The 72,089-nt window shown below is 38.8% G+C and overlaps 4 protein-coding genes and 1 pseudogene across 6 annotated transcripts; 1 reads left to right on the top strand and 4 right to left on the bottom strand.

The window, feature by feature from the left end:
* Positions 1 to 87: 87 nt before the first annotated feature.
* Positions 88 to 1,030, bottom strand: LOC127197998 (olfactory receptor 145-like). Its single transcript, XM_051155804.1, is given in 2 exon segments — positions 88 to 267; positions 269 to 1,030. Coding segments are annotated over 2 exon segments (933 nt in total). The 5' UTR covers positions 1,022 to 1,030.
* A 4,718-nt stretch (positions 1,031 to 5,748) lies between these two features.
* LOC127197853 (elongation factor 1-alpha 1-like) lies at positions 5,749 to 7,143 on the top strand (annotated as a pseudogene).
* A 7,671-nt stretch (positions 7,144 to 14,814) lies between these two features.
* On the bottom strand, positions 14,815 to 15,753 carry LOC127197997 (olfactory receptor 145-like). The gene has a single exon (XM_051155803.1). The coding sequence runs from the start codon at positions 15,742 to 15,744 to the stop codon at positions 14,815 to 14,817; it is 930 nt and encodes a 309-aa protein (XP_051011760.1). The 5' UTR covers positions 15,745 to 15,753.
* A 19,819-nt stretch (positions 15,754 to 35,572) lies between these two features.
* On the bottom strand, positions 35,573 to 36,506 carry LOC127197996 (olfactory receptor 8B4). The gene is given in 2 exon segments (XM_051155802.1): positions 35,573 to 36,190; positions 36,192 to 36,506. Coding segments are annotated over 2 exon segments (930 nt in total). The 5' UTR covers positions 36,504 to 36,506.
* Positions 36,507 to 54,968: 18,462 nt separating this feature from the next.
* Positions 54,969 to 65,851, bottom strand: LOC127197994 (olfactory receptor 145). Of its 3 annotated transcripts, none has more exons than XM_051155800.1 (2): positions 65,827 to 65,851; positions 54,969 to 55,894 (listed from the first exon to the last, which is right to left on the bottom strand). In XM_051155800.1, the coding sequence occupies exons 1-2, from the start codon at positions 65,849 to 65,851 to the stop codon at positions 54,969 to 54,971; spliced, it is 951 nt and encodes a 316-aa protein (XP_051011757.1). The 3 variants fall into 3 exon arrangements, with proteins under 3 accessions (XP_051011757.1, XP_051011758.1, XP_051011756.1); XM_051155801.1 differs by lacking the exon at positions 65,827 to 65,851 and adding an exon at positions 65,635 to 65,665 and having other exon boundaries at positions 54,969 to 55,873; XM_051155799.1 differs by lacking the exon at positions 65,827 to 65,851 and adding an exon at positions 59,070 to 59,086 and having other exon boundaries at positions 54,969 to 55,902.
* Between the last annotated feature and the right edge of the window lie 6,238 nt (positions 65,852 to 72,089).

The raw sequence follows: 72,089 nt of genomic DNA, 5'->3' as shown, positions 1-72,089 counted from the left end.
CAAATGCCACTTCTCCAGACAGTCTTCTTGCTATTTGTAAACCTCACATGCCCTAACAGTTACATCCACAAAAAATACAGATTCTACTTAGCTAAACATCCTTTTATTCAAAGTTTTTCTCAGTGCAACATGGACATCTTTGTTCCTTATACTGTAGATAAAAGGATTCAACATTGGGCCCATAATGGTATAAAAAATGGTTGATACTTTGTCATCATCCCCAAATGCATTAGATGGTTTGAGATACATGAAGGCTAATGCTCCAAAGGAAAAAAGAAACAGCTATAACATGAGAGCCACAGGTACTGAAGGCCTTTGACCTACCCTCTGCAGAATGGATGCTGAGGATGTTGGAAAGGATCAAGGTGTAAGAAACAAAGATAGCCATACAGGGCACTGTTACATTGACACTCACAACAATAAAAAGCATCAGCTCATTGATGGAGGTGCTTGTACAGGAGAGCTTCAGGAGTGGAGGTATGTCACACATGTAGTGATTAATGATGTTGCCATCACAAAAGGTGAGCCTCAGCATGCAAACTATGTGGGCCATGCCACCCACAAACCCCATCACATATACACCCACCGTCATCAAGAGGCAGACATGACGGGACATGGTGACCTGATAAAGCAGGGGCTTACAGATGGCAGCATATCTGTCGTAGGCCATGGCTGTCAAAATGTAGCATTCACCAATAACAAAAAAGCAAAAGAAAAAGAGCTGAGTCATGCATTCAGTATAAGAGATGATGTTCTGCTTCACAAAACTCACCAGCATTTTGGGAGTTATGACAGAGGAGTAGCAGAGATCAATAAGAGAAAGGATGAAGAGAAAGTAGTACATGGGGGTGTGCAGGTGAGGATTCGAAACAATCAGAACAATCAGGCCTAGGCTTGCCACCATGGAGACCACATAGATTCCCAAGAAGAGGAAGAAGAGAGGCAGCTGGAGCTCTGGCTGCTGTGTCAAGCCCAGCAGGATGAACTCTTTCACTGTGCTGGAGTCATTGCTCTTGGTCATTCCTCCTTGGATCACAGCTGCAAGAACATCAGAAATTGAAATGTTAAAATGAAATCTCAACCCTCTTCAACATAACACATTTAAATGAGAATAAGAACCAGGATAGAATGATAAATTTAAGTTCATACTTCTCTGTGCCTTTGTTTTCTACATTTTATGAGAGTTGAGGTACAGAAATAACTATAAATATATGGAAGGCATTTATTTGGGAATAATATTCTTGTAACCACTACCATTATTTTCTCTGTAGTATCTCAGTTCTACTCCTACCTTGACTATGAAGCTTTTACTTTAGGCTCAGTGGTAACCTCAAAAGATAACAGGCAGGACACATCAAAGGGTCACTTCATTGCTCAGAGGTAATATGGAGGGGAAAAGATCATGCATCCAATCAATACTTACTTTTGTACATGAGGACCTCCCAAATGGCCTTACTGAATCTGCTGTATTCTCACAGAGGGATAAGTACAAATGGCATGGATGAGCTGTAAAGGTATATAGTCCAGGAAAAAAATCTTTAGTTGTTACTAAGTTTGCCTCTTTTGCACTGAGAAAAATGAATTTTGCACTGGTGGTTCCAGAGCTCTCATTCTTCTGGGTTCCAAGAAACCATGAGTTCCAAATCATGATTTACAGTGGAAACTTTCCACAGAATGCCTACTCTCACACTGAGGTTGGTAAATAGCATCTACTGATGTCACAAGAGCCAACTGGCAAATACTCTAGAGAGTGTTATGGGTTTGTAACCTTAGGGGCCTGAGTAAGAAGTTAAAGGCTTATGTTTTCTAGTTATTTACCCCAGAGATCGAGCTTTGTAGCTATGGTACTTACAAACTAGCCCAGTGGTCATAACATTGGTTCATTGGAGATATATAGTTTTGTTTTGTTGTTATTGTTTGAAATTTTTATACAATGCATTTGATTAAATTCATCCCTGATTCCATCCCCTACAATTATTCCTCCATCATCCTGCCACTATTTTCTCATGACTTTATCTATTCTCTCTTCTTCTTCTTCTTCTTCTTCTTCTTCTTCTTCTTCTTCTTCTTCTTCTTCTTCTTCTTCTCCTTCTTCTTCTTCTTTCCAACTGATTCCACTCAGTACTGCCAGTATGTATATTAGTGCAGGACCATATACTTAGTGTAGCCTCTTTGGGGGAGGGGGCATACAGTCTTGAAGAAATATATTGTGTTTATACAAGTAACCATTCACTACAAAGAGCTCCTAAGCTAGATGTGGAACTTCCTGACACTATTCTCCCTCTCTGCATCAGTTTTGGCAGGCTTGATCTTACACAGCTTTAATGCATACAGTTGTAATCATTGTGAGGTCATTTCAGCAGGGAACCAGTTGAATTCTGAAAACATTGCTTTAATGTAGCCATGTATCACATCTGGCTCTTACAGTCTTTCCAGCTCTACTTCTCTGTTGATCTCAGAGACCTGAGAGATGGAATATGATGTGGAGTTCCCATTTAGGTCTGAGCACTCACAGTCTCTTTAGATCATCTCTGCTTACTGACCAACTCTAGAAAGCTCTGTTAATCACAATTTACTGCAAAAAGAGGGGTCTCTGGTGACAGTTTTAGAGATGTTCTAAACAGTGGGTATAATGGAAAGTCATTAGAAGTCCATTTAATGATATATCGGCAGCAGAGAAACAGTCATTGGTACATCCCTAGGACTGGTGCCCTATCTAGTCTCAGGACCCAAGAACCATGTTAGGAATGAGTATTGTCTGTGGAGCATGCACAAAATCTAATAAAAAAAATGTTTGGTTACTCCCACAACATTTACTCAAATATTTCACTACTGAGTATGTCCTTTCATGACATGATAACTGTCATGATTCACACCTGGGTAAAAATTGATCATTATTTTTCTCCTTTATAGCATATGCAGATTTTAGCACTAAAAATGCTGGACAATATCAGATTCATCTCTCAACTTTTTGCACAAGATATGAACAATCTCCAAGTAATTATACAATCTGTTAGTTCTTCATCTACACAGAAAGTTTGATAAACAGCTACATGGAAGTATTAGTTTCACACGAGCCTTTGAATCATGCTGGGGGGAAGGGGTGCTTACTATGAGTTTATATAACACAAGTAGAATTATCATAACTTCTTTTCAGGTCTGATGTTACGGTTAGTGGTTCAGAGTTTGGGGTTGTACGTATGTAGATGTAATCTAAGTTCATTGTTTTCATTCATGAAACTTCCATATAATTAAAAAATTTTAATACAAAAAGCACTTAGGTTGACACAGAAAAAAATTTAAAAGATCTAGAGAATAGGGAAGCCAGTTCTAGGTATATACAAGGACATATTTCTCTATGTTAAGCCTTGACTATGTGGTGTCTTCTGTAATAGGGCCTCATCGTTCATTTGTTAGTAATTAAGAGCTGTGGCAATAGCCTGTAATGCTGGAAGCTCTGTGGGACACTACTGGCAAACAACTGCAAAAGAGATAGCCCAAGCCTGGTTCTGGGTTTTACTTGTTAGCCTCTGGTGTCAAAGAGGAACACTGTCTCCTAATTATAAGGCCACTCCATGTAAACTCTTTATATACATGAGTGGAGTTTAGGGACCTTGTGGTAAGTTTACTCATGACTTTTCCAAAGGTCTTTAGTGTTAGTAATACCTCTTCAATCTCTTCTTCTAATCTGACCTCCCATCTCTCCTGCCCCCGACATGTAGTCCTATCTGCTCCGTTAGTCCTCATTCTTCCTCCACATCACCTAGAGCAATAAGACAACTAAAGGAGATCAACAGGATGCAAATAGGAAAGAAAGATGCCCAACTATCACTATTTGTGGATGAAATGATAGTATATATAAGCAACTCTAAAAATTCCACCAAGGAACTTCTGCAGCTGGTAAACACCTTCAGCAAACTGGCTGGATAAAAAATCAACTCAAAAAATCAGTAGCCCTGCTGTTTACAAATGACAAACTGGCTGAGAAAGTAATTAGGGAAACCATACACTTCACAATAGCCACAAATGTATAAAATATCTTGGTGTAACTCTAACCAAACAAGTGAAAGATTTATCTGAAAAAAAACTTCAAGTCAATAAAGAAATAGAAGAAGATATCAGAAAATGGAAAGACCTCCCATGTTCCTAGATCGGGAGAATCAACGTAGTAAAAAATACCCACCTTACCAAAAGCAATTTATATATTCAATGAGACTGTTGATGTTGAGTGATATTAATGCCCAGTGGTTAATGGTTTCTATTATTTTGATGTTGATAATAGTAGAGTGTATGTGTGTGAGCTTCCTTTTGTTTTTCTGAATGTGGGGTTATTCATTTTCATTGCTTTCCTGTATAAAATTACCTTCCTTGGGTTAGAGTTTTCCTTCTAGTATCTTCTGTAGAGCTGGATTTATGGCTAGGTACTGTTTGAACTTGGTTTTGTCATGGAATATCTTGTTTTCTCCATCTATGGTGATTGAAATCTTTTTGAGTGTAATAGTCTATAGTGTCCCAGATTTCTTGGATGTATTCTGTTGGTTTTGCTTGTTTCTGTGACCCTGATCTCTTCCCTAGGTTTTCCAACTCCAAGATTGGCTAACATTGTGGTTTCTTTGTTGCTTCTAATTCCCTTTTTAGGTCTTGAATCCTTTTTTTTTTTTTTTTCATTTCTTTCTCCTGCTTGATTGAATTTTCCTGTAATTCTTTATAGAATTTATTCGATTCCTTCATCTGTTTGAATGTATTTTACTATATTTCTTTGGGAGATTTATTTCCTTCTTTAAGGCTCCTGACATTTTCTTCACCCCAGATTTAAAATCTTCTTCTTGGGCTTCATGAGTGTTAGTATCTCCAGGGCTTGCTGTGGTAGGACTGTTTGTTGCTTGTGTTCTTATTCTTGCCTCTAAGCACCTTGTTGTCTCTGACGTTAGCAGGCCAGGAAGTCCGTCTAATGCGGTCATTCTCTGTGTCCAAGATGGGCCAGGCAGGTAGGGAGCAAGCAAAGAGATCTCTGTGCCAAAGGCTGCTTGCTGGGGCTCCACAGGGGCCTCCTCAGGATGGCAAAGAAGGTAAGCTATTGAGGAGCAGATGCAGAGAAATCCAAGCCCAAAGCTATTCACATGCTCCACAGGCCTCTCTGCTGTTTCACAGGCTGTGTCCAGAATGTGTCAGGCTGTAGAGGAATATGAAGAGAAAGATTTAATCTCAAAGCTGTTTGGGTGTCCTGCAGGCCTCCCTAGGATGGTGGCTAATGTCTGCATATGCTTTTTTCAGTGTTGCAGATTCTAGGCTTACTGGGGATCCAAGAGACAGGTGACATATCCTCTAGATCTTGGCATTTGTTGTCAGGGAAGTCAAAATTGTAGGACAAGAGAACATGATTAGACAGCTGTGGTTCTGCTGTAAGCTCTGCATAGCTCAAACCAACACATTCCCCATATTTATGCCTGAGAGCAACTAACAATGTTGACAGTAATAGGAATACTTCTGTAAAACACCTCAGTGAGTGTTCAGGGGAGAAGAAGTCTGTCATTTGAACATTTATTAATATAGTAACTACTGACGTTTTTTCCAAATGAGCAACAATGAATGGCATCAATGTATTATTGCCTGAGGGACTCACACTCACTCATTTTGAAATTTATGAAAAGTGACAGAAATGCAGAAGCAAAACTGAGACAAGATTATCTGAAAGAAAAATGATAGAACAATTATCTTAAAGTGAAGATATGGCGACTAATATGAATTATGCATGCAGGAAAGAACAGTCCTTCATGTATAACACCACAAAAAAGTTCAGTCCTTCAACTTCTTTACGTCATCATTGGATACATAGATTCTGGCAAGTCCACCACAACCAGCCACCAGATCTACAAATGTGGTGCAATCAACAAGCGAACCATCGAAAAGTTTGAAAAGGAGGCAACCGAGGTAGGAAAAGGCTCTTTCAAGTATGCCTGGGTCTTGGACAAACGAAAGGCTGAACATGACAAATGGAAGGCTGAGCATGAGCATGGTATCATTATTGACATCTCCCTGTGGAAATTTGAGACCAGTAAATACTATGTGACTATAACTGATACCCCAGGACACAGAGATTTCATCAAAAACATGATTACAGGCACATATCAGGCTGACTGTGCTGTCCTGATTGTTGCTGCTGGTGTTGGTAAATTTGAAGCTAGTATCTCCAAGAATGGGCAGACCAGTGAGCATGCCCTTCTGGCTTACACCCTGGGTGGAAACAGCTAATTGTTGGTGTCAACAAAATGGATTCCACTGAGCCACCCTACAGACAGAAGAGATATAAGGAATTCGTTAAGGAAGTCTGCACCTACCTTAAGAAAATTGGCTACAACCCTGACACAGTAGCATTTCTGCCAATTTCTGGTTGAAATGGTGACAACATGCTGGAGCCAATTGCCAATATGCCTTGGTTCAAGGGATGGAAAGTCACACACAAAGATGACAGTGCCAGTGGCACCACACTGCTAGAAACTGGATTGTATCCTGCCACCGTGTCCAGCTGGCATGCACCTGAGACTGCCCCTCCATGATGTCTATTAAATTGGTGGTGGCCTGTGGGCCAAGCAAAGACTGGTGTTCTTAAACTTGGCATGGTGGTTGCTTTTCCTCCAATCAATATCACCACAGAAGTCAAGTCTATTGAAATGCACCATGAAGCGCTGAGTGAACCTCTTCCTGGGGACATGTGGATTTCAACGTAAATAAAGTGTCTGTCAAAGATGTTAGAGATGGCAACATTGCTATTTCACTGCTCAGGTGATTATCCTGAACCATTCATGCCAAATTAGTGCTGGCTGTGCTCCTGTACTGGATTGCCACACCACTCACATAGCATGCAAGTTTGCTGAGCTTAAAGAAATGATTGATTGTCTTTATGGCAAGAAGCTGGAAGATGGCACTAAATTCTTGCAGTCTGGTGATGCAACCACTGTTGATATGGTCCCTGGCAAGCCTGCGTGTGTTGACAGCTTCTTTGACTACCTTCCACTGGGTTGTTTTGCTTTTCATGACATGAGGCAAACAGTTGCTGTGGGTGTCATCCAAGCTGTGGACAAGAAGTCTGCTGGTGATGGCAAAGTCACAAAGTCTTCCCAAAAAGCTCAGAAGGCTAAATGAATATTATTCCTAATACATGTCCCCCAGTCTAAATCAATGGTAGAAGAATGGGTCTCAGAACTGTTTGTTTCAATTGGCCATTTAATTTTAATAGTAAAAGACTGGTTAATGATAACAATGCATCATAAAACCTTCTGAAGGAAAGGAGAATGTTTTGTGGACCATTGTGTGTGTGTGTGTGTGTGTGTGTGTGTGTGTGTGTCAGTTTTAAGTTACTAGTTTTCAAAATCAGTACTCCTTAGTGGAAGCAACTTAATAAAAAAAAATCTGTCACAGAATTTTGAGACCCATTAAAACAAGTTTGATGAGAAAAAATGCCCTGCACACAAATCCAGATGAATATCTAAAACACATGAGTGCTTCAGACTCAAAGAAAACGTTAATGGCAACAATATGAGATCTACAGGTAGTGAGGCTTTTCATCTTTTTTATTAATTTATTCATTTTGCATCCCCATTGTATCCCCTGCCTTCTTCTCCACCCAGTCACACACTCCCTCCTGCATACCCCTTCCACCATTCCTCACAAAAGGAGACCCCCTCTACCCACCCACCCTAGCTTGCATAGTTGCATCAGGTCTGAGTTTGTCCTCTTTCCCTGGGGCTTGGCAAGCATGTCCCATCAGGGGATAAGTGATTGAAAAGCAGGCAACAAAGCCCCTGATCCCCTTACCAGTGGATCCACATGAAGCCTGAGCTGGCCATCGGCTACATCTTCTTTGTGTGGATTTGATGTTTAGAATGTTAGTAAGATGAAAAAAAAAACAGGAAATGAGAATGGTAAAGCTGGGGACTATGATGTTAACACCCACACCCCTCAAAACTATGACCTAATTGGCATAGGTGCTGGCATGAGAAACAGGGAGGAGTTGCAAAATGTCAAGCAAGAAATGGTCAACGAAACTGTCCTTGTAGAAGGTCGGTCTGAGCATGCAGCCTCTGTGGGCAGAAACTCCAGCCAACCCCATCCAGTAGGATACAAACACAGAAAAGAACGAACTGTAAGAGCTACATGTTATCATAGATCACTGAGGTCAGCATGTAGCATTCAAAGACGACAAAAAACAGAAAGAGAAACAGCCTGAGTCAGACACCACACATAGAAAAGTACAGGTTGATTAAATTCAAATCTGTGCACTCAGAAATAAGCCATTGGTAGAACACCCTGCTATATCTCACTGTCATATCAAAGAAGTTTCCCTGATACTGTCCCCTCCCTCTGGCGCTCTTACAATTCTTCTGCCCTATCTTCTTCCTTTTTTAAAATCATGTTTCTTTTTTAACATATACATTTATATTACTACACATGAATAAAATAAACTATATACAGTGGGAAGAACCACAAGACAATCGGGAATTATATAAATGTCACATTCATAGTGATTTGGCCATTTGTATTTGGTAAGCTTGAAGTAAACATCTTTCCTTTCTTGTTGGGTCTAAATTTCTGAATGAAGACCAATATCTATCATATCTCATCTCTATTAACTTAAAACATCTATCTTGATCTAAAAACATCTTAACTCCTAACCTACTCAACTTACTTGAAAGACTAAACTATCTGGTCTTCAAACCCATCAGAGATTTGAGAAGGGATAACACTTAAATATCTGAGTGAACCTGGAGTGCAGGTTAGCAGCTTCCAAAATGAAAAAATGACTGAGCCAGTTTACCGCCTGAACAGTCAGTCAACATTCTCTCTAATGTTGGAGCCTCATCTTCAGCCTTCTGGCCCAATATATCTGACAGACATATTTGTGAGGCAGGAACTATTGAAAACTTGCTTACCCTGTCTTGGCAGAGTTTAGCTGTTGACTCTTCCTGCTTCAAAACTTGCCCATTTTTAGGCAGAATTCTGTCTGTGGCAGAAACAAGGACATTTTTCCCAATGGCTAGTTTGCCACATTTGAAGCCAACTCCATAAGGAGGTTCTTTGATGCTCATCTTCTTTGAGGCAGGCTGGATGTTGCCAGGAGTTAACTTGTCTTGTTGTCAAAGAATCTTTAGAATAATAAAAACATCTTTTTTTTTATTAATTTATTCTTGTTACATCTCAATGTTTATCCCATCCCTTGTATCCTCCCATTCCTCCCCCCCCCCCCCATTTTCCCATTATTCCCCTCCCCTATGACTGTTCCTGAGGGGGATTACATCCCCCTATATATTCTCATAGGGTATCAAGTCTCTTCTTGGCTACCTGCTGTCCTTCCTCTGAGTGCCACCAGGTCTCCCCCTCCAGGGGACATGGTCAAATGCCACCTTGTGGCGAGGGAGTATGATGAAGATGTCCCATTTGCAGCTTGGTATTATCCTTCACTCACCACTGATTCACCCTAACCTCACATTCTCATAACCAGCAGGCAGCATCTGAGGACTGTAACAGACACTCCCACTCTGCTATAATCTCCTACCTGATAGCACTGCTAGCATTTCTAAAGGGCATTGATTTGTGACTTTTTTGGTTCTGTTAATATTAAAACCTTTATAAAACTGTTGCAGGGTCACAGCACGGCATTTGGAGAACCCTGAATAAATGTTTCTGAGCTGTAGTCAATTCAGATTAAAATGAACTCTTTGAAGGGACATGTGTTTTTGCATTGAGACCAATCAACACTTAACTTCCTAGACTTTTTTTTTTTAATAGCTCAGAATGGCCCCCAAAAGAGATGTAAATATTTTCAGGACCTCATAATGTATTAATGAATCTAGTTTTTACAGTTATTAATTCTAAGTAAACCCTTAAGCTTCTCTCACTTTCAGTTGGCTTGAAAAATCACTCATCTTGGATAGGATGCTGGCGAACAGTGAAATATGTATTCCCTCGCTCTGTTTTGCTGTAAATATCTTGCTGGTTTATTGGTGATGGTGATAGGGGTTGCTTGAGTGATTTTTTTTATATACTTTTGCCAAAAGCATGGGCACTTCCATTGGGCCTGTGGATTGTTTGAAGGTGACAAAGCAGGACATAACCTTGACATCTCAGCATTCATACAGTACGGGTACCCTCTGTCACCTTGCCTTTGGGTCAGATTGGGTTTTGCCCACAGACAGGCTGGACAGTCAGAGAATGGTAATGGGAGATTAATGTATGCCAAATTGTCCTCATCTCTATAGTCCCCTCCCAGGTCTAAATATACATTGTGTCCTAACATAGCTTCAAGCTTTACAGAGGCATTATGACCCACAGATTAACAATTACCAGGTTTTACATCTTCAGAGCACTACCTACAAGGCTCTAGTCACCAATGCTTTCCTAAAATAAACTTTTGTTTTACCTTTGCCAAAGTCAAAAGGTGCTTAAATTAGCACTTAATTAAGACGCTCTTTCCAGACACTAGCCATGATCATGCTTTGCGACTCTACGAACACGTATTTTTAAATTTCAATAACTCACACTTAGTTTCCTGGGCTCCTTTCTCAACTGCCAATATATATGGAGTTTAACCAAGTGAACAATGGCTTGTCAGAAAAAGAGATTAGCAATCAAAAAGTAAATTTAGCATGTGGGATTTTTAGCCATTAGATTGATGTGTGTGTATCATACTTAGCATGGTAAATAAGATGTTGCTATCATGTATGTAGCTTTATTTTTAAATTCTAAATTACAAGTCTGAATATTTTATGTCTATTTATTTAATAAAAATAAAACTTTTCCAAAATTAACCAGAAAACAGATCCATTTCATTAGCCGTTTAATGATTTCTTTTACATAAATTGTAAAATTAAGTCATTAGTACCTCACATCTCTAAAATGTTTGCTTGAAATTCAAAGTCAGACTAAATGCCTTAGTTTTATATTTTATTTTCAAGAATATGGGAGGTTCTAATAAGCTCATCTTCCTAATGTGGCATGGCTTTTCTAATCAAAATCTATCTTAATAGAAGATATGTGTTCAAATATTCTCTATTCAAAAAATGAAAGATGAGCAGAAAAAGAAAATATCAAATATTCATATTTGATCAGAAGACTGAATAAATATATTGAGGAAAAAACTTAGAATGTCCTGAGGCAGGAGACTTTAGTCATCAAAGTCATTCTGCACTGAGACAGCAATCTCAAGATTACTAGAACATGATGTTGTGTTTCATATCACTAAGGGACAAAAAGAGGCAGTTAACCTACACTGGAAGGATCCGAATATATGTCCATATAAACTCCTATTTTACATATGACTCAACAATTTGTCCTGTCTTCAGAAATAAGGTTTCTAATATATACATTGTCTTGTGGATGAATACCAGATATAATGACATAGCTTCTATTACATGTTACCATGAAATATTGGGTATTATTGCTTTGCATTGAGTGAATAAATTAATAAGTACATAAAAATGGTACTATTTCTCCAATAAAATCCTTTCAAATGAGATGTGCACTCATGGATATTGGTGCTTGTCTTGCATGGAAAGAAACTACATCCATTCCCAGTAGTATAAAAACGTATATTTCCTTAAGAATTTTTAAATATTGGTTGCTTTCTCCATATGCAGATTCATGTGTCTTATATGTGACAAGTTATATTTGCATTCTATATTACAGTTTGTGTTAATCTTACAACTGTAACAATAAATATATTCTCATGGATATATATGAATTTTAAATGGCCCTGAGTTAACTCCAAGTGTGTATTAACACAAATTTTCCCAAACACAAGGGCAGTGACAGAAACAGCAATAGCTGTGATCAATTGTTTATATATACAGTATCAATGGACGCTACCTTGGAACTGCCAACGTGTCATCATCCACAGAGAAGTTGTAAAGCATGGAATTGTGATGCAAACCTACAATCTCAGTACTCAAGAGGCAAAGTCGAGAGGATCAGAGCTCCATGGCCACTCTGAACTACACACCACAATGTTTCTCAAGGCAAAGTGAGACATAAGTAAGCAGTGAAAGGGTACTGAGTATGGAGGAAATACTGAGTAAGAGAAGTTACCGTATGTGGGAAAATGCATGTTTATTTACCTGGAATTTGGTATTTAAAACACAGTATGTAGTACTTTTTAAATTTTTATCATACATTTAATGTGTATCAGAGTTACTATTTAAAGTGTACCACAACAGTTTTGTTATTAGCTGTCCAGAATCTATGACTTAGTGGACAAAGAGTCAAACCCTTCAGAATCAAGATTGAAAGCAGAACCATTCCGTTGGTGTTTCATTTACCCAACTTACTGACAGCATCAAGAGACAGGAACTCCTGTTGCTGTTTCAGCTGACATCTATCAAAACACTAGCCAACTTTTTCTTCTGTTTATCATTAGACAAAAGGCATCATACCTCCCAGTAACATGAAAAGTTTTGTTTTTAAAATTTGTTTTTTTTTTTTAATGAATTCCACTACAAATTGTTCATGGAAGCTAGGGTAGTTATAAATGAGAATAAATTAAGCTTCAGGATAAAGGAGAAGAAAGAAAAACTTTCTGTTGTTTTCTTGATATTACCAAGATCTTTTATTGTGCTTAGTTACATCCATTATTTTCCCTTACCAAAAAAAAAAGAAAAAGAAAAAAAAAAGCTTTCTGTTGTTTGTTTGAAATCACCAAGATTTTTATTGTGTCTATTTACATCAATTACTTACTTTCTATGGCAATGCCTAAGTTCAACCACATGTTTACTATTCTTCACACTTACATGCACATTCGTTGGCTTAGCCTTCCCCCATAGCATTCATCTGTTTCCCCAAACCATTTCTCTTCCTCATCAAGACCATTCCTGCCTCTGACACCTTGCTTGGCTCCTCCCTCTGCTGAGATGTTCTATAGGCAACCCTGTTTTTAGTCAAGTCACCTGATGCCTCCTCAGAAAGAGCCCCTCCTAACAGACAACCCAAGACATTAAGACAGTTAGTCTCAGTACAACTACATTCTTTCAAGACTTTGTGTATCATTTTTCCATACAAACTCATAGGTACAAAAATAATTTTTCACCATCTTACTAGTCTGCAGCCATCTGAAACCACAAGCATCTTCAAACTTCTTCAAAACTGTATTTTTAATGTTTGACCAAAGTCTAGATATCTTGATGTCTAAAATAAAATAGACTTTCACCATACATTGGCTTTTTAATAAACTCCATCATTGTGTATAGAAACTCTAAGACATTGTGAAAGTAAAATTATTAGTGGGAAAGTACTGACTCCTAATAAATGGTGGTGTTGCAATTTATTTGAGGAAAAGACAAGATTCCTTTAGCAAGAACTAGTAAACTTGCTTAGTCAAATTCTTCCCAATGAAGACATAGCACACAAAATTACCCTCAGGTCAATGAAAGAAAAACCTAATTTGGTTCCTTGTATCCTGCATGACCTAAATTGTTGTTTCATTTTCAGCCAGAGCACTGGCATCATAACAGAATCATTAACTCCTCTTCACAAAACTGCTTTTAGACTACAGAAAAAAAGACAAGAATTAAAAGGGCATTTCCCCTTTGTCCTTTACTTTTTGGAGAAACAAAAGACCTTTATTTCAAGGTTGCCAAAATACTATCAATGTCACATTTATACAATTCCTGATTGTTTCATGATTCTTCTTGCTATAGCTAGTTTATTGTATATATGTGTAATAATATAAATATATATGCAAAAATAATAATAAAATTAAAACAAGACAAAAACTAAGAAAAGTTTAAAATTTAATGGTCAGAATATTCTCCACAGTTGAGTGGAGAGTGGGATATGACTTTCTCACATACTCTGGTGCCTCACATTTGACCATGTCCCCTGAAGGGGGAGACCTGGTGGCACTCAGAGGAAGGACAGCAGGTAGCCAAGAAGAGACTTGATACCCTATGAGAATATACAGGGGGAGGTAATCCCCCTCAGGAACAGTCATAGGGGAGGGGAATAAGGGGAAAATGGGGGGGGAGGAATGGGAGGATACAAGGGATGGAATAAACATTGAGATGTAACAAGAATAAATTAATTTAAAAAAAAAGAAAAAAAAGGAAAAAAAAAAAGAAAAGTTTAAAATTTAAAACTGAAAACTACAAATATTCCTAGAGTGTTATTAACTGAATATGTGAGATGCTATTTCTAACACTATTGAAGTCAGTATCTCTGTGGCACTCCAATATAAGATTCTGTATGTATTCTATTTAAAAATCCCATAGTTGAGCTTAAGATACAGCTCAATGGACGAGCTCAGAACTTGCCTAGCTATCAAGAAAACCTTAAAATAAACACACACACATGCACGCACGCAAAGTAAAAAGACATTTTTAAGGTACATTTATAGATCTCAGGACTTTCCCATTTCTGAGAATGATATCACTTCAGTGTTTTGTAGTTAAATCCCTGTGATTTCTAAGGCTACAGGAAGATGGCTGCACAAATGTGTCTGTTCAGTTTTCAATACTAAAAAAAGATAAATATGACTACTGGAAAATAACAGATAACCTATTCTCTCTACCCTAAAAAAAAATGGTGAGTTATTTCTGAAATTTTGTCCATAATTAACTTAATTTTGCATAATGTTAAATATGCATTCCATATTATTCTAACCATATTTACTGGATTTGGTATTATTTTAGTTGTTTCTGTCACTGAAGTTTTTCAAGACTGTCGGTCAAACCCAGGGCCTTATGGTTATAAGCCAAAACTAGTTCTCACATCTAACTGTAAACCTCACATACCCTTAAATTTTACTTCCATAACAAATACAGATTCTTCTTAGGTAAATATACTTTTTTTCAATGTTTTTCTCAGTGCAATGTGAACATCCTTATTCCTAAAACTGTAGATGAAAGGATTCAACATAGGACCCACAATAGTATAAAAAATGGTAGATATTTTATCATCATCCACAGATGCACTAGATGGCTTGAGATACATGAAGGCTGAGGCTCCAAAAAAAAGAGAAACAGCTACTACATGGGAGCCACAGGTACTGAAGGCTTTTGACCTACCCTCTGCAGAATGGATGCTGAGGATGTTGGAAAGGATCAAGGTATAAGAAATAAAGATAGCCAGAGTGGGAATTATTACATTGATACCCACAACAATAAAAACCACCAGTTCATTGATGGAGGTACTTGTGCAGGAGAGCTTTTGGAGAGGGGGTATGTCACACATGTAGTGATTGATGATATTGCCATCACAGAAGGTCAGGCTTAGTATGCTACCAGTATGGGCCATGGCACCCACAAACCCCATCACATACACACCCATCATCATCAAATGGCACACTTGATGGGACATGGTGACTTGATAAAGCAGGGGCTTGCAGATGGCAGCATATCTGTCATAGGCCATGGCTGTCAATATGTAGCATTCATCAATAACAAAGAAGCAGAAGAAAAATAATTGGGTCATGCACTCAGCATAAGAAATGATGTCCTGTTTCACAAAACTCACCAGCATTTTGGGGGTTATGACAGAGGAGTAGCAGAGATCAATAAGAGAAAGGTTGAAGAGAAAGTAGTACATGGGGGTGTGCAGGTGAGGGTTCAAAACAATCAGAACAATCAAGCCCAGGTTCCCCACCATGGAGACCACATAGATTCCCAGAAAGAGGAAGAAGAGAGGCAGCTGGAGCTCTGGCTGCTGTGTCAAGCCCAACAGGATAAACTCCTTCACAGAAGAGTCATTGCCTAAGGCCATTCTTCCTTATGTTATGTCTGTAGGAACAGCAAAAATTGTGACATTAAAATGAAATCCCAGCCCTCTTCAACCTACCCCCTTTACAATGAGACAAACCAGTATGAAAGAATAAAATTAAGTCCATCCTTCTCTGTACCTCAGTTTTCAGTATCTAAGGGGGCTTAATGTACAAAAACAAATATAAATGTATGGAAGTCCATTTCTTTGGAAATATTATTTAGGGCACCAGTGATCATTCTTAGTTCTGCAGCATCTCTCTTAGGCTTCTACTTTGATGATCCACTTCCCAGTTCATGCTAGTGATAACCTCAAAAGAGAAAAGGTGAGGTACAGCATAGGCTCAAGGGCTTCCTCAATGGTAGTTTGGGTAGAGACAAACAAGCGATCATGAACTCAACACTTACCTTTGTACATGGGGACCTCACAATGAATTTACTGCATCTTCTTTACTCTCATGTGGGTGAGTAATCATGTCACTGGAGAGCTGTAAAGATGTGTAGCCCAGAAAAAAAAAATCTTTCTGTTGTTACTACATTTGTCTTTCTGGTAAAGAGGGAAATTGATTTCAGCCTGGTGAAGTCAGGGGCCTCTTTCCTCCAGATTAAGGAAAGCTGTGGTTGGAGATTACGGATTTGGTGGTGCCTTTTCCCAGAATATCTCCTCTAGCCCAGAGGTAGGTAAATACTATCTACTTATATCTCAAGGGCCAGATGATTGGGACCCAAGAGAGTTTTATGAATTTGTAATCTTAGGGACCTGATTACATATCATAAAGCTTGTGTTTCCCAGTTATCCCCCCCCCCCCCAGAGATCAGACTTTGTTGCTATGGTTCTTTTTTTTTCTTTGTCTAGCGGCCATATTTATTTTTTTTATTAATTTATTCATATTACATCTCGATTGTTAGCCCTTCCCCTGTTTCCTCCCATTCTTCCCTCCCTCCCATTTCTCCCCTTCTCTCCCCCCCCCCATGTCTGTGACTGAGGGAGACCTCCTCCCCCTATATATGCTCTCAGAATATCAAGTCTCTTCTTGGTTACTAGCTATCCTTCCTTGGGCTGGAGAGATGGCTCAGCCGTTAAAGGCTAGGCTCACAACCAAAAATATAAGTGTTGCTATGATTCTTACAGATTAGTTCAATAACGAAGACATTGGAGCTATACAGTTTTGTTTTGTTATTATTGGTTGGAAATTTTATAAACACGCACAATGTGTCTGATCATTTCACCCCTGATTCCTTCTCCTCCAACCCCTCTCCTATCCTCCTTTCACTGTCCCTTCACAATTTCATCCTTTCTTTTTTATTATTATTATTTTTTAGCCCACTAAATCCGCTCAGTAATGCCACTATGTGTATAAGTGTAGTGATACCTCTGTCAGTATAGTACTCTCCCAGGGGCCACATTTTTTAAACCACCAATGTTCCTCCCAGTAACCGTCAGTTGTCAATATTTCCTCATTTAGTAGTGGAACTCCATGACCATATTCCCTTCCATTGCCTGGGATTTGTTGGGCTTGACTCACATGGGTCTTAGGCGCGCTATTGCAACAACAGTGAGTTTGTTTCATCTGTGAATCTGTTGAGCATTGTTACGGTGTAAAATCTATTACTTTGTCTTTTATCATCTTTCCATTCCTATTTCCCTTATCATCCCTGTAACTCAAGTGAAGGAGTTTTATGTGGAGATCCTATTCAGAATTGAACACTCTCAGCCTCCTGTTATCTGCTGATTTCCCATTTGTGGATGCCTGTGTTAATCATCCTATCTCCTGCACAAAGAAACATTTCTGAGGAAGGCCAAGAGATATGCTAATCTACAGGTATAATACATAGTGGAAATTTATTAAGAGTTAGTTTAATGCTATATCCACAGCAGAAAAACAGTCATAGGTTGTCACGACCCCTCCATTGGAGTCTGTGTGACAAATGTTACTGTAAATGTTACTGCACAGCCCGAGGCAATGACCCCTGCCCAGGGAGAGCCTCCTGGAATGGGTCTGATGTTCCTGCCAGGAGTAACTGATTGCAGCCTTTCTTTTTTCTCAATGTTTTGGCACATTCTGCCTTTGTTTTTGTTTGTTTTGTTTCTTCTTCTTCTTCTTCTTCTTCTTCTTCTTCTTCTTCTTCTTCTTCTCTTCTTCTTCTCTTCTTCTTCTTCTTCTTCCTCTTCTCCTACCCTACTCTTATATCAGAACTTTCCAAACATGACTCTGTTGCTAGGAAATGCCCTAATTGGGACTGCAGCCAAGGGTCATTCAGGCCTGGAGTTTACCACCAAGTTCTGCTCCACTTGTTAAAACAAACATGGCTAAGGATTAATCATCAGTTAATAGTTTATATTATGACTTACAAATAAAGTGTTTGAGAAAGCTCCAGATAGTGACGGCTCAGATAAAAAGAAGAACTAAGAAAAAACTGTCTTGACACACAGATGTTTGACATATTGAGAGAACATTGACCTTTGATGAAGAGGGCACATGCATACTGATATCAAGCTAATGACTTAAGAATGGTAACTCAAGAAATGATGACAGCATTATTACTTTACATCCTGTATTTTGAACTGTATTTTTAAAAAATGTAACCACAAAAACACTCCCCGTTTCAAAAAATGTGTATAAAAACCTAGCTTGCTTGCCTACAAAATACACTCAGATCAGACTTCCCCTGGGTTTGTCTGTTTGTCACTTTGCCTGTCTTTGTCCACCAACGCTTCGAGAACTCTCAATCCCAAGGACCTGTACCTGACTGAGATGGTCCATGGCAATAGGTACTTCCCTAGGGCCTATCACCTATCTAATCTCAAGTAGTTGTCCCCAAGAACCATGTTAGTTCTGTCTGTAGTGCAAGGCTGAAATCCAAACAGAAAGTGGTTGGTTACTTCAATGACACTTGTATCAATATTGCATAAGAGTGTATATCCTGACAGCTCAGCCATTATTGTGGCTTCTAGCTTTCAAAGCTAGGTAAAATTGATTATTACTATACACCTATGATACCATGCCTAGACTTTAAGCACTATGGAAGCTACACAATAAGGATACAGCTTCAAGGCAGATACTAAATTTATTTCTCCATGTTATGACTTGAATATAGAGTGTCTTCAACAATAATATGTTACCATCAGTTATGGGCATAATCAAGAGCAATGGCAATAGATTGTAATATTGGGGAGAGGAGGGTATGGAATATAACTGGAAAACAACTCCAAAGGGTAGGCCATTCCTGGATTTTGGTTTTTATTTGATTATCTATGGTACATATTGACAGATACACTCCTCAGAAATATATAAAGCAATAGTGAGTTGAGTCCAAGTCTTTACAAATAATTTATTGGATTAAGCTAATCATAGAAATTTAAATTCCATGTATTTTAAATTTTGTTATTTTGATATTTTATATAGATATATAAAATCATGCATGTTTATAAGACATAAAAAATGAAAGTAAAACTTCCTGTGGAGAAAGATGTCTAAGGAAAGGGAAGCTTTGGAAGGGGCGGGGAGGAAATATGAGCAAGAATGTCTTCAACACTTACTTGCTGTGTGCACATACAAGAGCTCTAAAAAATAAACCCAGAGTTTATTTATAAATAAATTTATTTAAATACATTTATTTATTCTTTTAAACAAGCTACATAATTTCTCTGGTCCCGTCTAACATCGTCTGTGAAATTAAAATGGTAATTGTTGTGAGGAGTAAATTATTTTCTCCATATAAAATATTAGAACTTTTTTGAAATTTGCCAAATATCTGAAAAGTGTTTGTTTTCCTGGTCCCCATTCATGGTTGCTTGCATGTATATAGCACAGACAAGTTCTCTGCCTGCCTTGAGGATATATCTTGGTATTCTGAGTAATTGGTTTTGTTGGCTCAATAATATATTACTATTGGTCAAAAGTTAGAAGATTGAAAAAATGCTGACAAAAGTCTCCTTTCAAACCCTGGCCCTCAGCACCCCAGTTATGCTTCCAATATCAACCAGTAGTGTGACTTGTTAACTATAAGTTAACTTTATACTCATCTATAACGGAGTTCCTATCATTATCACACCAATATTAAACTAATAATACCATAATAGATGCACTGTCTTCTGTTGGAAAATGCTTTGTACACTATATCTACAAATGCTGATTTCTGTACCCAGAGATCTAGTTACACTCCAGACGTTGGCATTGTCATTTTTATGAAGCATCTCCTGTGTCAATATCCTGTAAACATTGTTCTCCACCAAATAAAGAGATGAACATCCAATAGCTGGGCAGGAGAGGATAAGGCAGGACTTCTGGGCCCATAGAGGGGGGTCCCAGGTGGGAACCAGAGAGAGGAAGGGCGTCCCCACCGGAACACAGATGAATAAGCAGGTACCAGAACAAGACTAAGATGGCTGGTAATCGGCCACATGGCCAGAAAGTAGGCCAGGCCAATAATGTTAGGTTAGAATAGCTAAATATCTGCCTAGCTATAAGGCCTGAAGTTTTTAATAAAATGTAATGTCCTCCATGTCATTATTCAGAACTAGGATGTGTATAGAAAAAAATCTTGCATTTTACAGTCTCCCTTCTTGATTTTGTAAAATTTATTGAGATTTTATTAGTATATAAAATTGTATGTGTTGACTATGTACAATATAGCATTTTGAAGTATATGTGTGGTGAAATTGTTAAACCCAGTGTCTAGCAGTTAACCTACAATATCATTTTTGGGCTGCCAAAGCTCAATACCCTTTCTTTCAGTTCAGTAATTCAATGTTCCTTTTAGAAGATTCAGTGCTTTATTCTCACACTTCTCATGTCACATTATATACTGCTATCTTGTGTTCATCTAACTCACTTCCTTCTTGTGTCATCTGTCTAGACAATACTTTCTCCGTTGAGACTCCCAGCCTCCTCAGCCCATCTTACCCACATGGGCATCAATGTACATATGTAACCATAGTTTACAATAGTGTCCAATAAATCTCTTGCATAACTCTCTTTGGATAAATCTATAACTTCATCCAAAATCTTCTCTGCCCCTTCCCCCTAACTCTAATATATACCATTTGGGGAGGTTGGGAGGCTAGAGGAAAAGCAAGACAGGACTTGTGAAAGAATAAACTCAAAAGAGCAGTGAAGACTATGAGGTAATCCCTGTGTAACAGGCCTGCAGACCCATCAGATAGGGGGAACAAGTGTGAGAAGGTTTTTTTCCACTTCACAGTACAGTGTGGAGATGATATATTGTGGTCATACATGATGAAAGTCTTCATTTATATACATTATAGTGTCTTAGATGTAGAAGCCAGAAAACAGACTGTTGTAGCCCCTTGCATTTTGCTATAACAAATAAGTGGGACTTCTTTTGAATAAAGAAGTTTATTCAGCAGACAGTTTCTGGCTGAAAACCTAAAGGATGAGCACCATGAACTTTTTAGCCTCTGGTGAAAATCCCCCTACCTGCATTACTACATATCAACAAAACCTGGAAGGAAATCAGCCATATGGCAGAAGAGACAAGTATGTGCTTTATAACAACTAGCTCTGAAAAAAAAACCCAACTCATTTGGAAAAAACACATTAGTTCCTACAAAGAGTAGTGTAATCGCCTCCTACTATGCTCCATCTCTAAAATATTTCCCCATCCTTCAACATCAACCATAGCGAGACCAAGCTTCTAATCCACAGCCCTGTGATAGAAACATCCAAACAACATCTAACCCATAGTACAGGCACATTTTCCTAAGCTTGATGAGTTGCATGCTCCCACCTAAGAGAGTCTTCTGCAATGATGCAAGTATTGGGAACCATCTGTGGCTGTAACAGGGTGATGGGTGGTACCGTAGAGCAGAAGAAATGTGCCTACTCTGCAACTGAAGGTTTCTCAATCCGCCAGTTCTCTGAGCATCACTTTAAAGCATCATTCCAAGTTTCTGCATCTCTACTATTCCTTCTACCAACCCATGAGTTAGTTTTGTGATCTGCCAATATAAACCTTGACGCATTACTTTTCCTACATGATAAACCAAACCATGGACTGACTGGCAGAGGCATATCTATGAAAAAAAAATGTTCATTTCTAAGTCAGAAACGTGAAGATATATTTTATTAACCTTGTAAGATTTTTTAATTCACATAACAATTAATCATTTAAAGTAGCAGTTTTTGCAGGATTTTTTTTGTGCCTGACTTTTCAAAAAGTAGAATTCTAATTTACTATTGTGCCATGTGATGACAGTATTGTCACTCCCAATAATAAGTCCTTTTTCATAAAATATCAGCCTCTTGTATTGCAGCTTGGGGATGGCTACCAAAAGGTATAAGTATGTAAAACATGAATCTTCAAAAATTATAGGGAAGAACAAGATCAAAAGGATCCAGTTCACCTGGATTATCTAATTAATGCTACATTCAAATAACACTCTTAGAAAAATTAGTAAGAATAGCATGGCCCTTTGGCGTCCAGCTAAATCCAACACAGTGTTAATTTTATTCATTATGACTCTGAACTCCATGGTATTTTTTTTTTCAGCATTAACAGTAGAGTAGAGGATAATTAATGAATATCACGGCATTTGATGTTTATTGTCTTCCACCTAAACACTAACCTCTACTGTGTATTTCCAAAATTAGAAATTTCTACTTACATATCAAAGCACCACTGATATCTTGATATGACAATTATATAAATAAGGCTTTTGTCCTGAAAGTGTTTCAAGTCCATGAGAATCTACAAAGTTGTTTGGTACACATATGTACATTGATGCCCACACTGGGCGGATAGGCTGAGAAGTCTGGGAATCTCAATGGAGAATGTAATGTTTAGACAAGTAACACAAGAATGAAGTGAATTAGATAACTATAAGATAGAGGAATATAATGTGGCATGAGAAATGTGGAAATAAAGCAGTTCCTTCTAGAAACCGCAAAAATAAAATAAAATAAAAGATTCATATGTAACAAGCAAGATACATTCCAGGGACATTAAGTCCACAGTGGAATGTTTTATGGTAATTACAAATTAGAATGGGGATGAATATAATAAAAGATTAACATTGGTTAATTGTGAATAATAGCTATGGCATAGCCCAGGATTTAGGATAGGCATTCAGCCAGTTCCAGAAGTGAGAGAATTATATGCAGGAAACCTAGGCACTGATAGAAGGAGATAAGGAAAACTGCAGTAGGCCCAAGAGAATGCAGGTTTGGGAGTAATCTATATATGACCTACTAATGTGGAGCTTAGGAATGCAGGCTGCTGTCTCTTAGTGTACACATACAATCCATATTGCCCATTGTTAATTTAAACTAAATTCGGGCCTTGGAAATGCCTCCAGACATCAGTCTTTCTCAATAAATTATACCCCAGCATAAAGCATATAGATGAGACCTCACTAGTTGTGGTTGCTGGGTTCTCACATTAAAGCTCATGGTATTTGAGCAGATAAATAGGCAAGCCCTAAGCTGTAGCCAGTCCAGTTCAACACTTCCATTTTTGGTCCATAAATGTGTAATTACATGGTATCCCAGAGTTCTTTGAGCCTGTCCTAGTTCTGAGAACTGCTGGCTTCTAGAACTGTGAATAAAAGCTATGTAAGATATTCAAACTAAATTTATTGCAGTTTCATCTCTTGACACCATCTTGGTTATTCTGGTCTCTGAAATGAATATGGATGTAGCAGCTGAGCACAGATTTTAAAGCTTGAATCTGTGTAACTGGGGAAGAATATGGAGGCTTGAGTCCCCTCGGCGGGAACCAGCATGAGAGAGCCTTGCTGTGCTCTCCATGGAAACCCTTGCTCATATTTGAGAAGACAGCACACACTCACTGCACTAATTTTTCTCATACCGTTGAGTTTCCTAAGTTGTGTAACCAAATAGAGATGCTACTGCTAATCTATGCATCCAGCTATTTAAGGTATAAGGTGGTAAACTTGGCACAGAACAAAGCAGAGTTGCCTACACCCGTAGAACTCTCAGGATGGTAAGAAATTAGGGTTCTGCCTGGGTACATAAATAGCACGAAATATATTTCCTCAATGGGTAAATCTCATACTTTTTACATTATTTCACTATGTATATATTTCAACTTAATGTGAGAATGTTTTTAGTCCTGTGATTTACTTGGATTTTCACTGTTGTTTAGAGATTTATTTACAGTCTCATTGTAAGCCATCACTAAAGGTGATATTTACCAGAGTCAGCAAAACCAATACCTATTAGCAACAACCAGAGGAGACCAAATATGTTTCATAATATCTGGTGAACTGGTAGGAATCATGAATGGATGACAAAATAATCAGTTTTGCATCCACATTTATTAATTGGAATGAGCCCTCTAGGAGATGTGGGAAGGTGCCTAAATGATTCAGTTCTTTGCCACAGAGCCAAGAGAATGACCCAGAACATCTTGAGGGCTCATTTAGATTCTTCTTATACAGAAAAAATGGAGATTAAAGTGCCCAGCGCCTGGAAAGCAGGCAACCAGTGGGATGAGGAGGAAATGAGGGCGACCCAGAAGGTAGGACTCTGTGCCAGGAGCTAGCAAAACATTTGATGAGTGTGTCTGGATTCTGCAGCCCATTTGCTGGAAGGCAGGTGGGGGGCCTCAAGCTGACAAAAACTCACAAGCAGAATCACTTTCCCTCCACTCCACCATAGTGACAGCCTCTGACTGAAGAGGAGGAGGAATGAGGTGCCAAGGGATGCCCAGGGAGAGGGCACCTCTGCCAATGGGATGACTGGCTCCTGAGCACAACCAGATCTCTCTGGAGACACTCGAAATTTTTAAGTGGTTTCTCAGGGGTTGAATTCTTACATTAATTGGTGGGCGTTCTTTGGATGTTTTGTAACTTAAAAAATCATTTGTCACTTTAAAATCTCAAGACTAGCTGGGTATGGTGACCCATGCCTTTAATTCCAGCACTTGGGAGGCAGAAGCAGGTGGATCTCTGTGAGTTCGAGGCCAGCCTGGTCTACAAAGCAAGTCCAGGACAGTCAAATCTGTTACACAAAGAAACCCTGTCTCAAAAAAACAAACTAACTAACAAATAAGCAAAACCACCTCTTTTGGTGCAATCACCCAAGTCCACAGTGAAAGACCAAAGACAACTCTGCTGAAAGACCATTCTACTTCCAGCTATGTCAAGGCACAGCTACTTGAAGGAAAGACATCTCGGTCTCCCCAAAAGATATCACAGACCCAACAAAAGCAAGCTCCTCGAACTCTATTAAGTGACTATCAATCAACTGCATAATCCATAAACTTTTAAAACACCATAAATAAGATAATAGCTGCTTTAGGTTTTTAAAAATATATGAAGCATGGAAAATACTTTGTGGATAAAGATTGCATTACCATTCTTGCTGTCCAGAAACTAATCCACTTTACAGAAAGAGAATCTTCCAGTCAATGTTTTAGAAGATCAAATCATTGTGTATCAAAGCATACTGCAAGTTTGCTTTGTTGTTTTGATTACTGCTCTATTCCAGCACCTATTTAAAGCAGTTACGTTTGCTTCAGAGAGCAGTGTGCAATTTTTAATTACAGAAGATAAACTAGTTAACGTGGTTCACACACACACACACACACACACACACACACACACACACACACACACACACACACACCTAGCAAGTGTGAGAATGAAGACGAAGACGCAGCTGAGAAGGTTCTAAACCAGGCAGTTCACTTAAGTGGCCACCAGGTTGTGCTGATGACTCAATAACATTATTCAAACCAAAAAGGGGAAAAATTTGCTGCAAGTTCATATTTTGGTTCTTTTTCAAGCCCCTGAAATGTATAAGCATGGCTTTTACATAACGCCTTATATAAAATTTCACTTCCTAATTAAAAATCATATTCTTTTATAAATGGTCTTTCAATCAACCTTTAAATTAAGCAGTTTGAATATATCTAATTTTCAAATGCTTAATGGTCGCTATCCGAATTGTATAGTGAAGAAAGACAAAATAGAAATGATTAAAAAAAATAGAAATGAGATGACAATCACAATACAAACAAGCCACTGATAAATCAGCCCTACATAATCAATTTCTTGAATGTTGGCTCCAAGCATGCTTTCTTTTCTTGCTTACTGAACTATTCTAGCACCTGTTTACATAACATACTAGGAACATGATTTATCCAAATGAATGACTGTTTGATGAATTCACAATTACATAAAAGATGGCATTAATTCTCATGTCCTCTGATTTTAAATTCTTATCCATACAAAATATAGCCTGAGTATGTTTCTGTAGAAAGAGTGTTCATAACCATGTTAAGATCATTTAATAAAAATTTAAATTGTACACATCCTCTAAGGCTATTTAAAATAAATTATGTAAATAAGATGGATTTCATTATTTGTGTATTCTTACCCCCAAACCTACTTAACTAAATTACACTAGGACATTTTTCACTTATTTTATTTTATTTTAATATATAAAGGTATGTGATGTAAACCACATATTCAACTACATACAATGTCCCTGTAAAGTTTTGCATCATTCCAGAATTAAGCTAGCCCAGTTCTTAGCCTTTTCAGTGCTGTTTCTAAAAGCAAACAATGATTCAACATTTCTTTGTAGACAGCTTTGGTTGCCCACTAACAGGGCAACCTACTAAGAATATGTGCTTGTGTCCACCTGTAGTCAAAACAAAGGCAGATTACCTCTCACCAGTAGATTCAGGACACCATCTATGTGACAGCCCTCTCCTATTCATTGTTAGACATTTATCAAGGTTGCTGTATGGAAGTCGGGGTCATATCTGTGTTGGTCATTTTACTATGGCCCTCCCTTTACCAATTCTCCCGCTTCTGAAATTCACAAATCTATTTTACCTCTTCCTGGGATTCACTGCATCTTAGTGATACAAACCCATCAGCTGGAGCCACATAGCAATGGCCTTAAAGTGGAACTACCCAGTCTAGTGAGCAGCAGATTCCTTAAGCCTGACTCCGTTTGCTTCTCTCCAGAAAACAGGAAGCTGTAAGTAGAATGAACTTGTCACCTCTGCCTTGTAGGAAGCGAATGACATGGAGGAGTCACATAGAAAAGTATGCAATCTACTCCATGATTTCAGGAGTATGGTTTTTTTTTTTTTTCATTTGTACTATCAAACTATACTAAATATATTAGCAGTTAAAAAAAATCAAAGGCCCTTAGCTGGACAGTATTGTTTTGACTTTGTTTAGACTTTGCCAGTTGTGGAGCCTAGAACATGTTTCCAAATCACAGAAGATTCTAGAGACAGAAAAAAGCTATAACTAACCATAAACAACTCAATTTAAATGTTAACATTCCACAAAATACAGCTTAATTATATTAACTATATAGCATGGCGTTACAAAATAAAAATTGGGAAATTGTGTGCAAGGATAGAGTATCTTGATGATCATAGATACTTAGAAATAAAAACAAGTGAAATACACCAATAGAGACTTTAGTTCTAGCATTTTTGATAGGCAGATTTGGGCCCAGGGATCCCGCTCAAACAAAGGCACCAGCCAAGGACAATACAGGAGGTAAACTTTAAACCCCTTCCCAGATCTAGCCAATGGTCAGAATATTCTCCACAGTTGAGGGGAGAGTGTGATATGACTTTCTCACGTACTCTGGTGCCTCACATTTGGACATGTCCCCTGGAGGGGGAGACCTGGTGGCATTCAAAGGAAGGACAGCAGGTAGCCAAGAAGAGACTTGATACCCTATGAGAATATACAGGGGGAGGTAATCCCCCTCAGGAACAGTCATAGGGGAGGGGAATAATGGGAAAATGGGGGGGGAGGGAGGAACGGGAGGATACAAGGGATGGGATAACCATTGAGATGTAACAAGAATAAATTAATAAAATAAAAAATAAATAAATAATAAATTAAAAAAATAAAATGAATGAAGGGAAATACAACCATTAGGTTTTCCTATCAATATCCTTTTATGAAATGAATCTAATTGAGAATGAATCATAAACTGGCTCTTCCTGTGCAGAAGAATTCAAGCTTTTTCTACTTATCTTTATTAAACTATTACAAATCCATTGTGTTAAAATTCATTGTTATTAAAAATTCATTAGTTAGATGTTTATATTAAGAAACATTAGTAGTGGTTAGGGGACAGTTCAGTCATTAAATGCCTGCACTACAATTTAACTCACATCAGAGTTAAATCTGTAGAGTTCACAGAAAATCTCCAAGTGTGCTGTCACTTTTTTTTTTTTTTTTTTTTTTTTTTTTTATTCTACACTAGGGGGCAGAAGCAGGCAGATAGCTAGGGCTCTTAGCCCAGTATGCTTGGTGATTTCTAGGAGAGGCCAGTGAAAGACGCTGTCTCAAAAAAAACCAAAGTGGATACCACAAACTGGAGGTTAACATCTGACCTCCATGAATATCTGCACATACATGAATAGAAGTGCACATTGTCTACATGCCAAAAAAGGAAGAAAAAAAATCAGCGGATCTCAGCCAAAGGCAGAGGCTCATGCCTGCAGTCTCAGCGCCTAGAAGGCTGAGCCAGGCGGTCCAGAATATAAAACTAGCCTGAGTTATTTAGTGAGGTCCAGATGAGTCTGGTCTGCACAAAACCCTATTAAAAAATATAACAAAACAAAAGGAAAGAAGGAAGGAAGGAAAGAAAGCTGAAAGATTATGTCTAATATTGCACTATTCATATATCCATGAAGTAAATGGCATTTGAACATGATGTGTTACTTTTTCTATTTACTAATATTTTATTTTATAGTTTTTTTCTGGGAAGTGAGATTTGACTCTAATTCTGTTCTTCATGTAGTCTTTCAGATTTTGAATCCATGTTATGATCACTTCCTAAAAACAAGAATTTTTTTTTTTTTTTTTTTTTTTTTTTTTTTTTTTTGTCTTCTTTATTCAGGCTCTGAATTTGTTTAGTATGGGAATTATCTGTTCTTTGGTAAGATTCCTAGGCAAAACCATCTGCAACTAGTATTTTTGGGTTTTAACCCTTTGACAGCTTTATCACTTTTTTCTGTCTGAACAGAATTTGCCATATAAATCTGGGGTTATAATCATTTAATTAATAATGAAATCTGTCATTTGTTTTTCATTTCTCCTACTTCTGCTAATTCCTCCATATCTGTGTCTTTTTAGCTTGCTCTTCCCATTTTTCTATATTAAAGCAGCAAATCCTGGTCATATTTCATTGTCCTCGAGGTACACATTGTTGAAGGCTAACACTACTATTGCTTGCCTCCTAAATCAGTTTTTTTCTCTTTAGCTTTACTAACTCCTGCCCTGTCTTATTTTAGTCAATTTTATTATGTTTCTTTCTACCATAGTAAGTACTTAGTTAAACTTTTCATTGTTCAGCAGAATATGTAGGATTATTTTTATGCTTTACATAACTCATAATTTATAATGTGTTATATGATATTTTCATATCTTCTTCTAGGTCTTTTATGATTTAAATGTAACTTAATGGAGAACTTTAGTGTCAAAACTTATAGAATTTTATGTTCTGATTATGTAATTTTTAGATTATTACATGTCACTCAAAAAACACTGTCTATATCATTTCAGATGTGTCAATGAGTTCATCTTCTATGGTTCCAGCTACCTATATACAACCATAATCTAAAATTATTAAGTGGAAATTTCTATAAATAAATAAATCATAAGTAAAGTTGAATGCCATTCTCTGTAACATAATAAAATTTTACACCATCCTATTCCATACTCCCTGAGATACAAACCATCCCTTTGCCCATCAAAGCCATGCTGTACATGCCACCTGCCTGCCACTTAAGTGACCATCTTGGGTACCAAATTGTTGCAATAGCATTATGCTTGTATCCAAGGAAAGCTTGTTTTATTTGTTAAGAATTCTGGGGATTTTTGTTACACATGATATTATTCCATTATTGGTGTTAATATTTTACTATGCTTGATTTATAAATTAAACTGTATGATGGGTATATATATGTGCAATAAATCATAGTATAGCTGTGAGTCAGTACTGTCTGGGCTTCCAGGTCTCCAATGAAATCTTGGAATATATCACCTGTGAAAACAGAGCTGGTACTTATAAATAGCACGCGTGTGACAGAAAGAAGTTTTCATCAACACTGTGTTTATTATTCTCTGTAGCTTTAGGGCTCACAGTCATAAATATCATATATTAATTTTGTATTGTAGTTTATAGCTTTATAAAGCTTTCCCTATTAACATTTTTACCTATTTACAATTTAACACTGCTGTGGTGGGATGCAGTATTAATCATGGACTCTTCTTCTGTATGATCTCAGTAGTGAAAATAAATTCAAGGAGCCAAAATGGAATGAACTATGATTATGTCTTTATTAATAGAAATGCAAGTAATCAAGTCTTCTTTTCAGAACTCAGACCCTAAATTAGCCCCGTGGGAAACAGAATTGGACATGGCTTGGCCTTGCCAAGATTTGACTTCAGTTCATCTCCCACAAGGCAGTGATCGAGACCTTGACCATATTGCAGTCAATGACTAACTTATTGCTCTCTTTCAGTCTCATCTATCGAATTAGTCAATCTTGCTCTCTTAGACTAGAGCAAGGAAAAAGATAGGAATATGAGTTACCTGTTCTGTCCAGTGACATTTTAGTAATAACTGCTACTTACAGAGTAACCATTTCCCACTTCTAGCAAAAAAAAAAAAAAGGATTTTTGTTTGTTTGTTTTTCAAAATGACAATGTTCTCAAATTGAATGCTAAGTTTTTCCATCTCCTGTGGAAGTAAAATGGTTAACAAAATGTCAGTGGAAGTTACATATTGAATAGGTAAAGCGCCCTTCTGCTCTCTCGTTCACTCCTGTATCTTCCTTCTGCTTAAAATGTGAACAAAACCAAAACACCAGAGGGGCCATCTGGAAACCGTGATGCATCTTTGAGAACAAGCTCTCATTTAAGAAGAAGAGAAGAAAGATAAAGACTCTCTTCAGTGACACAGCTTTGCCACATCAGTCCTGAACTGCCCGCTACCAGAAATCAGTTATGTTCAGAGCCACTAGAGCCGTCACATGCTCGCACCACAACATGAAGCCCTTGGTTACCAGCAGCTGGTGCACTCGCCAAATGCGTTACAGAAGTGTAAAAGGAGAGTGTGATCTGTGCTGAGAATGAGGCTCACTCTGAGTCGGACACAGACACCTTCCCATCTGCTCCTCAGAATATAGCATGGTACTCATCCTTTGGACTCTCCTCTCAATACTTAATGTCTCTCACATATCTCTGCTCTTTCATGTTTAGAATAAGTAAGAATGCTACATTGATAGACAAAAATAGTATATTCATCCATATAATTCCCCCCAAAAAGTCACTCCTTAATTGTTAGAAAATCTCTGTGGCCATGCTGATCATGTCTTTTATGTTTTTAATTTATAACTGATTACAGATTAATCCAACAGGGTTGGAGCTGTATTAGAAAGTCAGCATCATAGCAGTGGCTATTGAAACCACGTGACTTGGAGAAATGTTTCAAAGCGGAAAGAAAAATAGACCAAAAACAGAGCCCACAAGAATCTTAATGGCCTTGTTGAAAATCAACATGTGAAGACCCATGACTCAGCTGGGTCTTGGCAGAAGAACTCTCCGTGGGACCTCTGACACAGTTACCACTGTACAGCAGCAGTTCCTGGTTGTTCCCATTTCTGACAATTAAATTTTAAAAATTCTTGAACACAAACCCAAACTATCAAACAAGAAGCCCTATAGTCAGCTCATGAGAGAGGTGAAGACCTTGGAGATTTATAAGATAACAAGTTTCTACCAGGAGCAATTAGTGGCTCCTAGCTGGGTGTTGTGAGAATGCAGGTTTCTGTCATTTCAGATGCTGACAGAAGGGACTGCTTTTCAAAGGATCCAAGCCAATGTTTCTCTAAGAAAAACTTATGTTCTAGCCCCATTCACCCCAAGGCCAACAGAGAATAAATGCAGGAAAAGTTCTTTTTGAATGTAATATATCTACTTCATAGTGTTATTTTCTCCTTGGGTCTTAAAATGTCACTACTTCCCTGTGCCTACTCCTGGCTGTCAATAGTGATTGGGTTTTTTTCCTTTGCACAGATGAAAACAAATTAACTTTTTAAAATTCACTTTACATCCTCTTCCTCTTCCCTCTATCTCCCCTTCCCTACTTCTCAGATTTGGGGATCCCTCTATCACATCAAATAACATCGTGACTGAGCACATCTTCTTCCACTGTGGCCTGGTGAGGCAGCCCCACCGGAGGGAAGTGATAGAAAAGCAGGCAACAGAGTCCATGTCAGAGACAGCCTCCACTGCCCTTATTAGGGGACCCACATGAAGACCAAGCTTCCTATTGGCTACTCATGTGTAGGGGGCCTAGTTTGAATCCATGCATGGTCCTTGGTTGATACATAAGAATGTTTTATTTAATTACACCATTTCTCCCTTCCTTCCCACCCTCCAAATCCACCTATGTCTCCCTACCAACTATCCTTCAAATTCATGGCTTCTTTGTCCATTGCATGTTATTATAAGCTTATTTGTATGTATACGTGTGTGTGTGTGTGTGTGTGTGTGTGTGTGTGTGTGTGTGTGTGTATGTGTGTGTGTGTATTCCTAAAACAACCTGTCCAATCATGTAATGCTTGCTGTCTGTATATGTGTTTTCAGGGCTGACCATTTGACAATGGACAACTGATAGTGTGCTCTTCCCTGCAGAAGGCTATCTCTCCTAACCCAGCTTTCCTCAGTTACCCATAATTCTTTCTGCAGGGTTGAGGCCTCATGAACTTTTCTCCATCTAGTTTGGCATGTTCATCAGTGTCATCTTTCTTGATCTCATGTTTGGGCAATCATGTTGGAGAGACTTTATGCATGTAGCTTCTGATAGCATTGGGAGAAATTATTTCATGGCAAACTCTCTGATCCTCTGGCACTTACAATCTTTCTACCTCCTCTTCCACAGAGTTCCCTGAGCCTTAAGTGAGAGTGTTTTACAGATTCATCCATTAAGACTGAGCTCCACAACTCTGCATTTTAATTGGCTCTGGTTTTCTGTAGTGGTCTTCATCTGTTGCAAAGAGAGGTTTTGTTTTCCTTTTCTTTCTTTCTTTTTTGAGCTATTTTCTTGATGAAGGAACAAAGACTACACTTTTCTGTAGGTAGGAAGACAAATGTTGTAGACTGTTGTTAAAGATTATGCTGCTGGCTTAGTAAATTAGTGATTATAGATTCTCTTCCAATATCCATGACTGCACGAGCACTGAGTAGGTAACTAGATTTTCAGTGGCAGGCATAGTCTCCTTCTTGTTGAGTAGGTCTTAAGTCCAATTGAAGAACTGTTGTTTACCACCAAGGTGTGCATGCCTAAGGTTATCATGACATGCTGGTCACTGATGTGGTTCATACACATCATAATTAAGTAGGACAGTTGGTTGCATTCCTCCTTCGGAAGCTTGGATGGTATCTTCTGGTACCATGAGAGCTGGTCTTCAGGGAGAGAGCATTCAGGTCAATTCCAGCTGAAAAGTGTCTGGACCCTGTTTCTAAAGTATATGATTTCTTCTCCAATAGGCATTTTCTTCCCATCACTAGGGGAAAACCAAGAGCCACAGCTATAGGCTATATGTTTTGGGGAGTCTCTTGGACAGCCCTGGCTAGCAACCCAAAAGAGGGCTTCTCATTCTGGTGTTGAAGTTTATGTTAGGTGGTCTTTGTTTCTTGGCTGGAGCACCACCAGCCCAAATGAGAAAAGTTCATTAAAACTATATATGTATATTTATACATGGATTTACATGTATATAGGGAAATTGGTAAATACATAGTAGTACTTTTAACCTCTCATTTCTTTTGTTTTAGACAAGGTCTCACCGTGTAGCCTATGTTAGTCCCACTCTGTATCCTCCCACATCAGACTCTAGACTGCTGGGATTACATACATATTCTATCAATCTTAGCTGCCCTTCCTCATTATTGACTCATTCCTAATATCCCAAGACTTGCATATGCCCAAGCACACATTGCCCCATAAAAGGTGGAATTTAGCTATGCCAGAAGACTGATTAGCATAAACTCAAACCTATTAAGAATGAGGTACTATGCATTAGGCACCTCACAGCAATGCAATATACACAGTGCTTTGTATGCTCAGTAAACACTGAATCTCATCCAGGCATCCTTAGTATCTCCCTTCTCCAGTGATCTCTTCTCTCTAGTATATGTGAAGAAATACAGTTTGTCTTACCTCTTGTCAATCAGCCCCACACTGCAGATGCTTCTCCTTGCTGCTCTAAGCTACCACCCATGACATTTTGCTTATGACTCCACCTGGAACACTTGGGCTGCCTTGTTTTCATCATCCTAGCAAAGTGTTTGTCCATCAACAGAGGAGCAACAGGAAGCCTCACTTCCCTTCACTGCTTTATCCTCCACATTAGCACACACCAAGCATCTCTCCAGCTTTTCAGAAGAGTAGGAGATGTAGATGCAAAATAAAAGATATACAGTAAATGTCATCCTTCATATGACTTCCACAGTGCCCAAAGTAAAAGCACCAAGGTATTCCCCCCAAGAACACCCCAATATTTGCATTCTTCTTAAATAATGGCTGTTCTTCCACAAAAGGAATGTGGACTTCCCCACATCTCAATATATGCTAATATAATCCTAAATTCACCGTCCTCTGTGTACCCAAGGTACTATGAGAGAAGAGTTCTCAAAAGATAAGCTATTCAACATAGAATAGCTAAATATTTAGCATAGTGGTACAGAATGGTCCTTGGCACTCAAAAAACATATCCAGTCCAGCCTCCCTAAAAGATGGGAAAGTATTATAAGATTCCACTTCCTTCCTGGTTCTATAATGAATAAAACAAAAAACCAAATACACACACACACACACACACACACACACACACACACACACTTACTCAGAGATGGTAAAAAATCTAAGACCATGTTTAAAAATAAAAGAGGGCCAGACATAGCAACAAATCCAGGCTGACTTTGAACCAGCCACTCTTTTATCTTAGCAAGAAGGCAGACGGATGAGACAAAATGGAGGCTGAAACTGAAAGACGAAATCTTCAAGGTCATCCTCGGCTCCTCCACGGGTCCAAGGCCAGCCAGGATACAAAGAAAGACACTATCCAAAAAAAAACTAAATGAATAAAAATAAAAATACTTTTTCTAAAAGTTCCAAAGTTTCATGATGTGCTTAGTCTCTCCAAAGGAGAATCGGCCAGCATGTTACAGAATCATACAAATGCATAGAAGTTCTGTATTCCTCCTCTTACCCTCAGCCACAAAGCACAGGTTTACCAATTACAAAACTATTCACTGCATTTACCATCCCAAGGACCAGGAATTTTGAAATGAAGTTTCTGTGGTTTGACTCATCCTTACAAATCAGGGCATATTAAGTTTCTTGTGTGAGGACTTTTCTTGTGTATATATACATATATGTGAAAGGGAAAATTTACAGCCTTCCTGGCCAAGTAGCCTTTTCAAGAGTTAAAAGCTCATTACCTCTGATATCCCAGACACTACTTTGATAAGACAAGTCATAAAGTTGATAAACTTGTTCCTGGGCTTTGTACCACCCTGTGCCCTTTCTTCCAACTAGAAGTATTTTTCCAGGACAAATCCAACAAAGAAAATGGAAAGTATATCAGGTTAATAATCTCCTTAGGTCTAATATTATATCCAATAAATAATAGCACCTAGTAGATTCAAACTTGTGGCAAAGTGATACCAAATGGTATAATCCTCGAAGAGATCTCTGGTTTTTTAAAAGTACAAGGAAAGCATTGCTTGTGGAAACTAGTACTCGAGTGTGCTTACTAAGATTTACTTGCCAGTGATACCACCATACCCATCAGAAGAGCACTCTTTTCAAGGTTTTATTGAGGGCAAGTTTAACATCTTTATTCCTCAAACTGTAGATCAACGGGTTAAGCATGGGAACTACATTGGTATAAAATACTGAAGCAAACCTTCCCTCTTCCACTGACCCAGGGAAAAAAGTTGTTAAATAAGTGAATGCCCCTGATCCAAAAAACAGAGCAACAGCAACTACATGGGAACCACATGTTCCAAAGGCCTTGTATCTGCCCTCAGCAGATGGAATCTTAAGAATGTTAGACAGAATCAAAGCATAAGAGATAAAGATGCTGATACTAGATACAGTGATGACCAACCCAACAACAATAAAAAACACAAGCTCGTTGGCATAGGTGCTGGTGCAGGAGAGCTGGAGGAGGGGGAGGACTTCACAGAGATAGTGATAGATCATATTAGAATCACAGAAGGTAAGTCTCAGCATGCTTCCAGTGTGGGCTATGGCCCCAGCAAACCCTATCACATATGAACCAAGCATCAGCAGAGCACAGACCTGAGGAGACATAATAACTGTGTACAGTAGAGGATTGCAGATGGCCACATACCGATCATAGGCCATTGACACCAGTACATAGCACTCAGAATTGACAAAGAAAACAGAAGAAAAACAGTTGAGTCATGCATCCCACATAGGAGATAATATTTTCTGAGACAAAATCATTCAACATTTTCGGGGTAAACACACAGGAATAAAAGAAATCTATCATGGACAAGTTGAAAAGAAAAAAGTACATTGGAGTATGAAGGCTAGAATTCAACCCAATTAAGATGATCAAGCCCAAATTGCCTACCACAGTGAGCACATAGATACCTAAGAAGAAGAAGAAGAGGGGCAGCTGGAGAGCTGATTGGTCTGAAAATCCCACAAGGATAAACTCAGTCACAGAGGAGCTGTTTCTCAGAGCCATTCTCTCCTGGCAGGTCACCTGGAAAAGTGGAATAAAACATGGAAGATGACAGGCATAAGAAACCACAATGGCAGAAGGCTCTAGAAGATAAGTCAGTGTGTATGCATGCCCTCTATTCTTTGGCCTCTCCTCCCTCATCTACACTTCTCTTCGTCTTAAATGATTAATAGTGTGACTGAAAGTAGCTTGGTTCCCCTAGGCTGATTAAAACTTCGAGTTGTTCTACTTGCATTGACAACAAGGATTCTGTTCTTGCTTAATAGATGAGGAAGCAGATGATTCCAGTCGGCTATCCATGCATGCTCAAAAAGAAAACTCAAGACCCAAGAGTACAACCAAGGTCTGCTCCCTTAGGCTTTGTTACATTTAAACCTCCTTGTCTCTCCTCCCTCCCTCCCTCCCTCCCCCTCCCACACACACCTCTCTCTCTCTCTCTCTCTCTCTCTCTCTCTCTCTCTCTCTCTCTCTCTCTCTCTCTCTCTCTCTCTCTCTCTCCCTCTCCACCACATACAAAGTTCAAACCTACAGAAAGAATGAAGCCGAAAGTATTCCCTATACTGCCACTGCCTTCCACTTCCAAACCCCTTTACTTACCTTGCCTCAGAGGCAGTGCTGATGGCAGCAGAGTGATCGATGCTTTCTAGATCCCTTATGTATTTGTGTAGAAGAAAACCATCAGGAAAGAAAGAATTCAGAACTTTCCTTTGCTTCTCCTTGGTTCTTCTGAGTACAGGGTTTTATGTGATAGCCTTTTCCATTATCCAGAAGAAGATCGTATTACTAGGCCACAAATCTGACAGCTTTGGGTTTTTATTCTTCTTATTCTCCTGGTGCTTAGACTCTGAGCTTTATCTGACCCTAGTTCTCTGAAGTGCTCAACTGATGGACCTTGGTTCAGTTGGACTGTCCCAGTTCCTCTCCATCAACTCCAAGAAAACAAACGACTCTTTTTACAAGAACTGAAAACTGGCATATTGCAGGAAGTTGCACAACTTGGTGATCTTAGGGACCTGATTAGGCAGATTCCCCTGGGAATTTCTCTAAACTCAGTCTCCATGGGGATAAAACTACTGCTTTTGTTTACAGGCTCTGATAGATACTTACGTACCGTCTTGGGGAGCTGAAGCTCTACCCAAACTGCCCCTGTACTCTAGAGGTGTTATTATTTGCTAAGTTTGGGAGTTCATTTTCCTTTGCTTCATTTTTGGAGGCTAAAATTGACTTTAAGAAGAAATGATCCCAAACTTATTATCTACCATTTTCTATTTCTTCTGAGGAACTTTGAATGGGTGACAAAGAGAACAATTCACCACAGTATTCCCAGGTCCATGAGCTTCTTAGAACAGTGAGACGCCACCACACATGTGACCTACACTACAAAAGGCTGCAAACAAACCTTGACCATGTGTGAGGAGATGTCACAGCACAGGCGATGGAAGCACACTTATCCGCACTGGATAGGAAGTGCTTCAGGGTTAGATTTTGCTCTTATGTACTTGATAAAGCTGTCTTTCATGCTCTCCAGTATGAACATCTGCATCTGTAAATTTCCACTGAAGCTACCTAAAATAATCCCAGTTCCTTCTAAAATTATTAACACCATGTTCTTCCACTCTTAAATATTGTGGATTGTAGATTTCATGTTTGCATGACTAAAGAGAACATAAGCAAATATCCAGGCCCTCTGCACTGTGGTCTTGCAGACTGACTGACTTCTGTCTACTTTTTGTCAGCCTCTGGCTGCCACGTATTTTACACTTCAGAGTCATCTTCACTAAGCTTACCCTTCCTGTACATCTATTATCACTCTGCCTTCAAACATAGAAAGGGCTTAAAGTACAAGCTGTTTCCAATTTACTGAAGCCAGGAACTTTAAGCAGAAAACTAGAAATCAAATCTACCCACCTAAAATAGATTAAAGAGAAAACCTAAATGCAGAGAAGTAACATTGCACCCAAGAATAAAATAATAAATTGCCCAGCATTGTTTAACATCAAAAAGAGCACTTCCTACGGCTAGGTGCATGCTCAGTAAGTGCATAGGTTGACCTCAGCTCATGCTAAGGAGTGTTCATAGCAGGATTATCTATACCAGCCAAGAACTGAAGGCAACCTACTGTCAACCTAGTGTCAACCAACTGTAGAACAGATAATAAATAGTGAGGTTTTTCAACAATTGTGGGATTTCAACAAAATGCGATTTTATTTAGCCATCAGAGTTCATTATATCAGGCTATCATGGAACAACAGAGAACAAAGACGAAAGGATGTATTGTGCTTTAAATATGAAATGTCGTCCTGCGATCAAGCCTTTCCTGCTTAGTTCCTAGGTAGTTGCAGTATCTGAGAGAGTTGTATAACCTTTAAATGCAGCCAGAGTAAGCAAGTCACTGCGGATGTGACTTTGAAGATTACATGTAGTCACTAGGTCCTTCCTTGCTCTATGCTTCATTCTACCACAAGGCGAGTAGCTTCCTCGTCCTCCACACCTCCAAATTCTGAGATCCCCTGCCAATTAACTGACACAGAAACATGTAAACTAAAATACATCTTTTCTCTATTAAGTCATTTATATCAAATATTTGGATTTAGCAGGAATAAAATTAACATGTATGCATACAATTTTTAAAAACAAGACATCATTCTGTGGTCTTAGAAGTCAACCAGCTTCTTCTCCTCACTGGCAAGTTGGAGACCAGTGACTGAAAAAAGAGATAAAAGATGGGCTGCTAGAAGTGTTCTATTTCTGGCACAACTACTGCTCAACTCCATCTAGTTAGCAAAACACTCATCAATTTATAGAACTATATGTTGGACTTAAATTAAATGTTTAAAGAATAAGTAGAGGACAAAAAAATCCTACCAAAATAGTTTAAGCAGAAAGTTTCTAAACATCTTGTGCCATAATGCTCTCATTTGGAAAATGGGTATTTGCTGGCCTGGCAACTTGTTATAGTGGAACATGCAAGAAAAATAACATTGTTTTTATTTCTCAGCCATTACATGTCTCTTAAAATAAAATCTTGTTGTATTTTTCTTACATAAAAGGAAGGAAGCTATAGAAAAGATAATTAATGCATTTGGAGCAATCACAGAATTCCAAGCATTATGCTGGATGTTTTCTAATATAATACTGTGTTTATAACAACTACGGAATATAGATCCATGTGGCAGATTGTACTTTCCAATGATTTCCAAACACACACACACACACACACACACACACACACACACACACACACACACACACGCCTTCCATCCTACATGTTCTTGGTATAACTGGACTGACACTGTTGCAGTAAAGGGATGAGATCTCGGCTATATGCATGGTCTGGAGCTTCTTGCACTAACAGAGTATGATGGAATTAATGCTACATGACATCCAACAAGAGATCATACAAGGATAGACATATTGCATTTATTCCTCTGCTGTCGTCCTCCAGCTTTGTTCAGTATGGTATGTCAAAGCACTCTGACCTCATTTCAAAGTACACTACAGTTCAAAACTTTATGATTATTATTCTAGTGTTGAGAGAGAACAGACACTCTTTGGTATGCACATGAAAAAGGAATAGATATCAGAAAAAAATGCTCAAAGAAGTGACTAAGGGAGTAACTAGTACAACTCTGAATTACACGGTCCAGTCAGATCTTGCTCACTATCCAGAAACTCTCCTTTCAGTTCTATATAGAATGATGTCTTTGAGGTTTGTTTTTATAAAGAAGATGAGAGGTTTTTTTTCTCAATACATGTACTTTCTTACCCACTGCATTCCCCTAATTTGGATGGAAGCTTAGCAGCTGTGTGAAACGAAAAAGGGAGAATTCTCCCTGTTTATCAGTTTAAAAATCACTTTATCGCTCAACAAATATTTATCAAGAACAGTTATTTTTGCAGTATTAAAACATGTTATATTTTGAAAGAATCCTGTTTATATTTAAAAATGTAGGAACTCTTGGTGAAACATACAAATTATCTATTTTTCATGCAAGATCTTATAGAAGCTAAGTAAAAACCTCTACAAGAATAACGGGGGAAACTGAGAGTACTAATGTAGAGGGACAACCACTGGGAAGGGCAACCCGTGGATTCCTGGTGGCCTGTGAGCTTGAGTTTAATGAGTTTCCTATGCATTACACAAGAGATAAAACCTGGCAAATAATGCTGAAGCCCAAAAGAAGCATTTTATATCTAAACTAAAGGAAGAAAAAAATGACAAAGGAAAAAACCCTAACTTGGTCTTAAAGAGATAGAAATTTGGACAAAATGTTTCTTAAGAATCTATAATGCCCTCTGTGTGTGAGGTAAGAAAAAAATCAATATTTACATATATAACAACAGAAAGTCACTATGAAGAATGTCGTTCCAACACAAATGCCAAAAACAGATTCCCCGAGGTAAACATCTGGGGATAATCAACCCATCTTGAAAATCATTAAACCAACACAAAACAAGACAACATAACTGAGAATCACATGAATGACAACACACATACACACAAAAAACATATGCCTTATAGTGTTTACTCTTGTAGAACTATTAAGCATGTCAAGGGAAGAATACTAAGTGCACTGAAAATGTTTAAACAAATAACAACAAATTGAAAGTTCAATGAAAGAACCATCAAAATGCTGAAGTCAAATAGAACTTTTAGACATGAAAACAGGGTCACTGAAATTGGGACCTGATTTATATGGGAAAATAGAATCATTGAAATTGGAACCATGATCAACATATTAAACAACATAGTAGACAAAATGAGTAGAAAATAAAATTAGTTAACTGGAGAGCAGACACGAAGACATCACCTAGAAGTCAACATCAGTTGAGCATAGGAGAACCATTGATTAAAGATATAATATAACAAATCTAGAAATAGGAAGGTCCAGCAAATAATATGTCAGGTGAGGCAGACTTCTGCTTTTATTCTTTCCATGTCAGCAGATTCAAACAACAGTGGCTCAAAAATGTTTAGGGAAGAATAAGTTCCATTTATTCTGAAATTACATAGATTTATTTCTTTTTTTATTATTCCCTAAATACCCATTAAGCAACTTACATTGCACTGGCATTGTATTAGGTGCTATAGATAATCTACTGATGATACAAACATATGTAAATTGTTTTCAAAAATATGTCATTTATATAAGAAGTTTTAAATTGGCTAATCTAGAAATCTGTTCTAGCCCTAGCCCACCGTGGATACTGAGAGACAATTGTATACACAGAACATTTAACTCAATTTAGACCCAAATTTCTGCTCCAAAAATGAGGCAGTGATCAAAATAGACACAGATTCTGAGGCTGAGACATGGAATCCAGATGGAAAATCTATAACAAAAACCAAACCTACACATAACTGATTTGAAATACATTAGTGTTCAGGGAGGGACTGTGGACTTCTGCATAAAACTACCTATGTGGAACCCTAGGTAGGTCTTAAAAGTCTGAAGAAAAAAAAAACTCCCTTAGAAACTGAAATTGAGTTGTTAAACTGAAAAGTAAGTGAAAATTAAATTATTTTTGTAGCTCCCCAACCTCTGAATTCCTTCAGTGTATGAAGAATATGCCCTCTGACCCTTTATTGGATCCAGACTCCAAATCCTTTGACAACTCTTAGAAATTGTAATCAGGAACTATTTACACTGCATTTTGGCAAAGATGAAGAAAAAACAAATATCTGCCTAATAACACAGTCAGGGTGCTGGCAGTGCAGCCTAACCAGACAGTTCTTTACTGGGATTTGGCCACAGTTCCATCACCTGGCATTCCCATCATGACTGAGTCCAACAGCTGGTTCACCAGCCTGTTCTAAGAATCTGTGACCTACCCATTTCTTGGCAGTGAGAAGTCTTTTTATTAACTTAAGCATAATCAACTTCTGATGTTCAAAGCTAAGTCTTCGGATTGCACTTAAAAACAAACCCCAACCCGCTCAAACTAAGGCACCAGCCAAGGACAATACAGGCGGTAAACTTTAAGCCCCTACCCAGATCTAGCCAATGGTCAGAACATTCTCCACAGTTGAGTGGAGAGTGGGGTATGACTTTCTCACGTACTCTGGTGCCTCACATTTGACCATGTCCGCTGGGGGAGACCTGGTGGCACTCAGAGGAAGGACAGCAGGTTACCAAGAAGAGACTTGATACCCTATGAGCATATACAGGGGGAGGTAATCCCCCTCAGGAACAGTCATAGGGGAGAGGAATAAGGGGAAAAGGGGAGGGAGGGAAGAAGGGGAGGACACAAGGGATGGGATAATCATTGAGATGTAACAAGAATAAATTAATAATAAAAAATTTTAAAAAAACAAACCTCAAAAACATCACTGAAATACAGAATAAGAGGAGATTTTCTGAAGTGTGAGCAAGATATAACCTAGCTAAGTAACTCAGACTGGTACTGGTTACTCCGCTAGCCACTTCTGAGAATGTTTTTATCTTGATATCTACTCCTTTTCACACACATACACACACACACACACACACACACACACACACACACACACACACACATATCCCAAGGGTATCTGTTTTCTCTCCACGCTGGGAAAATAACAAAGTTTTTGCATTCTAGTGTATTTTGGCTAAGAACGAGAGATAATGGTTGACTACAAGGAAACAGTGACTTCTGAACACAGCAGCACAGTTACACATATGAAGTCACAGTAGTTGTGATAATAAGCATAAGACCTGTGCAAGATCAAACCACACAAAATGCTAGCATGGAAAGGGAAAGGGTCATGAAACCCGACCCCTAGGTAAGGAGTTATTTGTAACTGATAGTTATTGGGGGAGAGAAACCCAACTCGCTATAAGGATATAGCCCTTGGTAAGGCATACAGCCAAGAGTATGTGAGCAGCAAAAATTGAATTGAGTGGGTAGGAAAGCAGATAGATCTAGGAAGAGTTTGGAGAGGGGACAAAAATGACCAAAATACATTGTATGAAACTCTCAAAGAACTAATAAAATGTAGAAAATTACACTTCTATTTGTAATAAGCATAAGTTGCTTTGTTGATTAAATACATATTCGTACAATTAAATATCTGGCCGGCTTTCTTGATGAAATGTCAGCTAGAAAAAAACAAAATTAAATTTAAAAGATAGCTGTGTAATATCTAAGGGAAATGATGGTTCAACAATTAATATTATTAATAGATAAATAGTTAATGTTCATGAATTATTCAGGGTTGTTATTCTGTCCTGTTTTCTGTGTATTGTATGTCAGTTTATATGCCTTGAGTGCAATAACTATGATAGTTTTTACATATCTTTTTAAAAATCAATACATAAGAAGGAATTATACATAACATTTTAAAACAGTATTGAGAATAGCTTTTCACACACATTTTTTCAACAAAATTTTCTTCTTAATTTGGAAGTTTTGACCAAGAGCTCATCACTGGAGAGTTCATAGGCCGTGAGCATTAACTTACTACTGATTTTGCTAAACGAACATAGCATCAAACTGCACTCTCAATGTGTATCTCTGTACCCGTAGATTATTGGTGCAGCTCTCGCATCTCATGAGAAAAGTTCCTTTGTGCTGTGGACAGTGGTTAAAGCAAAAGCTAGCAAGTGATCAATGTGCAGAATGTGGAGTGATCAGCCACATTGACCCCTCCCCAAAAGGCTCAGAGACCACCCTTGAAGAAAAACAGAAAGATTGTTAGAGCCAGAGACCAGGGAGGACCTCGATGAAACAGTGTCTTCTGTTTATGACAGGACTGCGGTCATGAACACTCAGCAGCTGTGGTTGCCTGCACAAGACCTATAACATCAAGCCAGTCAATATCCTAGCATGCAGATGGTAGTGGCTTCATCAGCATCCACCCGTATCTGTTGCCGGCTTTTGACAATTGATGGCTTCTGAAGGATGGAGAAACAGTAACTCTAAGAGTGTGGCCCCTGGTAAATTGGCCAGTCTAAAGTTGATGGCTGGCCTCTCACTCATGTGTATATGGGCAACACAAGTTGAACAAAAAGTTAGCAGAAGGTGACAAAGTAAAGGATGAATCTCAGATGAGTTAGGAGAAGGAATGGGGATGATTATGACCAAAATATATTATAGGCATGTATGAGATTCTCAAGTAATTAATTAATGTACCATATTCTTTAAAAACATGGAAAATAATTTTACTCAAAAAAAATCACTTCAGTCTTTTATAGAAAATGTATCTTTGAGTTCATAGCATGTTGTTTGTGCTAATTCTGTTCAGAAAAAGTCTCTAATTATTATGTTGTTGCTATGGAAATGCACAGCCTGCTTTATCATATAGTTTGAAAAATCCATTACTACTAGTTTAGAATAACAAGTAGATTGCCAGTTAGGAGATCAGGTTCTGAACACAGGAAGCCACAAAGGGAGTGAAGAGGATTATAAACTGGAAAAAGCTAATGCTATAATTTTAGAAAATGCCAAATGACATTGACAATTAAATCATGTTAAACATGGTAAGGAGAGTTTAGTGTTGTTAGGATGTGTTAATACTGTAAAATCACTGTTCTCTCCTCCCTATATAAGTCCATAATCAATTAAAAATTATCTACAAAAGTCATACAGAAAACAAAAGCTTTGTGAAGGATAAAGTCAATTAGAACTCTAGCTTGGATGTGTACCTGTTATATGACATTATAATTCCCTCATTGTACATCACACCACGGGTGAAATTTTTTAATCCATGTCCAATCTGAGCTGAAGAACAATTTATCTTCTGTTAAAAAAACACAGGGTTGCAAATGGTTGCAGTAAGCCAAGGTCCTGAGAACCTTCAGGTCCTAAGTAGAAAGTAGAGAGCTGGGACCGAGGGAAGGGTAGACCACAATGAGCCACAAATTCATTTTCTCATCTTCTCATCAATCCTATTGATCTGTCTTCTTCCTTGGGGTGGGAATGAGAAAAAGCGGGCATGGAGAAAATGTTGCCATCTTGTATGCCTGGTAGACCACGGGTCTCCTCCACATCTAGGGGACGTGAGGAGGAATCTAAGTGAGGCTAGATGGGTTCAGAGAGGCTGTCACCAGTTTGCACTTGATTGCAATCAGTGGTAAACAAGACAAAACAAAATCAAAAGGAGATGCTTTAATATCTATGAGAGATGGCAACTCCATAGTTAATTACAGAGATAGTGAAATGGCTCGTGTGCATGATGGTAGAAAGTGAACCTAACCAGATGTGTTCTGGGACTTTGAGAGATGAGAGTGGAGAATTAAGGAGGTGGGGTGGATTATAGAATTTGATAACTACTAACAAGTCCAAGGGAAAGCTCATTTTAGGATTTAAAAGATGAATTTAGAACATCAGAAGAACATGTGGCTATTTAAAAATCCTTTGACAAGATGGAAACAATACTATCTTTCTCTGTAGCAATCAAAAGGTTTTGGCATCCCACCGACATTACAGCATTAAACACACTGTACCTATGTAGACTTTAAAATCATAATTAATACAAATTTGATTGTATTAAAAGATATTTACATAATACTTAATATGATCAGATTTTACAGATTTATATATAGCATTTTGCAAACAGGCTCATGTTTTTCTACTTATGGGAAGAGAGAGAAAGTGGGGGTGGAGGTAGGAATTTCTGAAAGAACATTAATCAAAATGCCATAGAGGGAAATGTTTAAGTGCTAGGATCATGGAGTTCTTTTCTTTCAGAGATTTTGCTTATCTCTATGTACTTATTATCTCACACATTTCTTCCATATGAACATTGCTTTTGCAAATTTGAAACAAAAATGTTTTTTAATTAAATGAAGAGTAAAACACTGCATAATTTCAGTATTTTAAGTTGTCGCTGGGGATTTGTTCAACATTCATTTAACACCTTCTGTATCAGCCAGGCATCAAGTTCCCTAAATGTCTTAGCTCACCTGGCTGAAAATGAGAATACAACCTTAAATAAACAACTTGTGAATACATTACTGTGATATGCACAAAACAATAGTCCATCAGTCCTCATGAAATTTTTTCACTCTATTACCCCAGTACCTTCTAAAGGGAAGGAATATTTCACGTCATTCTTTTAATGTTTGGTTTGCTTTGCTTTGCTTTGCTTTGCTTTGCTTTTGGTGGGGGGGGGGGGGGGAGGGCGGTGGCTTGGCAAATAGTTTCCAGCTGAGAGTAAATTCAGAGTCTTACTCAGCTCAAGACAGCAGAACTTGGACTTTGTAAGGGTGAATATATATGCATTGCATGATCTATTTCTTGCACACCCAGATTGAGCCTTCTGGAAGGCAGCTAGTGTGAAAATGTGGGCTCTTAGAGTTACACAACTCAAATGCAATTCTTTATTCTGGCACTTATTATCTGCACAATCTAGGCCAGTCCCTTCACTTTGTTAAGTTTGGGGTTTCTCTTCTATAAAACAGGCATAATTGTCTCAGACAGTAGTGTAAAAAATTAAATATGAATCTGTATATAAAATTCATAGAACACAGAAAACCTCAAAAAATATTAGGGATTGAAAACCATGAGCACTTAAGTTGGGGCTTCTTATCCATTATATACACGTTCATGCTCAAATACTGATAGTCTAGAAGCTTTCTTTTACTTTTTTTTTAATTTTCATTTTTGTTATTAATTCATTCATATTACATCTCAAAAGTTATCCCATTCCTTGTATCCTCCCATTCCTGCCTCCCTCCTGCTTTCCCCCTACTCCCCTCCCCTATGACTGTGACTGAGGGGGACTGCCTCCCCCTATATATGCTCAAGTCTCTTCTTGGTAGCCTGCTATCCTTCCTCTCAGTGCCACCAGGCTCCCCTAAAGGGGACATGGTCAAATATGGGGCACCAGAGTTCATGTGAAAGTAAGTTGCCACTCTCCACTCAACTGTGGAGAATATCCTGTCCATTGGCTAGATCTGGGTCGAGGTCAATGTTAACTTCATGTATTGTCCTTGGCTGGTGCCACAGTTTTAGCAGGACCCCTGGGCCCAGATCCGCCCATCATAATGATCTTGTAGGTTTCTAGGACATCCTGGATCCTTCTATTTCACCATTCTCCCATGCTTCTCTCACCTAGAGTTCCAATAGGATGTCTTCCCCCTCTGTCCCACTTTTCTGGTAAGTGAAGACTTTCATGGGACATGCCCCTTGGGCTAGTGTCCAGATATAAGTGAGTATATACCATGTGAGTCTTTCTGCTTCTGGGTTAACTCACTCATTATGATCATTTCTAGTTCAATCCATTTGTCCACAAATTTTGGGAATTCCTTGTTTTTAATAGCTGAGTAGTATCCCATAGTGTAAATGTACCACAGTTTCTTTATCCAGTCTTCTACTGAGAGACACTTAGGCTGTTTCCATGTTCTGGCTATTATGAATAATGCTGCTATGAACATGGTTGAGCGTATGTCCCTGTTGTGTGCTGGCACTTCTTCTGGGTATATTCCAAGGAATGGAATAGCTGGGTCTTGAGGAAGCCCTATTCCCAGTTTTCTGAGATAGCACCAGATAGATTTCCAAAGTGGTTGTACTAGTTTGCATTCCCACCAGCAATGAAGGGGTGTTCCTCTTTCTCCATATCCTCACCGGCATGTGCTGTCACTTGAATTTTTTGTCTTAGCCATTCTGATGGATGTACGATGGAATCTCAGAGTCATCTTGATTTGCATTTCTCTGATGACTAAAGACATTGAGTATTTCTTTAAGTGTTTCTCAGCCATTTGATATTCTTCTGTAAATGGTGCTAGTCCAACTGCATGTCTACATGTAGAAAAATGCAATTAGACCTATCTTTATCACCATGCACAAAACTCAAGTCCAAGTGGATTAAAGACCTCAACATAAAACCAGAGACACTAAATCAGTTGGGAAAAAAAGTGGGGAAGAGCCTGGAACACATTGGCACAGGAGACAACTTCCTGAACAGAACACCAACAGCCCAGGCCTTAAGATCAACAATTAATAAATGGGACCTCATGAGGCTAAGAAGCTTCTGTAAGGCATGAAACATTGTCAAAAGAACAAAGTGACAGCCTACAGACTGGGAAAAGATCTTCACCAACCCTACATCTGACAAAGGGCTAATATCCAAAATATATAAATAACTCAAGAAATTAAACACCACCAAACCAAATAACCCAATTGAGAAATGGGGCTCAGAACTAAACAGAAAGCTTTCTTTTAAAGGGAGTTACTACTATAAAATGGAAATGAAGGAAGGAAGCAAATGGAACAAGTGATTATAATGCTTGAAAAATGCCACACCAAGTTTCATTTACAACCAAACTGTATGGCTTTTTTGTCTCATCTCTGGTCCATTTCTTTCTTTTCTGTGGCCCCACAAGACTTTAGTGAAAAGCTGAAGAAGCTGTCATATGATCAGGTGAGAGGGGAACCACAAATGACACAGCATGTGGGTAGGTCATCATCCTTGAGTGTCAGCAGACTGTCCCACCCACTCAGAACCCATGTTCTCAGAGAGACAAATATCTAAGTGTGTGTGTTTTACAAACATGAATATTTTCCCACTAAATATTTCATCACAGAATCACACTAAATATGGCACATCCTACCACACACCCATGCCTTGGTTTTAAACAGTCTCTAAGAGGAGCCAGTGTTGAACATGACAGGTCTAAAATATATCATTTGCCAGAAAGAAATAAAGTCCCCAAATTCTAATGAAGATTTATTTTCAAAGGTCATAGAAACTACTCATACAGAAAACAAATGCTCTCAGCCAAGTTATTGCAAGCTGATTATTAAAGTAAGTGCTGACAATAAGGAATCATAATCCATCAGCCAAAATTAGAATGCACACATTCATAATGAGGTACATGATAAGTGACTAAAAATGATTTTTGTGGAAAAATTCCAACTAAAAAGGTTGTATGGAGTTTTTTTTAATCTACATTTCTTAAACATTCAAATAATAATAGACTAAGGTAAGAATCATTGATATATACTAAAATGCTGTGTGAAATTCTGAAAGGGACCAAAATATTTTGTACAGTCTAAAGATATCTCACTACAACTATTGTCAAGGAATAGTGTCAAAGGAGTGACCAACCCTATTAAAATCGCTGAACAACTGATATGACAAAGTCTATATATTATCAAATCTCTGCAGAGAAAATCCTGAAGGATATACAATACATATTCACATCTCAGAGGAAAATATGAAGATGTGTCCTGCTATAGAAGTACGGAACCCTCTAAGACAGCAAAGAAGAACCATGCTATGGTCTTGGAGGCTTTGTGCTCAGCAAATCGATCATGTGAGAACTGAGATTCAGGCAAGACTCGGAAACAATAGCTGCAAATGCGAATGACTCCTTTTCCCCTACTGTCCAAGTTTTCTCTCCTATTATCTCTGGGATATTAGTTGAAATAGGTTGAAAATGAATTAACAAAGTTTGAAATTTTATAAAACATCTTTCCAAGGTTTAATTAGATAAAGATTTGGTTTAATCATCTTCATGACATTCATTTTAGCATAAGAATGTATGGAGAGTTGGGGGTTACAAGTCTACATTAGCCACCAGGTGGAGGGTCACAAGTAAACAGAGAAAATATAATTTGTCTTTGCAGTCGTGGGGCACATCCATTTCTATATTAGAAGAGAAGGACATATTCATAAGAATGAGAACATAAATAACCACTTAGTATGTCAGCTTCTAAAACTGGAGCCTCATTCTTGTATCCAAAGATAGTAACACCTGCCTGAGAGGTATTGGGCTAGGCCAGGGTGGGGAGGTGCGATATGTTAACAAGGACAGCTGGGGCTGTGTGCACAAACCATACCACCCAATTAATGAATTAATGGTGGGGGTGGATATAAAAGGCTAAGAAAGCAATGGCTTTATTCTGTGTCAAGAGCTTCACAGGCTAAATGCTAAGTAATATGAGAATACATAGAAAGATGTTGATACCAGAGAGAGAGAGAGAGAGAGAGAGAGAGAGAGAGAGAGAGAGAGAGAGGGTGGCCTGTTCTAGAAGAACACCTCACAATAGAAAAGCACAAAAGCTAAGTTTCCACAGAGAATCTCCTCTTCTGCAGTAAAATGAACCATTTCGCAAAGAAAAAAAAACACTCATCTAAGAAATAAGAAAAAAGAAGGAAGAAAAAAAATGCAATTTTGCTTTCTCTAATTATTCTGTTTATTATTTTGTAAGTGCATGTGTACTTGTTTGTGTATGTGTGTGTCCACATGTGCATATACATGCACATGTATGTGTTTGCATGTGGAGACCAGAGGTCAACTTTGGGATTCTTCTTCCTCTGCTCCCCTTGTGAGTTGGAAGTGGGAAGGCTGAGGCATGAGTAGAGTCACCATCCACCTTCATTTTTGAGACACGGTCTCTCACTGATGGAAAAGCTCACCAAATGGTTCTGTTGACGAATCTTTAGGATCAACTTCTCTTTCCCCCAATGCTATGGCTATAGATGCAAGTACTACCATATCTGGTTTTTATGCGGATACTAGACATTCAAACTCTAATCCACGTGCTTGTGGAGTTGGCACTTTACCCATGCAGGCATCTCCACAGCCCATTCTTTCATTTCTTTATTCAGACAGCTCTCACAAGTAGGGGTTGAAATAAAGAAGAAGGGGATGTAAAAGAAGAAGACAATTAAGTGAATGCCACCAGCACAAGAAATGAAAGGCAGTGGATTCCCTGAGTGGCACTCAGAGAGGGAACAAGCTGAAATAAATTTCCAAGAAGAAATAGTCAAGCCTGGAGAGATGGCTCAGTAGAGAAGATCACTGGCTGTTCTTACACAGGACCGGGCTCATTTCTCAACACCCACATGGGAGCTCACAACTGTCTGTAACTCTAGTCTCAGTATATATGAAGCTCTTCTCAGACTTCCAAGGGCACCAGGAATATACTGGCATATGAACACATATGCAAACATAACACTCACATGCATAAAATAAATTTTAAAGGAATCTTCATAAAACTCAAGAATTTTGTGTAATTAAATAACTATCTAAGGATATAACCTAATAGAGGAGAAACTTAAGACTTGATGAATATAAGTATATCTAACAAACATAATTTAGAAGGATGGGAAATAACCTACTAGACAAAAGAAGATTGCTGATTACACAGAACACAGGCATATGATGGAATGTTATGCAATCATGATAGTTGAGTCAGAGGCAAAAGATGAGAAAAAGTCTTGCTGTGATCTGTCTCTTTCTCAGTGTTCACAGTCTGGCAGCCAAGTTAGGCTCTGTTATTTTGCATTCTTCTCCATACCCCTTTTTCCATAGCCCTGTACATACATCTTTATTTTTTCTTATTTGTTTATTCATACCAACAACAACTTCTTCCTCTTCAGATTAATTTTTATCAGAACATATATTTTAAGTCAGCTTCTCATGACTTGGAAACAAGAAAATAATATGGTAAAATGTTTAGGCATACACACACACTTGGACATGCATTGAGTATAAAAATACACAGCTAAGAAATAAATGAACTAAGAATGAACTCTGAATGAGACTACAGCAGGACCATAAAATCAGCATAAATGAAGATGTCTTCTCTGTGGTCTTCTTTGGTGATAATTATAAATTCTATAAATATTTTCTTAGCTTGTTTGGACCATTATAACAAAAAACTTTGCAGTGAGTCACTTACAAGCAATTTCTCATGGTACCAGATGCTAGGAATACAAGGTCAAGGTATCAGTTGATTGATTTTTCTACCAGAGAAACAACTTTCTGGTTAAGAGACTGAACATTTTTGTTGTGTCCTTATATGATGGTAGAGGCAATGGAATCTCTTGTCCTCTCTTATAAGGGCACTAATCCCATTCATGAGGACTTCACCCTCATGACATAGTCACCTCTCAAAGATTCTACCTCCTAATGTGTCATTTAATTTAGGGCAGCATATTAGTATTCATATATAGTAAGCACGTACTCTATAGTTAATATGCAAATAAGTATATACATTATACGTAGATGGAGAAATTTTCTGGTCAAACTTGATCTTTATATGGGAATTCATGGACTCAGAAAAGCGATTGTCCAAACTCACACAATAATTCAAATTAAATGAGCTGATGCTGAAGGAAAGGATCTAGAGAAATAAAAACAGAATTGCTGAGTGCCTAGCACTTAATTTACTTAATTTCATTTAATTTTGTGTTCAGAAATATCACATGTCTTACTTAAAGTTACACAACTACTGAGTAAAAACTAAAACTTCAACTTGCCTCTACCCTCTGCCCCTATCTCTGCTCTTTCTGAGTCTTGGGGCTACACTGCCCCCTCCTTGCTCTACTTGCCCAACTTCCACACCGCCTGGGTAGCCACGCTTATTCTTTTGAGGTGATATTTATAGGTCTGCATCAACCCTAAGTTAAAACCGTACATCTTCCCAAACTTCTTGTTTCACAAATGGAGGAGACTGATTCTAAAGACAGCTTCACGTGTCAAACATTTCACATATCATTGCTTCAAAAAAATACCATTCATACTTTTCTTCTAAAACAAAAGGTAGCAACCTTACTTCACATAATGCCATTACTTTAACAATTTATGAGTCTGAGGTCTATCAGCTCACCCACCTCTCACTAGGAGGCATATCCATGATCTCAGGTGAAATCAAATGATACAGTCTAACAGCATGATTAAAACTACAATGCAAGAGCTATTGGCACATGTTTAGGCAAAATTATAGTTAAGAGAAATCACAAAGGGACTTCCAAGCTTGTCCAGCCAGGAAAAGCACCAGAGAGGCACTTTGTTGTCCTGGCAGGAAGAAACACTGGAGGGAAGCCTAGTAGAAAGTGGGACATTTAGTTACTGCTCCATTAGCCGAGCTGGCAATAGGTCCAGAAGCAAATGCCACCATATCATTTTTGCTTGTTTCTTGATTTCACTGTCAAGGTTGCAGCTCGTTTGACCCCAAAAATAACCCAGAAGGAAGGGGAGTCCTTGAAAGAATTCCACCTAAAGTTGGGGAAGGAAGCCAAGTGGCAAAAAGTTGATCTGAAAAGGTGTAGGAAAACATCATGCCTACCCTTCCTCTGAGTGCCAAGAAGAGACTTCATACCCTATGAGCATATACAGGGGGAGGAAATACCCCTCAGTCACAGTCATGGGGAGGGGAGTAAGGGGAAAATGGGGGGAGGGAAGAATGGGAGGATACAAGGGATGGGATAACCATTGAGATGTAACAAGAATAAATCAATAAAAATTTTAAAAAAAGAAAAACAGATACAGAAAAAAACAATATGTACAATATAAAAATCATGCCTAGTCTCTGTTACCTGAAGCACCTGTGTCATTTACTGCACATTTCTTTTGCTGATTGGTTACAGTCTGGTGCTAACCTGATTACGACTTGTTACACCAACAGCTGTGTTCCCCTAAAATAGCCTCTGGGTTCCTAACCAACAACTCTGATCTGCACTCTTCTCCAAACTAACTTTAAAAACATAATATGAAAAAAAAAGAAATGAATATGTGCCATAATTTACAAATTCTTCCACTGAGCTGGGCATAGTGGTGCACGTCTATAATCCCAGCTCTGGGGAAGTAGAAGCAGGAAGATCAAGAGTTCAAAGCCAACCTCACCACATAGTGAATCTGAAACAAGCCTGGAATACAGAGACACTTGCTTCCTAAAAAACAAAACATCTATCCTTCTGAACATATTTCTATAGGTTCTTCCAGCCAGCATCAATACCAAATCCTTGGGAGTGCAGGCTTCACATCACTGTCTCAGAAAGCATCATGCCTACTACCCTCTAGGTCATTGTAAACCTCCTCTGAACTTCACAAAATGCCTCAAGAAATTTTCTGGTCATTCAGCCAAGACCATCTCAACAAAATCTTAAGCCTCCTACCTTCTTGCAAAAAAAAAAAAAAAATGTTCTTTTTAAAATTAGCCCTTAAAAAGTTGCATAAAAATCTCTCTAGGCACAACCAGATTTTAGCATCCTATCCCAGCTTACATTTGAAATGAAGTGTTCTATGGCCTGAGGGAGGAAGAAAGTAAGCCATAATGCAAAGACACCAATATGAGATATGTAGAATCCATGGTTTACCTGCTATTCTGCTAAAAGAGTGACACATATACCCCAGGAAGAGACATAAATCTTATCTATTCTCAGTAATGCAAGGAACTGATTTGCATGATCCTCAAAACGTCTGCTAAATATGAGCATTCCATACCTTTAAGAATCTTCTGCCAGGCAGTGGTGGTACGCACCTTTAATGTCAGCACTCGGGAGGCAGAGGCAGGTGGATCGTTGTGAGTTTGAGGCCAGCCAGGTCTACAAAGTTAGTCCAGGACAGCCGAGGCTACACAGAGAAACCCTGTCTCAAAAAAAAACAAAAACAAAAAATCTTCTAACAAACCTTTCTGATGGAGAAAATTAACTCATCCAGAAAACAATAAAATTATCCTCTATGTAACATATGATGACCTATATATCAATTATGAAAGGGGAAAAGAATGACTTTTCAAAACATTCCCCTTTTCTTAGGAAAATGAACTTTTGTTCAGCGTTTTTTTCAGAGCAACTTTGACATCCTTATTCCTTAAGCTATAGATTAGTGGGTTGAGCATGGGTACCACAATGGTGTAAAACAAGGAGGACACTTTCCCCTGATTCATAGGCAAAAGGGAAGAAGGTTTGAGATACATGAATGCCCCTGACCCAAAAAAAAGAGAAACTGCAATTATGTGGGAGCTACAGGTGCTGAAGGCTTTAGACCTGCCCTCTGTGGAGTTGATTCGGAAAATACTGGAAAGGATGAGGGCATAAGAAATAAAGATGGTGACCGTGGGCACCCCTATGTCAATGCCCACAACAATGAAGACGACTAGCTCGTTCACATAGGCACTGCTGCAAGATCGTTCCAGAAGTGGAAGGATATCACACATGTAGTGGTTGACAAGCTTGTTAGCACAGAAGGTCAGTCTCACCATGAATGCCGTGTGGGCCATGGCACCAGCAAATCCCATCACATATACACCTAGCAAAAGGAGTGAACACACCTGGGGAGACATGGTCACGGTGTACATCAAAGGATTACAGATAGCGACATACCTGTCATATGCCATTGCTGACAGGATGAAGGACTCAGAGACAACAAAGAAAAGGAAGAAGAAGAGCTGAGTCATACAGCCAGGGTAAGAGATGATATTTTTCTTTGACACAAAACTCACCAGCATTTTGGGGGTGATAACAGTGGAATAGCAGAAATCTATGAGAGACAAATTGAAGAGGAAAAAATACATAGGGGTGTGCAAGTGAGAGTTCAGCCCTATCAAGGTGATCAAGCCCAGGTTCCCCACCACAGTGACCATATAGAAACCTAGAAACAGGAAGAAGAGGGGCATTTGGAGTTCTGGCTGGTCTGTCAGGCCTGCGAGGATGAACCCTGGCAAAGAGGCATTCTCAGCTGCCATCCTTAAGGCATTCTGCAGAGACAAAAGAAAGGAGCCATTGCAGGGAGAGACAGAAAACATTGCTGCCCTCCCTGTTGCTTCCTGGGGTCTAGAGAATTGCCTGTGCACAGATTCTAAACTTCAACAGAGTCTGATTTCTGGTTTCTGCTTACCTGTGCAGCTGTTCCTAGGGTCCCAGTGACTCCACACTACAGTGTATCAAGGAAGACACAAGGGTTGGTGAGATTAGAAAGGACCCCAGAGAGCCAGTAAGAGGACTCTCTGGTCTTTGCTTTGGTTGTGCTGTTGTGACCCCTCTACCTCCAGCCTTTGTTCAGTTGACAAAGGTGTGCCAGTCTCTGGGAAGAACTCTCTCAGATGTTGAAGCCAGCCTGTGTCCTAGGTGTCCTGCTTACAATTATCCTGAACAGAGAAGAAGCAGGAATTTTTCGCAGAGCTTTAGAAATTAGTCAAAGGGATATTATGGTAGACTCCCATCTGCAAGCATAGCAGAGGGTCAGTAATAGTGTCAGGAGTTGGCTCTCTCTCTCCTTCCTTTCTCTCTCTCTCTCTCTCTCTCTCTCTCTCTCTCTCTCTCTCTCTCTCTCTCTCTCTCTCTCTCTCTCTCTCTCTCTCCCTCCCTCCCTCTCTGCCTCCCTCTCCCTGTCCCTCTCCCTCTCTCATGATGTAGCATGGATTGGTTGGTCCTTCCCTCTGTCTGTTCTATCTTTATCCCTGCACACCTTGTAGGCAAAGGCAAATTTGGGGTCAAAATTTTTATGGGGTAGGGTGGTATTCCTCTCCCTCCACTATGAGTCCTGTCTGGTTAGAGAATGGCCTCATTAGTCTCCATGTCTCCCCACTAGGAGTTTCAGCTAGAGTCACCCCCACTAGGCTCCTAGGAGCCTACCCTGTCATAGGTCTCTAGCTTGTTTCAGAGATGCCCTTGCCCACAGTTTTTCTTCTCCCTGCAAACCCTCTGTCCTCCTGCATACCCCTCTACTCTCCTCACATGGTTCCCAGCCTCATTTCCCTCACAACTCCCTCTTATTTTCTATTCTCTTCCTTCAATCACTTTCTCTGTCTAATCTAATTCCCCTTCTCAGTGAGACTCAAGCATCCTTCCTTGAGCCCTCCTTGTTATGTAGCTTCTTCAGGTGAATTACAGTGTGATTATCCTGTACTAGATGGCTAATATCTGCTCATAAGGGAGTACTACATACCATGTGTGTCTTTAGCTTTCTTCTGAGAGGATCAACCCAGCAATGGGTGGGAACAGATGTTGAGATGCACAGCCAAACACTGAGCAGAGTGCAGGGAGCTTTGTGGAAGAGTAGTGGGAAGGAGAAAAGGACACAGAGGAGACAGGAGCTTCACAAGAAGACCAATAGAGCCAACTAACCAGGGCCTGGGGAGTGAGAAAGCGGCTTGCAGGTACTGAAGCAACAACCAAGGACCATGTATAGACTTGACCTAGGCTTTCTACACATTGGTACCCAGTGGGTAGCTTGGTCTTCATCTGGGTCCCCTAGTAAGGGGAGCTGGGTCTGTCTCTGACATGGACTCAGTTGCCTGCTTTTTGATCACTTTTCCCTGTAAGGGCTGCCTCACCAGGCCACAGGAGAAAAGGATATGCCCAGTCTTGTGCTGGGGTGGGTAGATGAGGGAACTCTCCTTTGTCTGAGGAATAGGGGAGGGGAGTCTGGAGAAGAGGGAGGCAGGGTAGGACTGAGAGGAGAGGAGAGAGGGAGCTATGATTGGGATGTAACGTGAATAAATAAATTAATTAATAAAAAGGAAATCATTCTGCTCTTTCACACTCAGATTCAACTACTCACATTCCTTAGTTGTCAGGGTCCTTCCTTTTGTCCAACTCCAATCCTCCTGTTGCTCAGGGAAGCTGCAGTGTGATCTCAAACATGGGCTGAAAACAGACACCTCAACTTCCTCTGCAAGCGGGGTGTGCCCGAGGAGCCCTCTCTGCTGCCTGGACCACCTAAGCTAGAGAAACACTCTCTAAAGATCTTTGCCCCGAGCTTCTTCTTCAGCTCTCATGAAGCCTGAGCAATTGCATTCTAGGTTTGCAGGCATGGGACCTGATTAATAAAGGAAGCCTGAAATTCCCTGAGGGTCACAACACAACACTGGATGTTAACTTTTTAAAAAGAAGAAAATTTTATTTATACCCTTGATAATAATTGAATGGGCTTTTGGTAACAAAAATACTTGTTGAGGGACTGAGGATGCAAGTCAATTGATAAGTATTTGCATGGTATACATAAAGACCTGAGTTGAATTCCCAGTTCAACACAAACCAGGCTTGATTGTTCCTGCCTGTAATCCTAGCACTGAGGAGTATGAGGCAGGATGAACTACAATGAAAATCCAATGTCATCCCACCTCCATAATGAGATTGAGGCCAGCCTGGAATACAGAAGACCCTTTGTTGAAGTGCACATGTGTGTGTGTGTGTGTGTGTGTGTGTGTGTGTGTGTGTGTGTGTGTGTGTGTGCGTGTGTGTGTTCACATAACATCTATTCAGTGCCATGCAAAAGACTGGTAAAAAACAAAAACAACCCACCATATACAAGTTAATGTATACAAAAACTGCACGTGCACGCACATACACACAATAGTACATTTTTCTTCTCCTTTGAATCATATGGGCTGCATTTATCAACCTCAAGTTAGAGAGGAATTAATTCTCCAGATACTAAGCTATGGAGACCACACTAAACCTAGGTCTGCTCTACTTCAACTGTAGTGTCAAAATTACTTTTATAATCTCCCAATGGGAAGTAATGAAATATACAAAGATCCTTCCTTTAAGGCTCTGACAATGTCTTGAAAATTACAGTTTAATATCCAACTAAAAATGTGATAAAGTCCAGGAAAGGTAAAAAATGAAATGCTATATCAGTTCAGAGGAGGGTTTCCACAAACTGACTACATTTCAGTTCATCAGGGGAATTGTGTAATCTTAAGCCACAGGAGAAGCCAGCTTAACAGCTCATGGAATTTGAGCTTGGTATTGATCAGGAATCTCCATCAGTTAGGAACAATTTTTCCAAAATCAATACTTAACCAGAGAAAGTGCTGTAGCTTGACTCCCTTCGCCCTACCAGACACTTTTGTTCTGGTTCTCCTCCTTTGCTGTTTTCCTAATCTCTCTCTTATGATAAAATTTACCTCCTCAGCGCCCTCATCTGAGCCTCATCTGAGCTTAATGGCAATCCAAGTTCACTCTTAGGACCTCAACAATTTTTAGAAGTATTTTAAAATATCACTTTACCTCTAGCTACACAACTAGAGAGCTACAATTGTATTTGAAGTGTGTGTATCCTGCTCCCCTAATGCAAACATAATAAATCAGAATCTCTGGAATGAGACTTTTTAATCAACAATCTCCTAGGTTTCCCTCTTGTTGTCTGATCAATTTCTATATTTTCAGCAAGAAAAGCAAAGCTCCAGTCATCAGAGAGCTGTTTCATGGTACAACAAAGAATAAATATGGGTCTCCAACCTCTGCAGTTATACTGCCTTAGGAGACATTTAATTGTCCTTAAGAGTTAGGCACAGAGTTGGCATCATACTTGGAATAGCATCCCAGGATCATACTGAGGAGAGACCCAAATACCACAATAGCAGTGTAGATAATGTGACTCCATGGCCCACATTGAAGGCAGAAGTGACCTGGTCTGACTGTGCTGAGAGAGAACAGTTTATCTAATGGGCTATTCAAGATCAGCAATTTGATGGGAAAGTCTTTTCAGGTTCTCTTTATAACTTGTAACTCAGATATAATTTATTACTTAAATGAAGGAGCAATATGATAAGAAATTTGAGACTGTTAAAAAAGTAGTTGGCAACTGTAATAAAGTATCTTCTATACTTTTTAGGACCCTATAAATTTTATAAATGTTGACCCTGCATAGTGGCTCTACCCTCTACTTTGACTATTTTACCAAGCCCTAAATTCAGGCTCCATCACCCAATGCTTTGCCTTAGACTTATTTCTTCCTCCTTTTCTATTATTTAGCCAATCTTTTTTGAGTTGGGGACCTATGGCAACAAGCATTGTCCAGGTATAGCCAAAGAGAACTGCATTTTGGCTATAGTGGTTATCTCTTACTTTCTGTCACAGCTCTCCATAGCCACAAAATAAAATGTATGTGATAATCCATCAGTTATTCAGATGCTTGGGCAAGCTTTGTATTGTAGTTATTGCCAGTTACCAGAGGTTAAATGTCCTTCTGTTTTTCTAGTGGTTCATATTTTGTAGTATCTCAAAGACTTGCATTAAAGAAACCAATACCATATACTTGCATTGACTGTTCCCTTCTCCCCCATTTTACTCTTTTCATCCCTGGGATCCTTTCTAAAATAAAATAAAATAAACTACCTACACAACACATTTCTGTCTCCAGCATAGATTTTTGCAGAAGCCTCAGCTAAGATATTCTTAAAGTGGTATTGGAACAAGTCTCAACAAAGTATTCCTTACCTGACTTGGGAGGTTACAACCTTACCCAGAGCTGTTAATTTCATGTCATAAAAACAAATGTGATCTAGCCAATGGACAGGACATTCTCCTGTATGGAGCGCAGAGACTGACTCTGACATGAACTCTGGTGCTCCATATTTGACCACTTCCGCTTCGTGGGGAGGCCTGGCAGCACTCAGAGGAAGGATAAGCAGGCTACCAAGATGAGAGTTGATAGGCTGTGACCATATGGTGGGGGAGGTGGTCCCCTTCTGTCACAGACCTAGGGAAGGGAAATAGGGTGAAAGAGGGAGGGAGGGAAGAATGGGAGGATACAAGTGAGGTGATAACAACTGAGATGTAATCTGAATAAGTTAATTAAATAAAAAATAAAAAACAAATGTGAACAACTTTATTTATCAACTACCTGAAATTTCATGTTCTAGAGACTGTATGTATCTTGAGCATGACCTGTAAAATATCAGAATGCTGTAGGCTCTCCAATCATTATCAGCTTACTCTCTAAGGGAAACTAACTCAGCACATCCTATGTACTTAACCATTAAGCATCCAACAGCTCCACTCATGACTATTGTTATCATTGTGACATTCTGTTCATTGTAACATATGATCTCTCCATGAACTGATGAAAGGCAAGTAAGTTCGTACATTCTATACCACTAACAATAAATGCAAAACATGGCTTGCTGGTACAGATGTTCATTAATGTCCAATTCTCAACCTCCCCACCTGCAAAATGAGGATAAAGATGATAATTGTAAGATGTCACAGGGACCAAGTTAGATCAAGAAAATGGAGGAGCCCAACATAGAGTCTGAGTTGAGGATAAGACTTGCTAAATCTTCCAAAAATATACAGATGCAAAAATAAAATGTATATAATTTAGGGGTAGAATGAGAGAAAATATGTCTGGCTAAAAGTTACGTGGATTGAAAAAGACAATCAAGGGCTGAAAAAAAAAAAGGAGAGCTGAGGGAGGTCAGAGCAGCATTGAAGCAATGTTTGTTTCTTGAAAGCTTTTTTTTCCAGTAAATAACCCTTCACTCATGCAAGCAACCATAATTAAGATCAATGGGCCATTAAAAGGACATGAAATTAGATGGAATCTTGGAAATAAGACATGCTTCAGCAGAGAAGAAGGAAGAAGAAATGAGGGAAAACTCAGGATACACATATGAAATTATCCAAGAATGAAAAGAAAAACGTTTAACCAAGACTCTTTCACATAGATGAATCCTAAGAGAGTATCATGTTCCTTCACTGTTTTTGTCCTCTCCTTGCTTCCTACCCCACCACCAGTTCCCTGTTTCTCAAAAATCCATGTTCAATCATGCCACAAAGTCTATCTCATGAAATCAAGTAAGAGTTTTCTACCGGTCCCAACTCTTCTCTTTTTGTGAACCCATTTCTAGTTTCAACAAAAGTTCTTCTTCCTCAAACACTCACAGGCCAAGTGTGTGCTCGGCCTTCCATTCTCTGTCCAGATCAGTAATCTGCAAGGTTCTCACAAACCTATCAACACACTCTTACTTGACGTGGACCAACAACTCATTCATCAGTGACAGGTTTCTGAGAGGGAAGAGCCAGGGGATGAGAAAAAAAACAAAAGAAAGTAGGAAAGTTTGGGATCAGGAGTTCTTGTACCAGCTGATGGCTCATCCAGTCACATTTATTAAGAAGCACAGCATCTTGTATACACTTTGCAGGGGAAAATGAGGCAAGATCAACAGGATGATAAGCAAGCAGAGAGAACACAGGATACTTCAAGTGTGCACAGATCAGGAGTTCAGCAGCCCTAGCCAGGCGTGGTGGCGCACGCCTTTAATCCGAGCACTTGGGAGGCAGAGGCAGGCAGATCGCTGTGAGTTTGAGGCCAGCCTGGTCTACAAAGTAAGTCCAGGACAGCCAGGCTACACAGAGATACCCTGTCTTGAAAAACCAAAAAAAAAAAGAGTTCAGCAGCCCTTCAAAGAGGTGAGGGAAGTTGAACTCTGGGAATCCAAAACCTCAGCTCTCTAATTGCCCTGGCCTTTCCAAAAAACCTCTGGCTAATTTAGACAAGGAACTAAGTTCCTTCTCCATACATCAGAAGGAAAGTTCTGGATCATCCTGAGCACCAAAACTTATTAAAGCTTGTCAGGAGTCATTCATATTCCACACCCTATTCTAGTCATTCTGGTCAAGAGAATCCTGTCGGAAGCTGCTTGTACTCCATTTCACAAGAAACTCCTGTGTGAGTGAAGGTGTGTGAGTGAAGGTGTGTGAGTGAAGGTGTGTGAGTGAAGGTGTGTGAGTGATGGTGTGTGAGTGAAGGTGTGTGAGTGAAGGTGTGTGAGTGAAGGTGTGTGAGTGATGGTGTGTGAGTGAAGGTGTGTGAGTGAAGGTGTGTGAGTGATGGTGTGTGAGTGATGGGCGTTAGTTATGAGTGCTGGGTGATGTTTGTATGTGTATCAGTGCTCATTCCGAAACACATTTCAGCCCTGAAGAGATGGTTCAGTGGCTAACAGTACTGGCTGCTCTTATAAAGGACCCGGGCTCAATTCACAGCCCACAAGGTGGTTCATAAGGATGTGTAACTCCAGTCCCAGGAATTCAATGCTATCTTCTTATCTCTACCAGCACCAGGCATGTCCATGGCACACATACATACATGCAGGTTAAACAAATAAATCTTTTAAAAAATGATTTAATGAAATTTATCTCGAAAACGTCTCAGTAACAAGAGACCTCAAATGTAAACCTTACACTTAGAAATGTGTCACTGCCTTGGTAATTATGATAAATCCCAATTCTCTTTCAGTCTCTTTTTTTGTTAACTGACAATTAAAGAAAATAAACCATTATTATAAACCAGAAATGAGCCCCATAGGAAAATGAGTCCATGGGGCACAGACAGCCCACTCAGACTTCATTAAAGGTTGACACTTCCCCTGGTACCACAGAGGATTCTTCTTCGGATGATAGAAGAAGCAAGAAAAGTGTTTTGGATTTATGCCACTTTGAAGTCTGTTGCCATAGGAACAATGTCTCCAAATGCTCTCAGCAGGAGACTCAATAAAGTCATGTTCCCTAAGGAGCAGATGAAGCCCAAGCACAAATCAGTGCAGGAAGAACTATTCTTAACTGTATCTTTTGTGGAAAATCTTTCTTTTTTCCTGAACACGGATTTCTGCACAGTGCACCTTTGTTTATTTACTTCTGTTTTTATTTTTATTGCATTCTGTTGTTTCATTATCTATACAACGCATGTAAAGGCAACATAGCATCTCTGAAGCATTTACTTCCTCTCTGACTCATAGTCTGAAGAGGTTGGTTCCAGAACATCTCCGATCACCACACAGCAAAGGTGATCATATATGCTTTCCTAAGCCATTAAACCTTTCACATTATTATTCAAGAATCCATCTGATAACAGAATCCATTTAACTTATAAGCTGACCATGTGTTGAGTGAAAACTATAGTAAGAGCTTCACACATCACTTCAGAGAGTTTTAATAAAAGTATTACTAAGTAAACTCTATAATTGCCCTGTTCTACACAAGGTATTTCCATGAGCCGAAGGAGTCAAACCTTTTAGTTTAGAATGTCATGTGCCATGGTGGAGGACACATACTAGTTGCTACAATCATAGTCATGGAGGAAGAACTGAGCTAGAGCAGAAAAGCCAACTGACAGAAGTAATTAAAAACCTCAATCTCAGAAGTTACAATAAGTACAACAGCAAAGAGAGGGAAAATGGAATTTGGACCAAACTACCAGGTATTCAAAGTAAATCTATGAGCAAATTATATATTAAAAAATCCAACACAGACAAAGACCCAACACACAGAAATGATGGTGTTAGAAGAAATGAAAAGGCCAAGCATATTAATTTAAGCATTGTCTATTAAATACGCAGACCAAGTTATAATGCTATAATTATTAATTATATTACAAATAGTAAACATATACTATTACGTATATTACCTCAAAAGTATAAATATTATACATTAAATTCTTAATTGGAACTGTGAAATTTTAAAAGGCTATCAGTATAAGTTTGGGAGAAAATATTAAGACATATATTAGAAGTGATTACAGAAGCTACATGTTGCGCTAAGTGCGGAACTTAACAACTACACACGATTATTCAAGAGGACAAGGAAACTGTGACTCTAATAGATAGCTCACACTTTGGTCACAAAACAGCCCTAGTTAAACTCACTAGGGTCAGAAAACAATACAAAAAGACATGAATGTGGGAAGGAGGGAGCTAGGAGGAGGAGAGTTGACAGGAAAGAGGGAGAGAAGAGAGGATGGGAACTGAGAGTAGCCAGAATGTGTTAGATACAAGTTAAAATTCTCAAAGACTATACAATCTTCAGGTAAATGGATGGACCTGGGGGAAAATATTCTGAGTAGGGTAACGCAGATCCAAAAAGCAAACACCGCATGTTCTCTCTCATACGTGGGTTCAAACTTTGAATTTTTAATTCTCTGTGATTAACTTGGAGCACTTGTAAAAGTCAGGAAACTAGAAGGAAGCCATGAGGGAATTTTAAAGGGAAAACACAGATTTAGAAAATGAAATAATAGGGACTGGATAAGAGAGAGGGGTCTGAGAGGGTAGTACAAATGAAGGGGTGGGAGAGGGGTAGCAAACACTAAGGATGTTTGGACATTTATTATGAAAACTTACTGTTTTAGAAGCTTCCTTATGTTACCTTACATAGATGAACGATGCTTCTCTCTGACACCATATAAAAAAAAAATATCAAGTGTAGGATACAAGGATCCAGCGTATTTATCAGGAGGTGTCACATAGACCACCCCCCAAAAAGCAGACTACTATTGTCATTGCTCTTGGTTACCCATCGGAACTTGGAAATAAGATGCTATTGCTGAAAATTTTCACATGCTTGTGTCATAAGGAATGGAGAAATCAGGATGGAAGATTCCTACAGAATGGCTGAGTTTTAAAGTGCCAGAAGATGCGATACAAGCTGCTGATGAATAAAAATCCTCAACACTCTAACCCAGCTGTGAATTCTACAAGCTACAGTCACAACCAGTCTGGAAAGGTATGCCCATTAGTACAACAGTCAAGTGAATGTTACACAAATAACCTGTTAAAATTATTTTTATAAAACTGTGTTTCTTGGGTTCTTCTCTTAACCCAGCTGTCACACTAATAATTGAGACACTTTTATATTTGTTTAATAATAAGATTCACAACACAATAACTGAGTAGTTATTAACCTATTCTTAACTGTCTAAGCTATTTTGGTTTCCTCCCAACATACATCCCAGAGATAACTTGCACTTTCTAGCTTTCCCTGTTCCAGCTCTTTTTCCTAATGTCTTCTAAACTTTTCGTATGGCTGAATCACTTACTTCCTCCTCTAACTCCTCCTCCCCTGGCTGGCAGGAAGTCCAGCCTATTCTCTCCGCTTCTTAGAGACTGGCTGCAAGCCGCTTTTTTGACATATAAGAGGACAATTGGGGAGCAGTATTTACACAAGATGGAAACAAGAGATTCTCAAAACAAGGATTGCAATCAGATATAGGGGGGCACAGAAATCAGCATTTGAATTACACAATAACCTTATACCTAAAATAACCAACCTCTTTCTGATTAGATTTATGACATACTACACAAGTTGGAAATCAATACTGATAGTACAAGCCTGGCCAAGATCCCATACTGAATACACTAAAGGAGAACCCACTGTACTATTTGGCTAATGGGGCATAGTATCGAACTGCCTTCAAAATATTTATCGCAATGCATGTAGATTAGTGCAGTCCTCGGTCCTCATGAGAGAAGCTTCTTTGTGCAATGGATGGTGGTTTATACAATGACTCATAGCTGGTCAGACTACAAAGAATGGGAAGATAAATGGGACAACTGTTGATAACCCTGCCTTTATGACCCAGAGTGTTGTAGAAAGGTATGTGGACAGATTATAGAAGACAAAAATTGGGGAGGACTGCTGCTAAACAATGTTGCCTGGATATAACAGGGCTGTTACACTGATAGACTCCCAGGATTTGTGGCTGAATGCACATGACTATCAGAAGAAGGAGCCAATCAACATTGCAGCACAGATGGAGAGGGGCTCATGAGGACCCAGGCCTAGCTGAGGATCTTTGGCAATTAAAGAGTGCTAGGGACAGGGGGAGTCAGTTCCCTTAAGGAGTATGGCTCCTGGCAGATTGCCCATGCTCTGGTGGATGACCCCACACCCATGTACATACAGTGCTGACTGGAGTCCGGCCTACAAAAAGAGAACATAAAGATGGGAGAAGTATCAGGGAGGAGTTAGAGGGGCAGTAAGTGGTTAATGTAATCAGAACACATTTTATACTTGCATGAAATTCACAAAGAATAAAGAAAATAGGCAAAGAATTGTCACAAATACAGATAATCAAAGGTTTAAAATGGGGATATAGCAGAGAAAGCAAAGGTCGGTGGTCATTCTAGAATGCTTTGTAGCCAAATGACCTGTGTCCTTTTCCCCTCTTTCATTGTCTGAAATGAGTTTAAACTGTTTGGGTCACAGTGATGTCATCAATAGACAGAAATACCAACACCATAATATTAGGATCAGATATCAATGTATATCTATTGTATTCCTATTTGACATTTGTATTTCTATTGACACTGTAATTCTATCTACTTATAAGATAGATTGTAATAATTTGATTAATTACATAATTTACAATGATAAAATCAAGGAAGTTAATATTTTTTTCTTCTTAAATATTCATCTTTCTTCATACTGGGAATCGCAGGCGTCAATTACCTTCGCGCCTGCTATGTCACAAACTATTGCAAGTCAAAATCATATGTTCAAACATTATTTACTATGCATGCCCAATATTAACTGCAATGATGAATGCATATATTTATCATCAATATTTATTAAATTACATAGAAAATGTGTCCAATAAAAGCTCAGGTTTAAAAATAGTGAATTCATGGATATACTTTTTTTTTTTAAATACTAGCAAATCTCATTTGAGCTTTTCCGTAAATAACTACAGGGTGAGTCCATTTCTAAATATAAGTAATTTTGATTATACATAAATGTCTTGACTGTATCTTTGAGTTTTTAAACTTACAAATCTCACCCTTGTCCTAACAGCTGGGTCTTGTGGGGCATCACTGTTGACGATGACTTCCAGCACCAAGGTGTTGACATATTAGAAGGATCTTCCTGAGTTTTTTAAGGACTACCAAAAGGAAAGTTACTCCGTGACAAAAAAAAAAAAAAAAAAAAAAAAAAAAAAGAGCTACAAAAAGGCATCTGAAGTTAAGAGCTGCCCAGAGCTCAGTCTCATCATAGCCCACAGTTTGGAGTGCTTAAAATAGGAGTCCATTTTTAAGTGACATTCATCTCAGAAATATATGTGCTATATTAAAAAAGCGAACTATGCTAGCACTAGGAGTGTAAAATATGTGCTTTCCAGGTGCGTAAAAGGAATATTATGGCCCAAGGTTGTGCTAGAGTAGGAAATGCAAGGAGATACCGTGACCTTACTAAAAGACAACTTTTTGGAAGAAGGTAACTGGCATTAGCACAAATGGTTCACGCCTTAGTAAATCCTAAACACAAAGACAGAGATGTCTCAGAAACCCGAGCCTTCAGGGTAATAGAGGCTCTTTGCTATTTTTTAACATCTCTCCTAAACAGAAAGCCACAAAACCTCTCTGTAAAAGTTTACCCGCCTTTTAAAGCTTCTGCTGGGTGAATACAAGGGGCCAGTTTTATTCTAGAATTAGCATGCTGTAGTAACCAGGCAAGGATAATTCATGTCATTGCGCAGCCTGAAAAACTCGAAATGTTCCTAACCTAAGTTCCTCTCTTCTATAAACATGACAATCAAAGCCTGTTCTATCTACCGCATGATGTTATGTACATCATGTTTAAAGGCTTTTTGCTTTCCCATCTGTAAGTATGAAAGATTTCCAACTCTTTAGTCCTATATTAGCTCTTTACCCCATCCACTCCTGTAGCTTGTCATCTTTAATGTGTTTATTCTGATATAGTAATACCAAGTTTTCATTTGCTACGAGGAATAACCATTTGTACTTAAAGAACCTTATTTTTTGTTTTTTAAATATATTTTATTAATTTATTCATATCACCTCTCAATTGTTATCCCATCCCTTGTATCCTCCCATTCCTGCCTCCCTTCCATTTTCCCCTTACTCCCCTCTCCTATGACTGTGACTGAGGGGGACCTCCTCCCCTTGTATATGCTCATAGGGTATCAAGTCTTTTCTTGGTAACCTGCTATCCTTCCTCTGAGTGCCACCAGGCTCCCCTAAAGGGGAGATGGTCAAATATGGGGCACCAGAGTTCGTGTGAAATTCAGACCCCACTCTTTACTCAATTGTGAAGAATGTCCCGTCCACTGGCTAGATTTGGGTAGGGATCCAATGTTTACTGCTCGTATTGTCCTTGGCTGGTGCCATAGTTTTAGCAGGACCCCTGGGCCCAGATCTGCCCACCATAATGTTATTCTTGTAGGTCTCTAGGACATCCTGGATCCTTCTATTTCCCCATTCTCCCCTGCTTCTCTCACCTAGAGTACCAATAGGAAGTCCTCCCCTCTGTCTCACTTTCCTGGTAAGTGAAGGCTTTCGTGGGACATGGCCCTTGGGCTAGTGTCCAGATATAAGTAAATATATACCATGTGAGTCTTTCTGCTTCTGGGTTAACTCACTCATTATGATCATTTCTAGTTCAATCCATTTGTCCACAAATTTTGGTAGTTCCTTGTTTTTAATAGCTAAGTAGTATCCCATAATGTAAATGTACCACAGTTTCTTTATCCATTCTTCTACTGAGGGAGAGGGGACTCAGTGCAAGTTTGGGCCCTGTGACTCTTAAAGAACTTTAATACAGACAAAAGATGTAGCACTTCAGACAGAACGTATGCCTTGCAAAGATCCAAAGCTCTCTAGAATCTTCTCATACATCACCACAGGGTTCCACAAATGCACATTTGTCTCTGAATTTAGAACCAATAGCAACATATGCATTGCTGTAAAAAAAAAAAAAAAAAAAAAAAAAAAAAAAAAAAAAAAAAAAAAAAACCCTTGCCTCAAAGGGAATAAGAGATAGTTTATTGGCCCCAATTGCAGGAAGTCACTGTGTGTGTGTGTGTGTGTGTGTGTGCGTGTGTGTGTGTGCACGTGCACATGCGCGCACACGCACACATGCATGCATGCACATGCATGAGAGAGAGAGAGAGAGAGCATGCATGCAAGTACATGTGCACGGGTGTAAGTATACATGCTCTTATTTGTACATGCATGTGGAGGTAAGAGGACAACCTCAGATGTTGCTCCTCAGTTCCTACCCACATGTTTTTATCTTAAGAGTCTCTCATTAATCTGGAGTTAGCCAAGTAGGCAAACTCCAGGGATTCACGTGTCCTATTTCCCCAGTGTTGGGATTATAAGAACAAGCCACCATTCCTAGCTTTGTCACCTGGGTTTGGAAGAGATCAAACTCAGTCCCTCATGCTTATAAAGCAATGCTTTACAAATCAAGCCATTTTCCCAGACCACATAAAATTTTTTATAGCAGCAAAATGAACCACTAATGAGGGATTGTAAAAACAACTCAGTAGGTAAGAGCACTTGCTGCTCTTCCAGAATATACAAGATTGGTTCCCAGAACTCACAAGTGTCAAGTGGCTCACAACTGCATGTAAATCCAAGTCCAGGTAATCTGACAACATCTTTAGGCCTCTGCAGGTACACACACTACATGTGACATACACTCACACAGGCATACAAAATAAACACACACATATGCATAAATAAATATAAATCTTACTTGAAATTTAATGTTAAAATAAATAAATCTAGGCAAGAGAAATGGCATTATGGTTAAGATAATTTACTGCTCTTGCAGAGAACCTGATTTCAGTCCACAGCACCCACATTAAGTGACTCAGAACCACCTATAACTCCAGTTCCAGGAGATCTGATGTCTCTTCTGGCTCCAAGTGCACCTGTATGTGTATGGTGTATATAGACTCAGGCAAGCACATACACATAAAAAAAAAAAAAAAAAAAAAAAAAAAAACCTTTAATCTCTCAGCTGTTACTGCCACTATACCTTTGTTCTGTTATCAAGGACTCTGACCCTCTGATACCATAAGCCCAAATTAAACACTTTCTTTTATAAGGCTTTTGGTTTGGGTTTTGCTTTTTTTGTTTTGGGTATTGTTTTCATAGCAGTATAAAAGTAACCTCAGCTTATAAGAAATCAAAATAAAAATCTGTGCTACAGACCTCAGATGCTATCTGATGACAGTCTGACTCTTTATAATGGTAGAAAATAGGAGGAGATTGTACATCCCCAAAAATATTTATGTAATAGCCACAAACATGTTCCCTAGAGATGAACATACAATAAATCTACTGTGGCTGAGATTGCTCACACTGTGCAATTGGCAACTGACGGTAAGTTCATGTCTAGCTCAGCCTTATACTGTCCGCACATCACCAAACCTCATCTCTACTTGAACATCTCACCTGCGCCTCAAACCCATCAGTGGAAAACAATTTATATCATCCCGACAACAGTCTCCTCCTGTGTTCTCAGAGTAATAAAGACATTGCTTTTCTAAGGCTCAAATCTGGACGCCGTCATGAATTTCCCTGTCCCGCCGCTCACAGAGATCTGCAGGGGAAGTGCCACTAATGCCACTTCAACATACAGTTGTCAGCATTTACATTTAAACGCCCCGTATTTGAGAAAGTATTTCAATCACACATTTTCCTGAGAGCATTTAATCCTCTCACTTACCCTTGTTAGAATTAAAAATCAGCCAGATAACCTTTATAGCAGTTTATTAATCAAGTAATTAACTTTCCTTCCTACATTTGTATCTCATTTTATTTGGTTCTTTATTGCAAATTCCTATGCTGTTTTTTTTTCCAACCTTCTATTTAAAATTAACCTTTATTTTGAATACACTAATTTTAGATCTCAAGATTATCTTTCATATTTTCTCATTAATTTTTGGTAAGAGGTTATTTGAGACAAGTTTTACTGTGTGGCCCAGACACACCCTCTTCCTGTTTTAGGTTCTGAATTTCAGGGATTCCTAATATATGTGGCCTCGCCCAGCTTCAAAATAAAATTCAAATTGAGATATTTTTAAATATACAAATGCCTCATTATATTCATGGTTCCAGCTTTTAGCCATTCTGAATCACTATGTTGTATATCATCTTCCAGGTGTAGTAGAAGGAATATTTTCCACTCACACTCACCCTTCTGTATCTATTCTTACTTTACAATTATAACATCTAGTGGAAGAAAACTACTTTACCATCTAAACCAAAATTAACCTGAAATTCGTCACTTTTAGCTCTTTGTTTATTATTCAATAAAAGGCTCTGACCACTTGCATCAAGGAATCTTTCAAGAGAATATTCCAGTTGTGTTTTCATATGCTTTATTTTATCGTATCTCGACTTGAATATCTCACAGGCACCTGAAACCCAGCCATGGAAAATAATTTATATTACCCCTACAACAGTCCTCTCCTGTGTCCTCAGACTAATAAAGACATCCAGACTAATAAAAGACTAATACAGTGGAGATAATAATATTATCAGACAGTAGCAATTGTACAGACAATAACAATTGTATCTAAAGTCCAAATTTTAACATAGATGTAAAATTACACAGGT

Source organism: Acomys russatus, chromosome 14, assembly GCF_903995435.1.
Source record: "Acomys russatus chromosome 14, mAcoRus1.1, whole genome shotgun sequence".
Classification (NCBI taxonomy): Eukaryota; Metazoa; Chordata; class Mammalia; order Rodentia; family Muridae; genus Acomys; species Acomys russatus.
This window is presented reverse-complemented; position numbering and strand designations above follow the sequence as displayed.

What these genes read in the sequence shown, in the direction of transcription:
- LOC127197997 (XM_051155803.1), bottom strand. Translation starts at nt 15,744, where the DNA reads ATGGCCTTAGGCAATGACTCTTCTGTGAAGGAGTTTATCCTGTTGGGC.
- LOC127197994 (XM_051155800.1), bottom strand. Translation starts at nt 65,851, where the DNA reads ATGTCAAAAAAGCGGCTTGCAGCCA. An exon ending in AAAAAAGCGGCTTGCAGCCA is followed by an intron (nt 55,895 to 65,826) that starts GTCTCTAAGAAG and finishes TAAGGATGGCAG; the next exon opens with CTGAGAATGCCTCTTTGCCA.